Source organism: Diadema antillarum, unplaced genomic scaffold (genome assembly GCF_040938485.1).
Source record: "Diadema antillarum isolate AM-2024a unplaced genomic scaffold, OU_Dant_1.0 seq00000566_RagTag, whole genome shotgun sequence".
NCBI classification, from domain to species: Eukaryota; Metazoa; Echinodermata; class Echinoidea; order Diadematoida; family Diadematidae; genus Diadema; species Diadema antillarum.
In genome coordinates, this window is record NW_027271505.1 from 983,221 (window position 1) to 1,051,715 (window position 68,495).

The window sequence follows — 68,495 nt, forward strand, 5'->3', positions numbered from 1 at the left end:
GAGAGAGAGAGAGAGAGAGAGAGCTTACTATGTTTCAGTGTGCCTGTAAAGTTTTTGTGTTAATATTCAAATTCAACCCTTATGATTGCAATACTATTACAATTTAATGTAAAACTTGCATAATAAAAAATATATTGCATGTAGTAATGGGTATTACAGTACATGATATAGATTTTTTGCAAACATACATCAGATGCTACAGTTTTTCATTATCATTATTATGGCATGAGACAATTATTTCTTTGATCATTGTATTAGTTTTCTATCGGAAATTAGTAATTCTCATTTCCATTTCAAAACACATATGTCAACTACAGTCAAACCTGTCTATAGCGGCCATCCAAGGGAGACGGAAAAAGTGGCCGTTATAGACAGGTGGCCGCTATAGACAGGTAATCCAACTGTGTGTGCATTGCTTACATGTACATGTATCATCGTTGTATCCTTACATGTACATGTGTGTGTGTGTACGTATGCATACACCGTGTAGTGTGTTTCATGCATTTAACCATGCCGGTGTATATGAAATTGTTGCATAGTAGCATGTTTATTGTCGTGAAAAATCGTGCATTATTATGACTGAATGAGGGATGAATGCAGCGGTGGCGATCACTGAACGTTGCCCGCACGGCTACCGAACAGAAAAACACGCTGAATTATCGGCTTGGCTACGGCTCCATTGGGTTTTTGGCCGCTATAGACAGGTTAATATCTCCCGCGGGAAACAAACTTTGTGGCCGCTGGCCGCGTTAGAGAGGTGGCCGCTATACACAGGGTCTTTAACAGGGCTTTTCTCTCGGGGGGATTTTGCAGTGGCCGCTATAGACAGGTGGCCGCTATAGACAGGTGGCCGCTAAGGCAGGTTTGACTGTATATATATTGTCATTATTATGACGACTATACCAAAAGATAATTATACAGGAATACCAAACTTGAAAACACCATTGCAGTAGTTTGAGGGCTGAAAAGGGTGTTGTTGTTGTTTTTCTGTGGAAAACAGTATGTTTACTTTTCCTGCAATAGACATGTGTAGTACATACAATATAATTTGGAAGCAGTGTTTTCCATCAAACCTGCAGTATTTTTGCACAGAAAGAAAAAGCAACAATATAACTGTACAATTACTACTGCAAAAAGAAAAAAAAAATCATAGATATGTCATCTGTCTTTATATTTCCATCCGAACTTTGCTATAAAAAAAAAAAAAAAAAAACCTCAGCTATACAAGATGAAATACAAGCAGTTCCCTCATAGGGATTTTTTTTCTTACATAATTTCTCATGCAACTTGAAAGAATTCGGGTGAATATTCTGCTACAATCTATCAGCTGCAGTAAAAGAAAATACATTTTATGTTTGTTTTTCTGAAATCTTTATTTGATTTCCCTCAAATGATGTTTAATATTCCCCTCCCCCCCCAAAAAAAAAAAATCACTAAAAAACTGCATTTGGACATTCTGTCCAGAGGATGCAAATACATACACACACACACAAGAGAATAAGAACCCAGTCTAACAGTTGTGTTTGGTTTTTTTTTGTGTGTGTGATATCATATTATGATAAAGGGCATTGTATGTATGTTTGTATGTATGTATATTATTATATATAGGCCTATGCGTGTGTGTGTGTATATATGCACCATTGGAAGAGAGTGGAGATAATTTCAGAAATTTCCTTTTTATTCTGCTTTGTTGGGTGAAAACATTCTCTTTTGTATAGTTGAAATCTTATTAGGCAACGTGATCCCGATGAAAGGGAATGACACCCAAATATTAATTGGGTGCATGCAACAGTATTCATATAGAACATGTCAATATAGAAGTTCGAGAATAATCAGACAATCTATTGAAAAGTTATGGAGCCATTAAATTTCCATGCTATCATAATTTCTATCATTTCTACATAATCTATATATCTTGGTTCCCTTTTATAGTGTAATCATCCTTCTCTGGATAGTAATACCAAATTATATTTTTGGAAGATTACTGGCACGTTATTCTAAAGGTTCGTTAATCTGAAAATGGAATAAGATTCAGAATATTAATAATGTCACACTTATACTAATTTCAACCCTTTCTGTGCCCTAGATTTTTTTTTTCAAAATTGGCAATCAGTTATCCCTCCTATAACCGAGTTTGACATTGTTTTATAAGTTAACAAACCCACTCAGATGTAGCAAAATGTACCTCAGTCCAACAGGAAGGCCATGCTGACACAAAAGACAATAGAGGGAGGTAATCTGTTTCAAACATTGTGTGTGTGCATTTTTCTTCATTTCTGTTATTTCTGTGTTTTGTTGTTGCTGTTATTCTTATTCTTATTGTCCGATTGTTTCATGTGGCCACGTGTTTATCTTCTCTTTTTGTCATATTTTCCTATGGTATGCATGGCCAAATAGTGTCTGTGCCAAATTTTGCTATGCTATGATAATTACATTTCATAGGTTCCTATGCATGCATTCTAAAATCATAATATTATTGTTTGTAGTATGCTTGTATTATCAGCATCATATGAGCAAAAGTGCAATAGTATATAGATGGATTTAATATGGATATATTTCATTAGTATATTAATTGGTGCTGTCGTTGTTTTCATTCCATTGTTCCACGTTCTATACAAGCCTTGCAATGGCTTTTTAGTGGAACACTCTCTTCCATCGTTATGATTACTTACTTTTTTGTTACCATGACAAAGTGTGCATTGTTTCTTTTTTATATGATATCATTCGTGCATACACTTTATATTGTATTCGACGAAATGTCCTTATCAGATGAATGAAAATCTAATTGACAACTTGTACCGCTTTGAATCATGTTTTCTTTTTCTTCTTCTTTGATGGAAATAAATAAACTATTGAATTGAATTGAAAACATTGACAAACGTTCCATCAGGCATCTGATGTGCAAACTGACGAAGAAAGCTCTCCAGGGTGAATTCCAATCGGCAAACAAAGAACAGAAAAAGATAGTGACAAAGGTTGTTTATGATGACTACAGAGAGAGTTAGTTCAAGGATTGTCTGTCATATAGTAAGAAATACACCAAATTCCAATTATGGCAAAGTATTTAGAAAAAAAACACCTGATGAATGAAAATCAATAGTTCCCTAAACAAGGTTTTCTGGTAAAACTTAGCGCTAAATGTGAATGCATTAGTAAACTGGCCTAATAGCAGGGGGCCTATACATGTGCAAGTAATCACAAAAACTGCAATGTAAAAAAAAAAAAAGGGAAACCCTACTCTTACTTTGCATTAATGACATTGTAAAGAAGAATTAGAAAAAGATATTACAAGGTGCAGAATACATATTTGAAGAGTTTGTTTGCAAAAACCGATAAGTCCATATTTGCCAAATGGAGATATTTGCGATTAAATGTCAAGAAAAATAAAGAGAATAATAAAAAAAATTGCTTCTTTTGACCATAACTTAAAAAATGTACCTTTATGTAGTGACCAATATATCATTTAAAAGGTATTATTTTGCACTTTATGACAGAGACCGTACTTCAAAATCTACAAAAATGGACCTATCGGTTTTTGCGAACAAACTCTTCAATTAGAAAAAGATATTACACAGTGCAGAATACATATCTACACACTTGATAGGCCCTACATAATGATGTTGGAGTATATCTATGCCCCCTACACATACACACACCCACACACACATACACACATTCTCACAATTGCCCATCACAAACATAACATACTTGCACACTAGCAAGTCACATTCAAAAGAATAGCTGGAATTCTGATCAAGTATACAGGGCCTATATAAATACTCAATTAAGTCATCATGTTCCATTTCATTTCATTTCATTTATTTCATTTCCAACAGTGCAAAACTTTTACATACACAAAATAACACAATATCAATACAATGTAGTAACAATGAAAAATATGTGAAATTAACAATATATGCATCACTTTCAGATGAAATTGAATTAAAATTAAAGTTGCAGGAAATGGACGAGACTATTGTAAAAAAAAATCAGAAAAACAGCAACAAAAACTCAACACTCATGAATTTTAGTTTCTAAAGATTTCGCCCTTATATTCTTCCTATTGACCTTGAGATCCCTACACTAAAGAAAAAAATGGTGAGCAGCCCCTGATGTGAATGTTTTTGATGAGTGAGCTGATCATGTCATCACCTCACATTATTTCTGCTGACTGTGTAACAAATAAAAATGCAAAAATTCAGTGCTGATTCTGTCATTAAAGTGAAAAAAAGATGTAATTTGTGGTTGAATAACATCAGAATAATATATCAGCTGACATATCAAGATTTGAAAAACCTAAAATTTAATGTAAGAATTATATGGCAAGTTGTGAGGGTATTTCATTTCCTGTATAACATTTATTTCCACATGAAACAAAAATGTCATTTAAACAGTACAAAAGTGTGGCTTGTTTGTACATGTATGTATAAGGACCCATATTTCATTATTACTTCACTATTTGCACATTCATATCAAATGTTCAAATACTGTTTCCAGAACAATTATCGAAACTTCATACGTCATAACTTCCTTATACTTTTCATCCGATTTTGATCAAACGTTTCATTGTTGACTGCACAGAATATTTGGAATAAAGCAAAGAGATTTTCCCCAGTGACTGGTGGGGAGGGAAAAAAATATCTTTGGAATAAAGTTACTTAGCGCCATCTACGGCCATGGCGCTTACGTTATTATAGGGGGGAGCCCCACCTAGGTCTGTAGCTGGCTAGCTCTGCACCGTACTCTACAATGCTGGCTCTCGCAGCGCTCCGTACCAGTATCGTAGGCGTAGCTAGCTAGCCGTCTCCCTCTCTCGTATCATCAATATCAACATGGATGTTCCAAAACGAAGAAGGGGGAGACCATCAATTCCGGCAGAGGAGAGGATGGCACGGAAGCGAATATCAGAAGCAAAGTATAAAGACAAAAGAAGGGAGAAAGAGAGAGACTTTAGACGTGTACGTTTGCCCATCGACACTTTCAATACGTGGAGAGAGGTACGTGAGTCGAGTGGGGCTGGGACAGACGGAGCATTCGCAGAGCGCCTTCTGAATCTGTAAGTAGGCCTACATGTTTTATTAACTTCGGCGACAGTAAACTTTGGTACCTAAACTTTTACTGAACTGTTTAGTGTTTGGACTAACATAAATTTGTCTGCCAAATCTTGAATGCTCTGTAGAGCTGGAAAGTATACGGTAATTCCAAGGTAAGCATGACAAAGCTAAAGTGATAGAAACTGGATCATGTGCCATGTGGATAGCGCCTTAGTGGGAATATAAACGCGACAGAAAGATGATAACTTGAGAAGAACAAGATTGCCGAAGAAAACTTACTGTACACAACACAAGTATGGCGCTAAGTTCAACTGTAACTATACACAGGCCTGTCGCTGTAGTAAGTCGCGTGTGCGTGCATCGGCAGGTGTTTCTTCTGCTACTATAGCCCGATCAGACGCTTGCAAAGCGCACAGCGACTGGGCTGTGTATAGTTACTGCTACCACTAAGTCTATACTACTTTTACTGCCAAAAATAATCACTTTGTCACCATATTACCCAAAGCATTTAATAGAGAGAGGGGCATGTCGGCCAAAAGAAACAGGGCACACCTTATTGACCACAGCCAGGGGCATGACAGCCTAAAGAAAAAGGACAGGTAGGCCTAAATTTATGGCCTTGAGAATATATACATTTTTCTAAGGGGCATCACAGCCAACCAAAGATGCATCAACGGGCATGGGCGTCGATGGCCATCGATTAATTCAATTAGCCCTTAAAAGAAAATCTGAAGTATTTCACTTAAAGCATGTGGTGATTTATGATGGAAAGTGCAAAACACCCTTACCTGTACTCCAACAGGAAGATAATGAATAATAAAAGAGCCCATTCATTGCACTACAGGCACAGTGCAGGTCCCAGGCCTGTATTGTAAGGCCTACATTGACTCACTGATAAATTGGATACATGACCATGCAATATTTGCTTTGCTCACTGAGTTCAGAAGGTTTTGAGAAACAAAGTCAAAATTTTAAACAGAATTTTGTGATCCTATATGATACGGCTTAATAGTAAATCACCATAAATTCAATGGTAACATTCAGTGATATGTTCTAGCTTCTGTGAATGTTTAATAGCATTCCAGAAAGTTTCAAACCTGTAAATTGATGATGGTACTACCTCAACATGTATGTTATTTATTGATGGGCTTGTTATGATTGTGGATCAAGAATTTTTAGTTGTTTGTAATATTGTATCTTCCTACATGTACATGTATGTTTTCAGATATCAGGCGCATAGGAGACAGGGCCAACTAGATACGGCAGGTACACAGGATGGTACAAGAAGGCGGTCAAGAAAGTAAGCACATTACCATTCGCTGTATGAATAGCGTCTGGTCGGGCTAATGAGGCTTGAACAGACAACACTATTATTGCATTTAAAAATTTGGTCACCGTCATTTTGATCATGATGACTAGAAATAGTGTAATTGATCTTAAAGATGTCTCCTCTAAAGTTAGTTTAAACGTGCACAAACATGCACCCCATCAATACTGATACTATTGTGCAAATATACAAATGAAAGGTACATGTACCAGTATTCAGCCTGCACATGTACATAGAGCTGCTGTGTATGTATACTGTACTGTAACACAGAGACTGTTCATTTGTCCTGTGTGTTGTTATCACAGTAAGTCAAATGATGTACGTAATGTTTATTCTAGTGGAGGAAAAGGTGTGAATGCAATGTTCTTGTATTCATATCACAAGGAAAAAAGAAAAAGCTAACCTAGTTGTATGGTATTAGCTTTGAGATGTTCTCTTTACAGGAGTAAACCTCTCAAGTTCTCATCTCCGCCCTCAGTCCAGAGGATTCGTCCAAGTTGTGAACAGGATGGTTGGTAAGTGTCTAGCTACGATACGGTACATGATGTCTGAGTGCTTGTACAGTCCACCATATGACGGGGGGGGGGGGGGGGGGGGGATGATAGTAATAATGAATATTTATTAAATAATAAGGTCTTCTTTATCCAGGGTAGCCTCTTTAGTGTTGCAACAGCTCTTCCAGAGGGTCCTGCCATTATTATTACCCTAGCATTGCCAGGTACCCATTTATACACTTGGGTCGAGAGGGACATGGTGGGTAAAAACATCTTGTTGAAAAATATAAGTACTGGGTGGGAATCGAACTGAGTCCTCCGATTGGGAGTCAGGAGTCTTATCCACTATGCCACAGGGGTATTAGTTTGGGCCAGAAGCATACAGTTGTCCAATTATAATTGTTAACACCCTAAACATCTTTACCAGTGACTAAATCTAAGGAAATAATTGATTACGGGAAACAATGCATTTGTCAATGTGAGTTGGTCCAAGGATTGTATATGGGTATACTTGTTCAGCATCCCTGGTCATCACAGGTGCATTTAATCAGATCAGATCTGTAATATTACCACCATCCTGATCATCATTTTATCATCATCATGACTTTAATCACCAATGCCAATGTTATTGACAACCACACAACAAACAGAATTGCACTTAAGACCATTTCCACTTCATCTAAAATTAGATTTCTATGCATTTACTGTACGTCAAACAATTGTCAATCTATCAAAGTGTAATGCAATAGGTATTAGAGCAAAGCTACTGTAAAACATGATATATTCGTGGCATGAAATTTTCGCAAATTGGAGCCGACAGCCTTTTTCGTGGCATGAAATTTTCGCGAATTGCTTCGGGCATTCAATGTATGTAGTGTAGACAAAAGCTTTCGCGTGCATTTTAATTTCGCGATTTTTGGCGCTCGCGAAATTCGCGAAATCAAAATGCACGCGAAAATTCCTCATTTTACAGTAACTCAACATGCTTATATTACTCAGTGACAGTTTTACTAGTTACTGTATTTACTGAGTTATATTGGACTGAAAGAACAAACAGTTTGCATACCTACGAGCATTTGTTGCCTGTGATGTGGGCAACTTTTAAACAGACAATGGAGGGAAACAAAATGTGTGTAGCACGTTTACCTAGCCAAGTTATTGACTTTATACTATACCGGTATTTTGCTTTCTTCCTTCCAGTTAATGATGTGGGATACCTGTTTGAATGTTTGTGTATAAATTTAGCAACTTTTTTCCCCCCGAACTACAATTTGTATGTACAAAATTTGAATCATATATTGCTGGAACTTCACAATTCTAATATTTTTGTTTGTTTTTGTGGGACAGGTCATCTGACACACCTTCCCCTCCCTCTTCAATAGCATCTGTCAGGTAAGTTGCAATTCTTGGAAAATGCTCAGGTAGATTGTAACTTGGCAAAAGTTGTGGGGGGGGGGGGGATGATCTCTTCTTGATCATTTGGATGTGGTATTCCCTAGAGGGACCCAGGGGCATAGCCCCAGATATCGAAATATAGCCATTTTGACTGAATTTATGACATTTTCATCTCTTGAAAACATGCGGGTATATATATATATGTATATTTATAAACTTTATTTGTTCATTAAAACAAATTTCTACATTACAAAAGAAAACTGGTCCTGAGGACTTTGTAGTAACAGGAGTCACCTGTATTTGCTTTCATTGCTTCCATTTAGTATCCCAGAATGTGAAGACCTTCAGGCTCTCAGGGAAGAGGAAGATCGAATTGGAGAGGACCGTCGGGAGGAGAAAGGTGTGGATGAGGAAGAGACTCGAGGGGCTCAGGCAACTCCAGCCATGAGCAAGTCAGGGCTTCGTGCCAAAGCAAATGCGCGGGAAGGCGTCGATGTGGAGTCCATCGTAATTTCAAAGACAAGGCTGAGTGAGTTGGAAGGTCAGGTGGCCAGTCACCGCCGTACAAGTGGCACGTCAGTCACCACTACACATGGCGTGTCAGTGACCACCCCAGTGACGCCAGACAGTGACACAGCTAACCATGTACCTTTGGTAAGAAAAGTTTCACGGCTCTGCCTCTTGGGTTCAGCTGAGGTACAGTGCACTCCCATTATAAAGGGAACACAATTTTAAAGGGACTGTACAGTGCTAGTTGAGGTTGGGATTCATGTTTTGAACATTCCTAAGTGAGATAATGAGAAACCTTTTATGAAATGTGAAAGAGCATGTAATTTTAAGAAGGATTCAACGTTTATTTGATGAAAATTGGTTTTCAAATGGCTGAGATATCCAAAAAAGTGACAATAATTGAAAGGCGACAGGCCACGCCTTTTATTAGGATCTCTTTGTTTCACCTTGTTTTTGAATGTCTCAGCCATTTCAAAACCGATTTTCGTCAATTAAACTTTTGATACCCCATACGATTGCATGCTCTTTGACATCTCAGAGTGGTTTCTGAATTCTCGCAAAATGTTAAAAGCTACCTCACCCTCAACCAGAACCGTACACACCCTTTAACAGAATTTCGTTCCAACAAAATGAATATTCAGGTCCAAAGATTTTCATTGTCAAAGTCTTATGCTATGGAGTAAAATTCAAGTACAATGATCACAGTTATAGAAAAATACATGTACATTGTATTTGATAGTTATAACAAAGTCAACTCTGAGCACCATTGACATCGAAAACCAAAGAAATGTGCACCATTTTAACAAAATGCAGCCTACTTTTCAAATATAACAGCATAACAAACATTTAGAGAGCATCTTTGTATGTGCAATTGTTTCCATTTCAGTATGTTTAAATAGAAATCTGCATTTGCTCCATGTATCACACACTGTTTCTGAGGAAAACTTGAAAAAAAAAATGAAAAGAAATAAGGTTCCTTATTCCGAAATGTTTTCTAACCCAAAATTGAAATAGGGCTCATTATTACGAACATTTTATGTTATTCCAAAGGCTCGTTATTCCTGAGGTTAGTCGATCCGAAAATGAAATAAAAGGTTCTGATTTATGAAGATTGATTAATCTGAAAACTGTAGGAATGTCGTTAAACGGAAAATGAAATAAGTTCCATAAACTTAAAGTGAGAAAAAAAAATGGTGAGTATTCTGACAAACCTTTAGAATTACTACCTTTGTTTCAAAGCTTTGGAATTATGAAGATCATTCTGTTTAAGGTTGAACAAACCTTCAAAAAAACCTCTACAGTGTACCAGGTATAAGTTTGGGAATAAGGATCATTTGAAATAACAAATCTTTGGTATAACTATAAGCTTGAAAATAGCAGTCCCTCACAATAATGAACCTTTGTTATACAAAATGTAACAGAATTCTATAAACCATCACTATTCATACATGTGTTTTTAAACTCTGCATAAAAGTACAAACAGCTTTATGCTCACAATGAAATGTAAAATGTACACAGAGTTAATGAGATAGCATCACATTTATTATTGCTTTTCAATGTAAGATGAGTATTCAATTAACAACACACAATACATGTATGTGCATGGTTTGCATTTTTTTTTTCATCATATACTGTATTTGTTCAGTTATAACAAATTTTGATATAATGAAAGAAAAATGCTGGTCCCAGGGACTTTGTTATACTGTATACGCTATATATTTCGCGGGGGTTTTATTTTCGCAAATTTCGCGAGTCGGGAGCTATTCGGAAATTAACAACACGCGAAAATATTACCTTCCAAAATGAATCCCTTGCCTTGATGATATGAACATTTCAGTACAGTGGAAACTCGATATAACGAGATGGTCGGGACCGAGTCATTTTCCTCGTTATAGCCGATATCTCGTTATATCAGTAGGCATAAAAGAAGGCATAACATAAAGACATTAATTTGCACATGTGGGACTACCCATCATATTTCAATCAATACTGACAACTTGATATTGTGTGTGAGGGAATTACTCACCTTTATGGGTAAGAAGATGTTTTTCGCCAAGGAAATCCAATATCAAGAATGTGTTTCTTATTAATTGTAGATGTTTGAATTTGTAAATTTATACAGCTTGCGATTGTATCAAGATCGTCTGTGGATTGGTATGTGGTTATCGTATGGGTGTGTGTTGTGTGGAAAGCTTGAATATATGGTCTGCACAATGCTGTGTGTGTATGTGACACATTCTGTATGTTCATTATGACTGCGTGTGTGTGAAGATGGGGAATTCCCTACGTAGAAGGCCAATCACAGCATCAGATTGCCTCACACCTGCTAAACGTCATGATGATGTCATGTATACCGTCCCACCACATTTTCTGCATGTATCAGTGTGCGCGCACACACACACTTACACGTACAACATGCAGTGCTAGCTGGAGTGCACTGAAGAAAATGATTATGTGTGTACAAGACAGTTTTTGGCGCATCAAGCTTTACAATCTCGGAAGATGATAGCACAGGCGAAGTAAAGCTTTACTGAAGGCATTTTGCTTTATCTCGCTATAGCAGGTTTGATTGACTATGTTTTTCTTTGTTTGGAAGTCACGAAATTTATCTCGTTATAGCAATTATTTCGTTATAGCCGATCTCGCTATAAGAGTAGCATTTTACATAGACTTGTGTGGAAGGAAATTTGGGACCGGGAAAATTTCCTCGTTATAACCGATATCTCGTTATAGCAGTGTTCGTTATACCGAGTTTCCCCTGTACTAGAATACCATGTCACGGCTTACCGAACAGACCATACTGGCTAAGCTTGTTTACGCACGTCCACGTCTACTTACGAATACTGTAGAGAGCCAATCCATTATCGCAAGGGGACCGCTCTTCAGAAATCTAGCGCAATAGACTTTCCACTTCAAAAATGTTGAATTCTAACTTACTAGTTCACAGAGTTTGGCAAGTCTTTTTCATGCAGTGTATAACTAGTATCACTCTTATATGCTAGTAAGTTGAAAATTCACACTTTCTTTGCCACTTCATATTTTCTCTAGTCCCCCAATCGCGAATTTAACCACTCGCGAAAATGTGTGACATCGGCAATTCGCGAAAATTTATGTACGCGAAAATTATAGCGTATACAGTAATGGGAGTGCACTGTATTGCTTTTGTCTCTCAAATTTGTTAATGCATTAATTCTCAAAAGATTTCAGAAAATTCAGTCAAATTGGTACAAGCATAAAGTATGACAGTGTAGTTCACTATTAGATTTTTGTTAAAGATATGGTTAAAAGGAGAGATAAGAGGTAAAGGTCAAGTGCTAAATTATTTTTGTTTATGTGATGAACCATGGAGCCATGTCTAATTTCGTATGTTGTAGCAGTAAGTGGTGTGACAAGTCAATTACTGTCAGACAGTGGGATTAATGTAGCAAAGGTCAAAGGTTAACATCTAATTCTAAAATGTTAGAATAAGACGTAAGGCACGGTGCGTACAAGTTGAGTTGGTAAATCCAAATGTGGAATCGCAATGCAAATGTTGCAAAGCTTTTGATAGTGATGCTTTAATGCAGGTAGTACTTTTACTCTTGATCCTTTATTATTTGCTTAATTATTTCACAGCTTACGCCGAAACTGGAACCTGGAATCTAGAATGTGAGAACTGAACCTGGAATTGAGAGTTTGTTTTGAAATATGTATGGAGAGGATGGCAGCCATTATGTCAGAATTAGGAGATGAGAGTAGATGGGAGAGAAGACTCTGTCTCTACAGCACAAACAGACATCACAGTCAAGACATGGAAAGATGCCATTTGACTCTGGAGGAGCCAAGGCAAACGACATTGTATACTTGAAGAAGACGTCAATATTGTGATGATTACAGAATTTCGAAACCAAGTGCAGGTTGATGCTATGGACATGGCTATTTCTGCACAAGAAGAGCTCGCAGCTTTGGCTTCTGCAGCAAGTCTAGATGAGATGGTGAAGAGAGACTGAAGAGATGGAAGAAGAGCACTCATGCTCAATGAGAGAGACAAGTTAAGAATGCGGCTGATGGAGTAGGCAACGTACCTCCAATTGAATCTGTGACTAAGATGGACAACCCTGCCCTTCCTGAGGACCTTTTAGTACAAGAAAGATGCTCTCCCTGAGGAGCCAGCGGCAAAGAAAGATGAGGGATGAGGTCAAGTCCGCACCAGACGTTGGGAATCATCCAGCAGTGATGATGTTCTTGCGAACAGTCTGAAGGAGCTGCTGTCCTTGAATGGACTATCTCTTCCGGAGCCTGGGATCTTCTGTGGTAAGCTGCTGGACTATACAACATGGAGAAGCTACAACCCCTTAACCCATTGAGGACAAGTCCAGAGTATACTCGGGCAAGCATCTATGAGAAATGTGTGTTGTAGCAAAATTAGCCGGTCTTCAATGGGTTAAAATCGAACATAGTGGGTTCCCAATTAAAGAGGCTATACTTTTTGTTACGATATCTCACTGGAATACTGAAATCTTTGCTTCACGGGAGACCAACTGGTTTGACCAACACACTAGCCCGAGTACTAAGTACTTTGAGGTTGAGGAAGGAGTGAGTAGCCTTCATGTGTGACACACGGGAAATGTTCTGCCAGTTAGGTAAAGATGTAGTAGACAAGGTCTACCACGAGGTACAGTGCTTGCCAGATGAGTTGGTAAATCTAAATGTGCAATAACAATGCAGATGTTGCATGACTACATTGATGCTTTGATGTAGATGGTGTAATGAACTTGTACTCATGATCTTATATAATTTGTGTTATTTCACAGTTTCCATGGAAACTGAAATCTGAAACTGTTTGTTTTGACATGGACAACTCAACCATTGATTCCTGTAAAAGCCTTTGCCAAGTCTCTTTTATTCAAATCGCCCTCACCACAGCCACAGCACCTATGACAAGTGGAGAAGCCTGACACAGAATGGCTTTACTTTATCCATCAATGGGTATTCTCCCCTTCAAGGGAGCAAATAAAGTGCACATGTCATGAATCTTGTGAATACTGTTGTATGTTGTGACAAGCAGGTAACATGAAATAAAATTAATAGTAAAGAGATCATGGGTTCAGCATCCTTTAAAATCAGGCAAGTTGTAAGCCAGTTTTCTAGAGAATTTATTCTGGGATTAACAAACTCCTCAGGACATTTGAAATTTGACAAATCAAAAATTGTGTTATATCAGGGTTTGAAAAAGCAACAAAATATGAGGTAAGAAGATTACTTCAGTATAAAACAAGTGTGTGAAATCAGTTTTTTTAAAACTCACTGAGAATTACTGAGTGAAATAATGCAAGTTATATGATACTGTAGTTTCAAGGGAAAGAAAACTCCTTGACGAAAGTCAAAGAATTAATTTCCTGAAGCACTATCATCAGAGAAGTCAAACACTTAAATAATTTAGGAATTGACACAATTATAGAGACATATTCGACATCTGTGACTTTCACAGCACTTTTATTTTTATATATTTTCTCTTAATTCATCAAACGTGCTACATGCAAAATGCTTCATCACCTCAATACGTATGCTTTTATGGGAAAAAAATGTTTTTCCTTCCACTGGACAACAGATTACTACATGTATAAAACCAGAAATTTTTGCTTGCATGAAATTTTCACAAATTTTGCGAGGATCCATGATTCATGCATGTAAAATGCATGCAAAATCTTTGGTTTGTACACAACGCATTGAATGCCAGTTGCAATTCGTAAAAGTCACATGCTGTGAAAAAGGCCATCAGCTAATATTTGCAAAAGTTTAATCCTGCAGAAGTTTCTGGTTTTACTGTATTTATCGAAGGTTTTATCTCAACATATGGTCTCATCTGCTGTAATAACTATGACAAGATTGCAGTGCGCTCCCTTTATGACAAAGTCCTCGGGACAGGTGGTCTTCTTTTGTTATATTGAAATTTTGTTATAGGCAAACAGTAAAGTATATTAAGACACATAGATGATTTGGGGGCCTCAATTCTTAATTTGTTGCAGGGAATAATTTTCCAACTCGAATTTGATTAGCAATTTCAGCTGATAAACAGTTTTTCAAAATAGCATCCTGCACACTTCTATGGAAGAAAACTGCTACACAAAAGTTAGTTTGTGTAGCAGTGGTGTAAAAATGCATAGCAAACTGCGATGCGATACCAGGAAAATCATTCCCTGTGTTGTAACAACAATTTTCTTATAACCATGTTCGTTATAGCGGGAGTGCAATGTACCTCTCTTGATGGCTTTGTCTTTTGTGAAATAGAACTGTTCTTCATTTGAGACACTCATGGAGATGGTCATACTTTCTCAGCATCTAAAGAGCTTTCTCAGGGAATCATCTTTCAGTGCTCAACATGGATTAATGACCTGGTAGCATGAGAAAAAAAGGATGACCCTATTGAATTAATCTTTTTTTTTCCTGCCTACTAGGGTACATTCGAAATCACAAATAGAACAGGCCTGCTAGAATAGATTGCCCGTTAGCTAGTATGTGCATCAGAGTGCATGCTCAACAGTAATAGTATATTTGACTCAAGTTTCGCTGGCTGTGTGTCTACTGTCAGAGATCAGTAATAAAGCTGTATGCAATTTATTACTGGGATTCCTGAATACAGTCGACTTTGCTTAAGTCAACCTCGCATAAGTTGAATAATCGCCCAAGTCAAAGGTGTTTTCAAGTCCTCTTCTCTCAATATTCTATTGGTTTTAACTCCTCATAAGTCAAATTTTCTCTAAGTTGAAGTTATTCCTTCAGTCCAAATAGATACGACGTAGGCAAGGTTGACTGTAGTACTGTAAAAGTGGATATTTTCGCGCAACGAATTTTTCGCGTTTGGCCGGGTCGGAAGAGTTTCGCATGTTTTTCATTCCGCAGAATCAAGACATCACGCACAGGAATATATGGCAAGCAAAAATATTCGCATGCTTTTATTTTCACACCAATTTCTGGTTGCGCGAAATGCGCGAAAATTTCAACACCGCAAAAATTTCCACTTTTACTACAGTATATCTCAGTCAGGCCAGCCTTCTGATTGCATGGTATCCCCACGCTATCAAGTCTTTAACAATCTCCCAACAATGCCATTACATCATATTGAAAAAAAAAACTCTTTTAAGTGTCCCAAGCTCAGAGCACACTGGTCTGCTTTGCTCTCCTCCTACTCTTCTGGTGCACAGTCCTTGTTTCACGAAACTCCAAGATATGGTTCACATTGTCTCCATCTTTCAGCTCTCTTTCCCCGTCTCCGTGGCGACACCCTGCCGAATCTCTTCCAGTTCCTCCTGGCTGAGTGGACTGTCCGGTAGGTCCGTCGCCTGACCAATGTCGGGATGACCAGCATACTTCACGTCGTACAGACTTGGATCCTTGAGGAATACTGTCTCCCTGTACTGGTTCGGCATGAAACCTGGAGTGATGGGATGAATTCATGCAGACAGGATGATTCTCTGCCAATGGTGCATGCTAATTTTCAAGCATCAAACAAGCTTGGTGTGAAGAACAAAATGTCTGCAAAGAACCTAAACTTTCACGACCTGTCATGTACAGTCAACCTTGCATGAGTCGAATGATTGTCTAAATTGAAGGTATTTTCAAGTCCTCTTCTCTTTATATTCTATTGATTTTATTTCTCGTATGTCAAATTTTCTCTAAGTTGAAGCTATTTATTCAGTCCAAACAGATTCGACTTAAGCAAGGTTGACTGTATGCCATGTTCAAGAAATATCTGTAATTTACCATTTTGAGCAGTAAAATAACAATGTTTGGAGCTTTTTGTGCAGTATTCTTCATGCAGGATGTTTAAAAGTCTGTCAGACTAATAGTTAGATTAAACCTATAAACAAAATGAAATGCATCATTTATCAACATCTATTTTTATTTCTAGAGATCAAGTGTGTAATCCACAAAATTTGAATTAAAAATACACTGCATTAGAATTGCATTGTTCTCTGCTTGTACACTTGTATGGATCTGTACAGATGAAAGCATAACTCATCAGAGTATCTGCCAACTTGACAACAGGTGACACAAACGATAGCCAAGACCTTGAGCAAACACCACCACCTACCCATCTGGACTGCCCTCCTGATGGCCTTGGCGATTCGCCTCTGCTGGGGCTCGCACAGCCTGGTGATGTGCCTGCCAAAAATGCGACCCGTGTTCGGCGAGACAAACTGGGAGAGCAGCTGCACATTCTATGGAACAAATAAACAAAGACACACACACATAACTATGTTATAAAACATATATTGACCAATCGCATCTCAGAAACTACATTTGTGTGGTTTGGTGCTGTATCTTTTTACTGTGAATTTTACAATTCACTGTTAATGTTTTAAAAGGCATAGTTAAAAAAAAAAAACTCTTTCCCTAGTACGGAGCAAATGAGACATTTCTTTTCCATGTCATTTTTTTTTTCAGTTGCCTCAATTATTAAATTCTTAGCTGACTCTGACATCAGCAGCACATTTATGATTATCTTTCAAAATGGATGGATGGATTTTTTTTTTTTTTTTTTTTTTTTTGGGGGGGGGGGGGGGTAAATTCTTTTTAATTTTTAGCACTCGATACCCAGTTCAATCAAATTATTTTTCCAGTGGAAGAAATGTAGTAAAATTCAGTCGTCAGTTCAATGATGATAAGGTGATAACTTGTGTCGCAAATTCCCCCTGGACTTGATCTGTAGGTCGTAAGAGGGCTCAATCCACTCCATTTACAAATTGACATTGATTAATAATAATAAAAAACAAAAACAATGTAAAACCAACAGAAAAGGACAAGTTTATCAAATTAAACAAAAAAGAGAATTAAAGTATCATCACTCTCTATTAGCACTGGAGAACACATATTTCCATGGCGATTAACATGCACATTTGTCAGTGACCTACACAAATATTGATCAGGAATCAGTCATAATCAATGCAACTGTGTGACTAATACTGTGAGAATTGAAATCATACTGTAAGCTGTGAATTTATGTCAGGTGATATGATTCAAGATTTTTAATGGCTGCTGATGGGGGCTATAACAAAATAATGTGTATTTACAGCTGCATGTTGAAGATATAGTATAACATATATTGCCTTGTCTATCATTGAAATACAATACTTATAACACTTGACAGTTCCTTGGGAGTTATATTTTCCCCTAGTGACAATATTTTTCTCAAAACCGCCAGCTTCAGAAAATATAATCTCCAGGGAGAAATATAACTTCGACAAAATGTCAAGGATTGTACAGTGGAAACTCGATATAACGAGATGGTCGGGACCGAGTCATTTTCCTCGTTATAGCCGATATCTCGTTATATCAGTAGGCATAAAAGAAGGCATAACATAAAGACATTAATTTGCACATGTGGGACTACCCATCATATTTCAATCAATACTGACAACTTGATATTGTGTGTGAGGGAATTACTCACCTTTATGGGTAAGAAGATGTTTTTCGCCAAGGAAATCCAATATCAAGAATGTGTTTCTTATTAATTGTAGATGTTTGAATTTGTAAATTTATACAGCTTGCGATTGTATCAAGATCGTCTGTGGATTGGTATGTGGTTATCGTATGGGTGTGTGTTGTGTGGAAAGCTTGAATATATGGTCTGCACAATGCTGTGTGTGTATGTGACACATTCTGTATGTTCATTATGACTGCGTGTGTGTGAAGATGGGGAATTCCCTACGTAGAAGGCCAATCACAGCATCAGATTGCCTCACACCTGCTAAACGTCATGATGATGTCATGTATACCGTCCCACCACATTTTCTGCATGTATCAGTGTGCGCGCACACACACACTTACACGTACAACATGCAGTGCTAGCTGGAGTGCACTGAAGAAAATGATTATGTGTGTACAAGACAGTTTTTGGCGCATCAAGCTTTACAATCTCGGAAGATGATAGCACAGGCGAAGTAAAGCTTTACTGAAGGCATTTTGCTTTATCTCGCTATAGCAGGTTTGATTGACTATGTTTTTCTTTGTTTGGAAGTCACGAAATTTATCTTGTTATAGCAGTTATTTCGTTATAGCCGATCTCGCTATAAGAGTAGCATTTTACATAGACTTGTGTGGAAGGAAATTTGGGACCGGGAAAATTTCCTCGTTATAACCGATATCTCGTTATAGCAGTGTTCGTTATACCGAGTTTCCCCTGTACTACAGTGTACACCTCTAGAAAGGCAATACAATGTATCTGTGTATCATATCATCCGTGCGAGTGGTTCTTTGCCTATCTCTGGAACAGCAAGAGTTCGTAAACATATCTTACCTTGTAAGATACTGGTACTTGATGTTTACACAAGACACATTTCTCAGCTTCCTGACGATAAGGGTCTTCTGTCCAGGAAATGGTCTGCAGGTAAATGAGAGATTATTAGTATGAGAATTATGAGACTCTTGAATCTGATGGAACTAACCCTTGCTTGCTAAACAATAATGAGTGCGAGCAAAAGTGTACACAATAGTCTTGACTTTGAGAGTAACATCTGAAGTGGCATTGATATTGCACCATTGAATTTATGGTTGCAACATGAAGTACATGTAAATTTGAATTAGATCCTTTCATTCTCAAATAAAACGTGCCTTATACAGTCTGTTAACCCTAAAAAGACTGGGCTATTTTGGTAGCTCGAAAGACTGGGGGGGGGCCTAAAGGGCCCCCCCTTAAGATCTCGGCCGTCGATCGCGCGATCGCCGCGGAAATTTGCACAATGGTAGTGTGCGATGTAATCTACAAGATCGTATATTTAAATTTTCCAAAATAGTCTTCTTTTATTTTATTTTGATTAATTATGCTAATTTATGCGAGAAATCAGACTTTTTTATCTAAATCAGTAAATAAAGCTCCAAAAGTGCTCATTTTGGGTCTAGATATTCTTTGTAGCATTCTTAGCAAATGTACTTGAAAAAAAAATCGGTATCAAAATTAATTTCTTATTTATTTTATTGTTTTATGAATTTCTTATGTATTTCTTTGTTTTTTCGACCTTTTGTTTTTGTTGTTTTTTTCAGCAAAATTTGTGGCAGACCCTTTTTGAAGCATAATATTACTAAAACAAATTGATTTTAGCCATTGAGAGTAAAAATAAGCATATTTATATGAACCATGTGATAAAACTCAATTTGTATTGACTTTGTACACAAAATCACATTTTTGAGCCATTTTCGGTCTCACGTGCATGTACAAAAAGTTATGTAACTTCAGAACCGTACCCCCGGGCGTCACAAATTTGGTGTCAAAATGTGCGGGAAACTTGAAAGAAAAAAGTCATAGAGCATCGCGGCGAGAGCATTGCGTGTTGCTGAGTAATCGCGCGAAATGTCGAGGGGGGGGCCTTTTAGGCCCCCCCCCAGTCTTTTTAGGGTTAATATAAATAGAATGTGTAAGGAAAATCAACAGAATATAGCCTCTCACAACAACAAATTTAAGTTTCAGCTCTGATGTGGTATATACTGTATAGAATTTCAAGCCACACACTATCAAATGACAGCTGGTAAAAATGGGAAGAGATTAAAAAGAGGGGTGCCACAATTTAAAGGGCATGCCATACATCCAGAATGTCTCAAGCATGACATCAATTTTGTGAGCTTATTTGACCACTATTTGACACATTAGCTCCCTCAATGTGGGCAGAAAATAAGGGTACGTGCATCAGGAAGAAGAATACCCCTCCCCCCCAAAAAAAAAACAACAACAACAAAATCTTAAAACTTCATTGTCTCCTTCACACAGTAACAAATCGATTGGTGGTAACCATTGATGTACACTTAAACTCCCAAACTCTACTATGAATAACAAGTGGTTAAATTGATAAAGTGCATATTATATTTCTAAAAGAGATCACCGAAGCATATCAACTCGTTACAGAACAATATCCATGTATAACAATCAATTTGGTTTGTGAGACAAAAGAAAAATGAATGAGAAAGATGAAACATATACACCAAAAAACTGATACATACATTGTACACTGTAAATGGAGAAATATATCAATATTAAAGGGATGGTATCGTTTTGGTTGAGATTGGTATTCAGGTTTTAACTTTTTGTGAGGTAATTACAAAACACTTATATGGAATATTGAAGAGCATACAATTCTTAAAGGAATTCAAAGTTTACTTGATGAAAATTGGTTTTGAAATGGCCAAGATATCAAAAATCAAAGTAAAACAAAGTGGTCCCAATGAAAGGTGGGACCCATCTTTCATTAGGATATCTTTGTTTTTGCATATCCCAGCCATTCCAAAACCAATTTTCATAAAATAAAGTTTTAATTCCTCTTGAAATTGTATGCTCTTCCATATTTCATAAGAGGTTTCTAATTCCAGTGTATTACAGAAAAAGTTGGAATCCTGAAGCCCCATCTCAACCAAAACTATACCGTCCCTTTAATTGCTGGAAAGATTACATTTACCAGTACATATTGTGCAAAAAATACACAAGAGATACGACTACAGTGCACTCCCATTAAAATGAACATGGTTGTAACGATATAGTCGTCACAACAAAGTAGCAACGAGGTTGCAAAATTGTCATCTATATAATGTATAGATCTAAACAGTGTATATACTCAACTGTTCGGCTACAGTGAAAGTTTGATAAAACAAAAGAAAACAGCCAATTTCGAGGACTTATTACAATGGGAGTGCACTGTAGAATAATGAGCACTATACAAAGAGAGGAGAGAAAGGGAGATTATAATAATTAAGTTGACTGGAACTCTTTCTCACAGTATCGTGCGCTTCCACTCGGTCTTTGATGGCTTCCCCCAGGCTTGCAGACTGTGAGATGGCTCTTGTTTGTGTTGACCGAAGATCTTGACGAAATAATGCACATGGTCTCATACCTACAATAATGAATATTGACAATTGAAAAAAAAAATGATGATTTTGAAATAATAACATGTAGAAACAATGATACAATATATGTAAAAATAATGATAGTCTTTTTTTTACACAGGTTAGCCTCTCTGTGCTGCCACTGCTCTCCCAGATGGCCTTGCCATTATCATTACCCTAGTGTGGCCGGGAACCCATTTATACACCCGAGTCAAGAGGGACATCTGTTGGTGGGTAAAAACATCTTGTCCAAGGATGTTAAAGCATTTGACAGGATAAGCATTTGACAGGATTCGAACTAGGGACCTTTGACTGCAAGTCAAGAGTCGTATCCAATATGTCACAGTCCTCAATGATGAGGATGATCTAAAACAAAAACAGTGAAAGATGTACAGCTGTACATGTAGAACAGTAGAAGAAGGGAAAGCTTTTTTTGGGTAACATTCTAGAGTAGACAACTGTGCTTTCTTAAGAGGGTTTCAGCTTCATTCCTATCTTTTTTCCTCACATTTTCAATCTTGCCACAAAAGCTCACTCATCTGTATCAAAACTAATCAAAAAATTTCTATATATGAAAAAAAAAAAGCTTACTTTCTACGTCAATGAGGGCCCTGGTTCCCCTGATTTAGTTCATTCTAACTTTATGATCATTGGCCAGCAGCAGCAGCTACATGTAGCAAGCTGCACTGGAGCGGTGGTGGCAAGACAGAGCTACCGGCTACCTACAGTGTAACTATACACAGCCCTGTCGATGTACACAAATGCTGGCACACGGGGATGCCGTGCTTTGCACGGTGTCTGGTCTGGCTACCGGCTACCATGCATATCCTGTATGCTGTACACACAGTGCAAGCACTCCTGAATGTCTGTGGCTAGTACTTTTCATGCGTGCACGAGATATCAGTGGCATTGCAATGATGGGCACACCATCATTTAATACGGTACCGGTACCGTACTTTAAATGTGCACATGTTCATGTTTGCGTGTTGTTCTATAAAGCGACCTGTAACTCGACCATAACATAAGCTGTCCAATAATAAGTTGACCCCCGGCGCGGCGTCATGAGTAACGTTAGAAACCGAACTGCACCGCGCCGGCGACCCTCTAACCCCGTCCAACTCGTATGTTGTCATTACAGTGCCCCGGGCCGGGGTTATAATCACACTGCATGCCTGATTGCCTAACTATCGGCCAGTAGCAGTAAGTAGAGAGTGTTTCACATAGACTTTTAAGAGAAACTTTAAAGTTAAGATTGACTAAGTTAAAATCATGGTAACAATAATATGCCATCGGCATTGGTTTCTCTTTTTTCCAGTCTTAAAATAAACTAGGTCTAGGTCTAGACAGATAATTTCACTCTTCTAACTTAAACCCTAACGTTAGTAGTAATAGTGAAAATTTCAGAATCCAACTGGCAATTGCCAGGTGATTGTTCATTCCTAATTTTACGGATTCTATCCCCAGATCCTTCGACCCCATACTTTTTTAATCTAACCGTCAAATTTTATTTTGTTAATTAAAATCTGTATGAAAAATTCACCAAAATTTTCATTCTTATAGTTATACAGAAAAACTGGACCGAAAGACTATTAAATCACACACAGCTTTATGGCATCGCCTTGAATTCTTCGTAAAACACCCCCTTGCTATTATAAGTTTACACTTCTGGGCAAGTCCAAGATAAGGTCCCCTCAGAAGGCAAAATTTCATCTTTGCTCAATATTGACATGTTTGGTATCATTTTGAAGCTTATGAGTTGAAGTTTTGATTTCCATGGACAAAAAAATTATATTACGTAAATTTATGCAAATTTCAAGGGCTTCATTTGCATAAATGTGAAACACAGCGTTACGTATGGGACATTTATAAAAATTCATATTAATTCAAAGGAAAGCAAATGATATTTGATTAATATGTGGACATAAGAAGTTCATCAAATAGTTTAACTTGGTATGAAAATTTAGGGATTATGCAAATGATTATGCAAATTAGCTCGTGTCCTATCATGAGATGTCCCATACGTAACAAATTGAGGTCATTTTTTTAGGTTTATTCTGAAATTGCTAAGGTTATATTAATGCCCTTTTGGAAAGTTCTAATTTATTGTTTAGAGAAATTAAATACCATAGAAAAAAGAAAAAACAGTAAAAGGAATATTTTTTATCAGGCATTGAAATAATATTACGTATGGGACAAATGCGTTACGTATGGGACATCCTCATACATAATGCATGTGAATGCATGTAGCTAGCTGGGAAGGTCTCTCAGTACACAAATGGTCAATCATCCTGCAGAAAGCATCCCAACATTGTAGCTACTTTTTGAGTTATAGACACTTTAGACAATACATGTATTTGACTGAACAATTTTCAGAAAGGGGGAGGGGAAAATGGCAAAATACACAATGAAAAATCAGCATTAAAGGGATGGTATAGTTTTTTGTAGAAATGGGGATTCAGTTTTCAACATTTAATGAGATGATTGGAAACCAATTATATGAATTACTAAAGAGCATACAATCCTAAGACTAGAGGAATTCAAAGTTTAGTGATTGAGATCCAATTTGAAATGGTTGTGATATAAATATTAGAAAAAAATATAAAGTAAAATGATTTTTTTTTTAAATTGCAAGTGATACACAAATTGTCCTTATTCAGGTTTCAATAATAGCCACGACAAAATTCATGGGTATACATACTAAGGTGTGACTCGTATCAATGACCTGACTGCTAGACAGACATCATATATCTACTCGATCACTGGGGTTCCACGCAGCAGGTATTGCTTATTTATAAAAATTAATATTTCTTGTGTCAAGTTGTTTTTTATTGAAACAAAATGGCAAACTGCCCTTCATCAATGGAAGTAAACACTTTAAACTATTCAATTTTTCAGTAGTAACTATCCTGATAAAAATATGGCATACATACTCAGGTTGGTCTTAAAAGTATAGAATATGATTAGATATGATTATGATGGTAAATATTTGGGGAATATTGTTCCCTTGTCTATCTGGATCAGTATTTGAGTAGTTTTAACTGATTCCATTTCAATAGAAAATATGCAAAAATTTGTTTATGGGTATTGTGCACAATTATTTTGCGAAATACCCATAAACATGTCTCTCCACACACTAAACGAATGGGGGACAAAGGGCATGCATACTCAGGTTGGTCATAAAAATATAAAAATATGATTGAATATGATTAGGATGGTGAATATTTGGGGAATATTGTTTCCTTGACAATCTGGATCAGTATTTGAGTAGTTTCAACTGATTTTACTTCAATAATTATGCAAAATACCCATAAACATGGTTCTTCACACACTAAATGAATGGGGGACAAACTGTCCCATACGTAACTGTCCCATACGTAACACGTCATGTCTGTCTTTAATTAGAACCTGTAATTAGAGCTTTTTACCTAATGACACGAAACTTACCTGTGATAATCTTGAGTGTTGTGACTTTCATCACAGTGAGTTACAAGTTGAAGAATGAAATACTCTCAGAGAGTTTTGAGGTTGAAAAAAATGTTCAAAAAAACAAAATTTTTCTGGTCCCATACGTAACGGCACATATTTTCTCTTCTAGAATATAATTGTGAAGGTCATTTTTCTCCATTTTTTGCATGATTATACTTCTCCTAGATATCAATCACCATGATAAAGTTCAATATGATCAAAAGCCATTAACACTATTTTTCAGGTCATAAAAGTCTCTGAATGTCCCATACGTAACGCGCGTGTTATCTTGGACTTGCCCTTCTATAAATATACACGACTATTACGCTTCAGTCCCACCTATTGGAAACAAGGTTAGATAAATTTTACGTGCGATACGCTCGATATCGTCTAATCGTCTTGATGACCGTACGTAAATTAGTTCATTTTTTCCTCCAATACTATAGACTAGGATTATATTAATTTCATCAAATCAAACAAAAATACATTTGGTGGCATATCTCACCCGGGTTTTTTAAAGACGAGGCTCGAAACTGCGCCTTACAAATTTCCAGCGATATTCTCCGCACATTTCGTGCCATTTTGGGATGTCGCCATCTTGAAAATTACTAGAGTTTGTTTAGGACACGACATAGTAACATCCATAAGTTCCCTTGCGATAACCCAAATATTTTTTAAAAAGCTATACATTATTCAAAGTATTTATAAAAAGCGTCTTGATAAGAATTTGTACTGAAATAAAAATAAATGTTTACATATTTTCTCAGGCATGTGATCTACTCTCAAATGAGAAAATGGCGACCTCCTGGTGAGTGATTTTCCTTGGCAACATTCAACAATTTGTCTCTTTGAGTCTTTATCGAGATATCACTTCATCAGATCATTTCTGATAAAATGACATGTTGCTTGTTAGATATGTAATCAGTACGTGTTCGTAGAGCAAAATCAGTTTAAAAAGTCGCTCGATATTAGTGGTTTTAATTAGATGAGGATGAGGCGAGCTGTGAGTGAGAATAGTGAGATGACAGGTCTGTGCAGACTGTGGTGATTATGATACGTGATTGTGATGAGTAGAAAACTCCAGCTCCTGTCTACATGTGCAGCATGGTCTGTGTGGTGTGGCCCTAAAATTTAGCTGTAATGTTATGTTACACTATTCATGTTAAAGCAAAAGAAATAATTACAGAAAAAATGGAGGGGGTGCGTGTTAGAGGCACCCCACCCCTCCCCCTTTACGGAATTCCTGTATCGACTATCGTATCCGCCCCTGATTATCTGAGCATGACATCACCTTGTGATCAGCCAAGTATAAACAAACAAATATTAATATCCAGACACCTGTACAAAAGTTTGTATGTATTCAGTGTGATACATGCTGTGGTGCCTAGCTGCGCCAGTGTCTTCTACTAGATACATTACTGTTTATAGATGCATGGGTACATGTAGACACTCTGAGTTGAGATGAAGAGTAATTTGAATAGAATAATTCACTAACTAACTGCAATGCAGATGATATTCTGACTGAAGTTCCTTTAATTGAGTCAACAAGGGTTACCGGTTAAGTGACAATCTTGTTAGTACATGATGGAATATTGTGAATAGGGCGGATTAAGGTACCCAGCGCATCCCCAACTTTTGATCTTTTGTGATAAAAAAACAACAATACAAGAAAAAGCAAAGTTGATAATCACACCTGAGGCTGAGAGTCATCGTCCCCCCCCCCCCCACCCCACCCCACCAATCTCTTTCTAGTCTCTCTCTGTCCCTCACTTTAACTTTGTCTTTAGTGAAGCTGTGTCAGACGCTTGCTGTTTAAAGCTAATGCCAGCATTAAAGATCATGAGATACAGACTTAACGAATTGTAAGACATTTCTCTGCAAGTTGTATCAATTTTTTCAGTGTTTAACCCGTTGAGGACGAGTCCTGAGTATACTCGGGCAGGTGTCATGGGAAATGCGTGTTGTAGCAAAGTCAGTCCGTCCTCAACAGGTTAAGCAGTGTTTTTTATATAATTCGCAGGATTCTTTACCGCCTTTGTTTAGCAGCTTGCTGGTCTTCCAAAACAATTTTTTTTTTTCTTGCTCATGTTTGGCATGTAGATGGGGAATAATTTTCCTGGTATGGCTTAGCAATTTGCTCTGCATTTTTTATATGACTGCTATGCAAAATGTAGTTTATCTAGCAATTTCATGACATAGAAATTTATATCATTTTGATAAAAATATTTGTCCATGAACCATAGACTAAAATTGCTCTCCAGTTTTGAGAAGGGGAATTATCATGGCATTCTGCTTCTTCCAGGAGTCATCAGTATGAGAATATCTGAATGTTCAGTGTTGTTATTGTTAATATCCTTAATTTAAGCACTATTATAATTATCGTGTCATTGATGTCACTATTACTACTAATACTGACTGATAATGACTTTTCTTCTCTCTCCTCTTGTTATTATTAGTATTGTTATTATTATATTTATTATCATCATTATCATCATCATCATCATCATCATCATCATCATCATCATCATTTTTGTTGTTGATGAGCAATTGCAGTCCACGTTTATTGAAGAATGTTCTTATTCCAACTAGCATTGATGTAAACATGAGTGCAGCAACATCCCTGGCCCTCTCTGATGCAGGACCAGGTCATAATGGGGATGACGATGATGATTTTAATGACATCATTGAAGACGACGGACAGGCTACGGCACAGGATAGTTCATCATTTGCCGCTGTCAACTACAAAGTGTCTATTGAACAGTACGAGAAGGTGAGTTACAATACACCGGCTGTGGTGGAAGGCATGGATTGGCATAATTAGGTGACATAAAGTGCACTGTTCTGTCCAAGTTAAAGAAATCATGATTCAAATTTAAACTTGGAAAGCACGCAAAGAGCACATACCTCCCTCAAGCAGCTCATTTCCACCCATATACATATACAATAATGACACTCTTTCCCATTGATAAAGAAGTGATTGGATTGGATGATATGATAGCAAATCTAGCTGCACTATTTCTTTGAGGACATTGAGATGTTTTTCTAATCTTTCTGTAATATTCCAAGTAACAGCCGTACTCCTGTATTTGATTTGTATTGAGACAGCTTTGTTGAAGCATTTCTGTGTAATATTCTTGTATCTCAACCAGGTTGATGTGTTCCAGACATCATCAGCCATTAGTGAACAGACATTGACCTCAACGACAACCAGTAGTCAGAAAACAGAATTGTCGTCAACTGAAGTCGGCCAGGAAACGGGAAACTCCTCTCCATCTCCTGCTCAGCCACCTGTGGTGGAACAGCCAAATGATGCTGGACCAGAGGAGGTATTGAAAAGATGCTTTTACATCAAGACAATTTTGATTTCATTACTGCTATTGAATAAATCTCAAATTTGAGAAAACAGTGCCACAATTTAGACTTCAAAAATGACAAATTCATCACAAATGTAATTTCAGTTTCAGGTATTTGTTTCGTCTTGATGTTCAAAGGAGAATGTTGGGATTTGGGAAAGAAGTGTAGTACCCATATTGTATTTGTCATGAACTAAGCAAATAAAGCGCAATGACTAATGATTTGTAGAGACAAGTACCAAAGTAATGTATTTTAAAGCCAATTGTGTATATGGGAATTGATGTGCCAAACATGAATGTGCACAATGTGTAAGTACTGTATACGCTGTTATTTTCTCGTAGGGCCTACATATAATTTTCGCGAATGAGGAGGTCACAGACATTTTTGCGAGATGTCGTTTTTGCAAATTTCCGCGGACGCCAACGTAAATGCACTATCACCCAAGTGCATCAAGACATTTTCATGTGTTGTTAAGTTTGTGATCCAGTTGTGATTCGCGAAATTCATGAAAATTATACCCTTGTGAAAATAACAGCTTATACAGTATAAGAGATAAGTATGGTGAGTCAAAGATGACATTCTCTTCACATCTTGACTTTGTATGAATGCTAATTTTGAAGGAAACCCAGACCTTACCAAACAGCAGTGTAGGACTGGCTGGAGGAAAAACGTCATCATCTGATCCTAGTGTGCCAGTCCCTAGTGAGACTCCTCAATCTGTATTGACTGCCCCAACTGTGATGGTGACTGGTGATCCCATTGTAGTCAATGGCTCCAGTCCTGCTGATGTGAAGGCTGAGAAAGATGGAAACACCACTCCCTCTGACAGTATCCTGAAGGTACTTATGAAAAATGTATATTCATACATTAAGATTATCAATGAAATTGCACAAATTATCATCATCATCATCATTATCATAATCACTATCATTATCATCTTCACTATTATCATAGGCAGCATCATCATTTCAATACATTGACACTAACATCACTTTCATCACAATGTCATCATATTATTTTTTTTCCTGGTTTTCTGGAATTAGAGGTCGAATCATTATAGATTGCTGCTCTTACAATACCACCAGATCTTGTAGACACAAGTATTAGTTGTTAAGATACATGTATCTAACTCATGTATTGATTTGTGTTTCCAAATAATGATGATGATAATAGTTAGTATTATTATGACACTGCTACTATTGCTACTACTACTGCTGCTTCTACTACTACTACTACTACTACTACTACTACTACTACTACTCTACTACTACTACTACTACTACTACTACTACTACTACTACTATTACTACTACTACTACTACTACTACTACTACTACTATTAATAATAATATTGATGATGATGGTAGCAATGATTATATCAGTGATGATAATGATAATAATTGTAATAATGATAATGATATTAATGATGATAGTAATAATGATGATATTAACAACAAGTACAATGGTGATGAACACTATGCTGTTGCATGTGCAATGCTTCTCAGTGGTGCTGCTTATGTTCATATTTCTGTTTTTTCCTTTGTTTGCCATTATAGGCAGAAGTTGGCCGTACCACAGTAGAACCGTCTGAGCAGCTGCTGAGAGCCCAAGCCGAGTGGGATGCAGTGGAGACTATTCAGCCAGGTAAGAAAATGGGTCTGGAAGAGAGACTATACATCTTCGATAATAGACTGTGTCAGTGATATTAGACAAATTCTATGGATGCTTTGTTCACAAAAGTTGGCCTTAACAACCACAAAGCTTGCGGAAGGCTTGCCCTACATAGCAAGGAGTAAGTGAATTTCTGGCTAAGACACTTAAATCTGTTTGTAGGCTGTAGTAAAAGAAAAATCCATAAATGATGATATATTCCAGAAACAATTTCAAGGTAGGCAAAGGGAGACACATGTTAGTACATTTCTCCACTACTCTTTTATTTATTTATTTATTTTTTGTTGTTGTCATCATTGAATAGGCAGATTTACTCATGTATTTAAATCTATATGAATGTGTACCCATTTTTGTTTTATTTTATTTTATTATTTTGTTTAATAGTGAATACCTAGTATCAAGCTATCCAGTTCACCTGTTCTCACTCAGTACATTTGATTGATTGGATTCACATTTGCTTGCAATCATTTCTTTTGGCAAGCTCTCCAGTTAACAGGAACAACCGTTAGATTTCACAAACGTATTCATAGAATTGGTAAATTGATAAATTGCAATTCATTTTATACTAAGTGGTTGATGCATTTTTTGAGATTGGTAAAAGTATACTCACAAATCACCATTATGTACATTCCAGCTTCAGGTGTTCACAAGTGAACATTTGAACTCTATATTTTGCATATCTCAAGTGTAAATCAGAGAATTGATCTGTGGCCATAGGTTCCCAGCAAATTTGTTGAAAAACCAGTGAGTTTTCACAAAAATTTTGTTCAGAAAAATTACTCCTCATTAGGAAGTTAGAGTAGCATTTGGTTTCAGCATTATCCAGGTATGATGTACATAAGTCATCATGCAGCGTATTATTTTGCTATAAGAAAGGTGGAATTCATGATATGAGAATGATACATACCTTCTCTTCCGTACATGATATCATCTGCACATTATGCAGATGGTGGACTTAATTTATAACTTGATAGATGTGCAATAAGAGCTTGATTGTTGACACAGTGTCAACAGAGTGATTCTGTGAACATCATTTAATAAAAGGAGAACTCCGGATGATTTTCAGACTTCGGCATTTGAACATATCTATAAATTGGTTATACTGGGTGCAGACATAAAGAATTTATAGTGATTGGGATAAGGAATAAGAATGTTTTCAAAATTCATAACAAATCACAGTGAACAATGATGACATAGCAGCTGCACATAAGAATGCATGATTGGGTGCTCATAGAAGCAGAGCAAAAAAAAAAGGAAAAAGAAAAAGCATACATAAATTCTACACAGGTGAATTTCTTAAGCATGTTGAGTTGAGTTGAGTTGAGTTGAGTTGAGTTTATTAACAACATACATATGAATATGATAACATGAAATTCCACAGTGTAAGATACAATAACATGAACTTTTTATGAGAATACAATGATTTTGTACAAGGTTCTTACAGCTTTGCAAGCATATATTTTACATACACGTACTTATATCTACCTTACATAAGAATACATGTGTTATAATAGATTTAGTTTCGTTGTGATACATTTATCACTGAAAAGGCAAAAGAATGAATAAGTATGTAATGTAGACATATATGCATAGACAGAGGTTCTGAAAAAAAAATCGAAAAAAAAAAATAATAGAAAAAGAGAAGATAATGTTGTTAAAGGGGGAACCAAAAGTTAGCACAAGTGCTAGTCGAGAATGGTTCTCCCATTATAGCTACATGTATATTTAAGCTGCTTATTACAAGGTCTACTCTTTTAAAGTAATTGTACTATAGAAGTACGTACATTAAACTGAGCACTGAAATATCTTTTCATCACTAAACTTCTTTTAACAAGTGATTTTTTAGGTTTCTTCGAAATGAAGATCTTGTTCTTTCCTCTTGAACATTTTTTGGCAAACTATTCCAAAACTTTGATCCGACAAAAGATATAGAAAATGTACCATGTGTCGTTTTACATTTCGGGAGTCTAAGCATGGAATGATCTTTGCCTCTAGTCCTGTATGCATGATTCATTGGCTCATAATATTGCGTTACAGAATGTGGTAAATGTCCCTTGTGTAGATCATATACAAAGGTTGACACTGCAAGCTTATGCAGGTCAAAAACATGTGGTATTGTAATGGAATTACATGGTAATTAACTGTTATCATACCCCCGCCAAACGAAGTTTGAAGGGGGTATATAGGAATCGGCGGACGGTCGGGCGGTCGGTCGGGCGGTCGGTCGGGCGGTCGGGCGGGCGGTCGGGCGGTCGGTCCGTTGCAAATCTTGCGTCGCGAACTACTTCCTCAGTTTTCAGCCGATTCCCATAAAACTTGGCACAGATGTGTGCCTTGGGTTGTAGATGTGCAAGACGTATTTTTTGACAGTACCCAAAAGTACGTTGCCATGGTAACGGCATATTATGGGCAAAAATGGGTACAAATCTTGCGTCGCGAACTCCTCCCACAGTTTTTGATCAATTTTTATGAAATTAGGTACAGATGTTCATCTGAATATGTTAATGTGCAAGACACATATTTCCGCAGTGGCAAAAAGTGCGTTGCCATGGTAACGGCATGTTATTGGTAAAATATAGGGCAAAATGCTTCATGGCAAAACAGCTTCATCAGTGTTCTTCCAATTCTCATAGAATTCATATTGAATGTTTGTCTTAGGATATAGGTCAGCATGACACATTTCTTGACAGTGACAAAAAGTATGTTGCCATGGTAACAGCTCACATATTATGAGCCAAAATGATGGAAAATTTTGTGTTGCAAACTACTTCCTCAGTTTTTGCCCAATTTCCATGAAACTTGGTACAGATGTGTGCCTTTGGTTGTAGATGTGCAAGACGCATTTTTTGACAGTACCCGAAAGTACGTTGCCATGGTAACGGCATATTAATGGCAGAAGATCAAGGAAAGATCTTGCGGATTTAATTACTTCCTCAGTTTTTTGACCAAAGCTTATGAAATGTGGCACACACCTTGATCTTGGTGGGAAGATGTGGAAGACATATTTTTCGGATGTGTCGGAAACTGCGTTGCCATGGTAACGGCATATAAATGGCAGAAGATCAAGGAAAGATCTTGCGGATTGAACTACTTCCTCTGTATTTGACTGAAGCTCATGAAATGTGGCACACACATTGGTCTTGGTGGGAAGATGTGCAAGACATATTTTTTGGACGTGTCGGAAGCTGCGTTGCCATGGTAACGGCATATTAATGGCGGAAGATCAAGGAAAGATCTTGTGGATTGAACTACTTCCTCAGTTTTTGACAAAAGCTTATGAAATGTGGCACACACAATAGTCTTGGTGGGAAGATGTGCAAGACATATTTTTCGGACGTGTCGGAAGCTGCGTTGCCATGGTAACGGCATTTAAATGGCAGAAGATCAAGGAAAGATCATTCCTTGGGTAAGACTGTCGTCACAGGGCGGGGGTATTAATCACCTTCAGTGATATTTCTAGTTTGTACCAGAGATTGTAATGGAATTACATGATAATGTACCCGTTATTTGTAACAGAAACATCATGTGTAATAAGTGATTATCATTTTCTCTGACAACTGTCAATTGTAGGATCTGTGTCTCCAGGTATAGTATATCACGTTCAGATTTGTTTGAACTTTGTCCGGTCTTTGTTAACTTGTATTTGTGATTTTTTAGATTTTTTTTTTTTTTTTGCAGTCTTTTTAGAATTTCTTTCTGCTGAGTGTTTTTTTTTTTAAATCTGTATGTCTTAATTGTAGTGTGTGGTGATGGAAATGATTGTTTCACAAACTCAGTATTAGAATGAAAATAGGATGTCAGCACTTGTTTTGATTTGCTTTTCTTTTTGCAATTTTCAATTCTCTTGTTTTGATACTTCGTGAATAAGATGTTTTCAAGTTTAAATTGCCAGACATGTGTTGTATTTGTTTGAAATCGTACCATAATTGTCTGATATATGAACCATGTGTGTAAAAGCACCTTTAAACTGTTGATATTATGAGAATTAGTCTCATTTCTAAGTACCAGTAGTCAGCTGTGTAGAGAGCTGATTAATTCACTGATTTATATTTAGAAGGCACATAAACGATGAATATTAGTATAAAGTAAATCTTGAATACTGGTATTAGCTGCACTTATAATGTGTATAGTTTTCTCAAAGGGTTACCTTAACTTGTTGCCCATTGATGTTGTGTCTCAGTGGCTAAGTCAGTATTGTTTTTTATTACTAAATTTTGCTGTGGAGTGTAGATGTGATTGTTCCACTATCGACTGAATGTTCTAAGTCAGCCAGGTGTGCATGACAGTGTTGATCTGTGTTAAATGTGTGAAAGCACTTACACCTCTTCCTCGTCATTACACATCAGTAATTTCCACTTCATGATTGCTTCATGAGGTCATATTGTCATGCTAGAATAGAGTATTATGTAACACACCGTTGCGCACAAATTCTGCAGTCATAACGCACCTTTTTTATCTACAAAGCACTATCACGGTGCCGTGGTCTTTGCTGCGTGTGTTGATGGATTGATTGGATTTCTGTTGTGTGTAAACGCTCTTATTTTTATTTATTGCATTATTTTTGGACCTGTTTTGCAACTGATCTCCATTCAAACAAGAGGAAAAGGAGAAAATATAGTCTTAAATATCTTCGTAAGTCTGGCAGAGCAATGATAGCAATGCCTGGTGTGATCAGGGAGATTACTACCTGTATCTTTTTTCATGATAATCTATTGTTGGTTATGTACAGAGATTTACATATAAAAGGAAATAAAATTGTTCGAAATGAAGAAACCGCAAAAACAAGCAGACAACAATACCTCCACATAAAGTTGAATGGGGTGAAGTCTTGCAAAGACTGTAAGATTTTTTTTTTTTTTTTTTGTTGCTTCTTCACGTAGACAAAGCTCAATGGACCATTCACCACCATACTTGAATCTATAGGTATTCATAGCTGTGCGTAAGGTTTACTTTAGAGCATTAATAGCACTCTTGTCTCTGTGAGAATCATTTCATCATGTATGCAACCAAAGTGTCGGACTTGAAGTCTACGCCATTAGATGTACGTTCTATGTCTAATGATATAGCAAACTTGTTACAGTGGATAGTATCATATGATAGAGGGCACTAGAGTTTTTATTCTGTGTCTTCTCTTTCTTTTTCCTCATAACACAGGGAAGCACAGTGCAGTAAGGAAAGCACCAATGGTGTCTTTCAACGAAGCCCTGGGCTTCTTTCAGACCAGTAACATGGAGCCATATTTGGTAGGTGATGCCCTGATTGTCATGCTTCTTACTATATATATATAACTTAAAAGTTGTATTATCCCTTTTGCAAGCTTCACAAAATATTGCATGGTTGAAGATTGCCTCCCAACATTGTATATGATTTTTTTTTTTAAGAAATGGAAAACTGTCTGGAGCTTGCAAGTAACTGTTCAGAATTGATATTTCCTAACAAGAGCTGTGACTGAAGGTGAATTTGAATTCAAAATGGCCTGAAGAAAATTGCTTGTAGTCAGTTTTATGAGGACTGTAGTCTCTTTAGATAAAGTGTGATAGTATACAAATATCGACTGCTGCAGAGGGAGATGGTAAAACTATTTGCACCAAGGTGATTTCTCAACAGTGCTATGTCCCGAGACGAAGTCTCGGGACATGGCACTGTTGAGAAATCACCAAGGTCAAATAGTTTTACCATGGCCCGAAAGAAAGCAGTCGATAGTTGTTTTATATCCCTCTCGAGCATTTTACTAGAGTGATAATGGTTCCCTTTTGGCAAAATGTGCAGGTTTCCTGACGTTAAATCTAATGTTAGGCCGTAGCAGTGCAGCAGCAGTGCGTGCAGCGCGTAGCGAATGACACCGTTGGTTCCTACACACGAGCTACACTACAGCGTGCAAAACTCCAAAAGATCGAGGAGGTCCAGGACTACGTTAGAAGTAGGTCTAAAGCAGCTTGGTTACCCACATCATCTTCAAAATCGCTTTTAGTTTATTCCTAATTCGTACCTGATCTGATATGGTGTCCTTCTGCTGCAATCATTCCTCCGTTACTTGAAGCGCAGTCACTTTGTCAATAATGAGCTGAACTGCATTGATCACACTAACGAATACACAGGTACACACACACGCCTGTACAGTGCCATCGCACCACAGATTTCTGAGCTGTAATGCCGTCAGTCGCGCAATTCCAAAGCGCTGCCTAGACTAGCGCTAGCTACAAGCCACGCACAGGACAGTCGCTCAAAAGTATCGCTACTACGCGCACTGCGTACATTCTTGCGTGAGAAATGTTGATATCGATCACACGATCACGATTGGGTGCAGATCGTGGATTCCCAAAAGTACTATATCCCGCTGGCTAGTAACCAATTGCACCGCATCCAGCTGCTCGTAGCTTGCTAGTAAAACTACACCATGTTCGTGCTCTGTACAATCCTATGGCAAGAAGCTTTACATGAGGGATATAATAATATATTCGTTGGTGGGGTGACAAAACCTCGTATCTCAAAAATGTCAATTGTTCAGGAGAGCTAAAAAACATGGCTGCCATAACATGTAAGTCAATGGAAACAGCCAACTTTTATTTATCATTTGTGACCTTATTTTTGCAGATGGGCATATAAGGATTGGGAATTACATAGTAATGGTTCCTAGCTTCAATATAATGAAGAAAACTCATTTTCACCAAATATTGAGATACGAGGTTTTGTCACCCCACCAACGAATATTTCACTGTCCTAATTCCCCTTCCTGCAGCAAAGGATCAAGCCATGCATTGAGCGGTCAGGCTTTGCAGCCATCAGACACATGATACTCGGACCCCCCAGGATCAACAAGGGTTTGATGGATGAAAGAAACTTGGTCTTTGCAATAGCACAGTGTGAGTATACTAGATTAATAATTTCACTTCCCTAACCATATCACAATAGATGCTATTTAATGCAAGTGTTGAAAAACATTTTACAGTTTTGTTTTTTTTTCTTACCACAATGCAGTGTACTATTCTGAGCAGAAAAAAAAAAAGTGCAATTGAATTCTATAAAGTTTAATATTGTGTTGAATAAAGATCTGTTAATCAGTATTGAGGAATGACATATTTTACCTAAGAGATAAAAAACAGATGTTCATCCACATAGCAAACCTGACAGCTAATTTAATTTTTGATGTTAAAAACCAGTAGATTGTCAGAAGATAATATTTCCTCCTGGAAAAACAAGGTGTGTTATATCACCAGTAATCGGTACAAACTGATGCCAATATACTACTTATAATCGTAGTATTAATCTTTCCGTTCAAATAAGCATATGAAGAGTAAAGGAAAGGGAAAGAGAGAGAGGGAATTATCTCTTTCTTCAACTATATATGATCTGCTTCAGCGAATTTCATTTGAAATTATGTATTATCGTCACTACTGGTAGATTAACAGTAGGATACATTATCTTAACAACTTGATATTTCCAGGCATACTAAGAATGAGTCATAATCAATCCATATACTTTTTGTAAGAAAAAAGTCATGAAATAACAATGAGGTATTGTAAACTTAAAAAGCAGCATTTTGAAGATTTCGTTGGCCTCAGATTGAAGTGTATGAGAGATTCCAGCCATTTGTAGACTTATCTTGACATGAAATATCTGCATACAGATCCCTTTGATGATGAGCAGCAGATCCACAAACGTGTTCTCCAAACCATCTACAAGCAGCTGACGGGAAGCACCATCGACTGCCCTCGCTATGGCTCCCACTGGGAGCAGATCGGTTTCCAAGGTAACAGATGATGCGTAGGCATTAATATCAAAGGGCTTTAGTAGTTAAGGATAAATTCAGAGCAAGATTGAAGCTGTTTGTAGTATTTTGCATGTTTAATTGTATAAGTATTCCTGTAGATTATCCTACTTCTCTTTTAAGTGGTACAAGTTTTGGACATGGAATACCACTTGGCCGCCTTCTTCTTTTTTTAAAAGTGATTTTGTCATACTTTTTGTCATGATATTATCCAATTTTTGTGCTTTAACTTATGTGCTGCAAAATAATGATATTTCTCTTTCCTTAAATGTTTTTATTCAGATGCTTTTGCTTTTGGGTGATATCAATGTTTATGGAGTGCCTGTCCTCTCTCTCCAGTAAAGTATTGATGAGTGACATGGTCTGAATTTAACTCCAAGATAACTACTGTGCAGTTCAGTCAATGATAATTGATCCAGACAGGTCGTACACCAGGGTACTGTTGTAACCTGGGGTATGGCGTTGTATAGCGCCATCTCATGTCCATTATCGTACAGTTGTACACTGTTGTCATGGCAACTGTTTTCTCATCATCAGCGCCGACATGAATTAGCATGGCGATAATGATTCTAATGCCGATTTTTCTTCCATGTCAACTTTTAAACAGTAAAGATAACAACAGGGTATGTAAATGAGAAAAAAAAAGTTATTATTTGCATGCATTAATTGTTGCATAATCACAAACAAGAGAACAATTTTGTGCATAATAACACTAAATATTATTTTTACACATTTTTTGGTAACCCGAGGTACAGCGCTGAAAAAAAAATAATTCGACAAAATGGCGAATTTTCATTTGGTACCCCAGGGTACCAAATATTGCATCAAATGTTGCATCAAATGAAGAGTGACTTAAATGAAATACACAACAGTGACTGTGAACTTTGTTCATTCTAGGGGCATTTCATGAAGTGTTTTGTCAGATATTTTTTCCCACAAACTGTTATAAGCTACTGAAATCATTACATCTGATTGGCTGAGACAAAATTTGTCCCCAAGTTTGACGGACAAAACACTTCATGAAATGCCCTCCTGGTATCATGTGAGTGTGTATGAGTGACAGCAGCTATTGGCATATTGTGATTCCACCTGATTTCTTTTTTACCCTTGTGTCACCCTTGCCTCCTCCCCACTTGGTCCAGGAACTGACCCGTCCACTGACCTGCGAGCCTGCGGCTTCCTCGGCCTCCTCACCCTGCTGGACTTTGTCATGGACTCCCAGAAGTTTCCTCTGGCTAAGGACATCTACCGACTGTCACAGCATGAGACCCAGGTCAGCTCTAGAAGAGGGGTATCCACTCCCCTGCTCTCCCCCCCTCCCCCCTCCCCCCTTAGTCAATCCTAGCTGGAGCTATTATGAGTTGTACAATCACACTGTATTGCAGCCCTCAAAGTTAATAGAACATATCACTGTGAGGCAATCATGTTTCAGTATTCTACAGCTCCACACAAGCCAGCATTGATATTACACGGTGACATGATATATGATACTCAATTTGTGCTGCAACAAGACAAAAGAGGGAAAAATAGTAATTCCTCTCTTCTCAGCGACTTCTGTAATTCCTTAATGACATTGAAACCATGATTTTTTGTCATGTTTTGTACCTTCACATTAGTCAATGATTATGATTTGAATAGAAATAGGCTGCTGTTATAGTTTATATTAGTTTCTACTGCATGGGGCATGAACTTCATTCTTTTTTTTTTCCCACAGTGATAATGGTATGGTAAATATGTGACCGTGCACCTCAAAACGAACATAAAGTCGCACACACTGATTTTGCGTGAGGACTGAAAATAAGTGAAATGGGTCAACCTAGCCGAACTTGACTTTTTCATATTTTCTGAAAGAGCAGGTCTTCTTTTACATTATGCTAAAATTTGGTATCATAAAACGGGCAGGAAAGTGTGTTTTTTTAGCAGTTTATCTCGAACATTTTTGGTAGAATAGTGTGCTTAGGTGTGTCTTTAGAATCCCTTTTTCATTTCTGAAAAACCTTGTCTGCACTCTTCACGTTCAACTCTAATAACTTTTGAAAGGATAGTGCTACTGCTTTGAAAGTTGGCATTTATTATGGACAGAATGTGTTAATGAGGCATGCTTAATTTCAGTTTAATCTGATTATCCCTTCATTGTTGTTACTCAGGTGGTTTACTTCCTGTTTTTTTGTCCTATTCATCGCACAGCCAGCATGGTTTGGTAAAGATTAAGCGCTTGAATAGACACTGTACTTCAGAGCCTCTTTTCTCAGTTCACACTTTTCCTGAGTTTGTGCTTTCTTTCCAATATTTAGATAGGTTAGGAGAGTCCATTTGATTTGAGTTGTACATCATTTTAAAGCTTAAAGTCTGTTCTTTCAGAATATGGTCTTAATGAAAAATTCATGTTTGGCGACTTTTTGTTTGTTTTAAGGTGCAGGGTCACATATGATGTGATGCATGTATGTTTCCTCAGTATTTTGTGCTTGTGAGCTGAGAGGAAATATTGATGAAATGAGAACAGAGTATTTGTGTGGTATTCAAAAATTGTAAATCCACGAGTCATTTTGTTGTTGTTGTTGTTGTTGCCTCAGTGTTGTTCAGTGCATTGAAAGCATACATGGCCATCAAATCACAAGTTAGTTCACACTGTCATTTGATATTTCACAATCATCAGCATTTCTTTCAGATGCTGTACTATATTATATGTTCAATGATTTTTAGTGTAATAACACTAAATGTCATTGTATGTTGAGTGTTATGCATCGTGATATGTTTTACAGAAATTTGTGTTGCTCATTTTTTCTACAGCACTACATAAGTTGATGATTATCAACCAACATTTGAAAGTAAAAAAAAAAAAAAATCAAAGTTTACCTTGTTTTTGAATCCATCTTGCTGCTCAGAACTTTCCTTTCTGTGTGATGTCCATCAACATGACAAGGATAGCTCTACAGACATTAAGAGAAGAACATCTCTCAAGGTGAGAATGGCTTCTAGAGGGGGAGAGTGGCTTCTAGAAGGGGATGGCTTCTAGAGGATGACTTGTGTATCTAAAGAAGGCATTCTCACTTCACCACCAGTCGTTAACACTGTTTTACGCATGAATGAAAAACTAAGGCCAAGAATAAAATTATGGTGGGGGGGGGGGGTTGAGTAATGGGCTGCTGTAAAATTGGGTAGGTTGGGCATTTTCTTATTTTTCTTAATTTATTTATATGTTCATTTTTTTTTGTCCCCGCCGAACGAGTTCGAGCAGGGGACTATGAAACGGGCTCCGTACGTGTGTGTGTCTGTGTGTCCGTGTGTCCGTGTGTCCGTCTGTCCGTGCGTCCGTGTGTGATCAAAATGTTCAAAATGCTACTCCTTCGCCATTTCTAACCCGATTTTGATTCTGTTTGCTTTATATGATAGCACTACATGGGAGCTTTGAAACTTCTACACAGAATTTCAGTTGTGACCTTTGACCTTGACCTTTGACCTATATTGTACATTTTGATTCAAAATGCTACTCCTTCGCCATTTCTAACCCGATTTTGATTCCGTTTGCTTTATATGATGGCACTAGGTGTGGGCTTCAAAACTTCTACACAGAATTTTGACCTTTGACTTCTTTGACCTTTGACCTTGATTTTTGACCTATATTGTACATTGCCTACAAAATGCTACTCCTTCGCCATTTCTAACCCGATTTCGATTCCGTTTGCTTTATGTGATGGCACTAGGTGAGGGCTTCAAAACTTCTACACAGAATTTTGACCTTTGACTTCTTTGACCTTTGACCTTGATTTTTGACCTATATTTTACATTTTGCTACAAAATGCTACTCCTTCGCCATTTGTTACCCGATATCAATTCCGTTTGCTTTAAGTGATGGCACTAAGTGAGGGCTTCAAAATTTCTACACAGAATTTTGACCTTTGACTTCTTTGACCTTTGACCTTGATTTTTGACCTGTATTGTACATTTTGCTACCAAATGCTACTCCTTCGCCATTTCTAACCCGATTTCGATTCCGTTTGCTTTATGTGATGGCACTAGGTGAGGGCTTCAAAACTTCTACACAGAATTTTGACCTTTGACTTCTTTGACCTTTGACCTTGATTTTTTTTACCTATATTGTACATTGGCTACAAAATGCTACTCCTTCGCCATTTCTAACCCGATTTCGATTCCGTTTGCTCTATGTGATGGCACTAGGTGAGGGCTTCAAAACTTCTACATAGAATTTTGACCCTTGACTTCTTTCACCTTTGACCTTGATCTTTTTACCTATATTGTACATTTTGCTACTAAATGCTACTTCCGGCGGGGACATATTTTACGCACCGCGTAATTTCTACTTTTCCTTGTTTTTTTTTAGCATGCATGCACTATATACAGATTTCATTGAGCAAGATGCGCAGTAATATGGGTGTGGATATTGCGCAAACAAGCAGCATTGGGCGTGCTCACGAAATAAAGAGAGGTTAAAGGGATCGTATAGTTTTAGTTGAGACCGAACTTCAGGTATCTAACATTTTTTTTTGAGATAATGAGAAACCTTTTATGAAATGTGAAAGAGCATGTAATTCCAAGAGGGATTCAGTGTTTATTTGATGAAAATAGGTTTTAAAATGGCTGAGATATCCAAAAAAGAGCATTCCTGATAAAAAGTGAGACCCACCTTTTATTAGGATAGCTTTGCTTTACTTTGTTTTTGGATGTCTCAGCAATTCCAAAACCGATTTTCATCTAACAAACTTTGAATTCCTCTTAAAGTGGTATGCTCTGTACTATTTCATAAGTGGTTTCTTGGTATCTCACAAAAAGTTAAAAGCCCAATTCTCATCTCCACCAATACTATACCATCCCTTTAAAGTAAGAATTGATGTCTGATGTATTACAAAAATAATTGGAAATGCCAGACATAAAAGTGTAGCAGTCATGGTTGAAAAAATGTGTAAACTTCAAATACAATTATCGTGCAATATCATTCGTATGCACAAATTTCATATGCTGTCGACAGTTCGGATGAACACCAACAATTTGTGATGGTATTTTCTTCGTTTTACTTTGTGATGGTATTTCTTTGTTTTACTTGGCAGAGAGTGCAATCGCAGGAAGCAAGTCTTTGGCGTCATCAACGACTTCTTTGCCAGCATCTTTCTCCAACTCTACCAGGTTTGGAAGCAGCAGAGGAAGACCATTCATGATTCTGGCTTTGTGCTTAAAGGTGAGAGTGGTGACAGCGACTGAGGCTAATAAAATTGCACCTCCCTTTACAACGAATACGGTTATAATGAAATTCTGGATACAACAAAGTAAAAATTCAGGCTGCAACGTCATCTGCTATTTGTTTTTTATTGTTTATTTGTTTGGTTATAGCAAAAGAAAACTGCCAGTCCTGAGGACTTTGTTATAACGGGAAGTCCACTGTACTAGCCGAGAAAGATGTATGGATATCCTTTCAGTGGTCAATTTAATGGGACCATTGGCAAGCACGTACTGTAACTTACACAAAATTGAACTAATCAGTAATACTGACTTTTTTATGCTGAGGAGGAAAAAATCAGTCTTTTGTTAGGATGCCAGTTGAATGTTATTTTGCATGCTTCGTTATTCAAAGGACATGATTCATTAATATTTTCCATGCTGTGTATTAGTGATGGTGAAATATAGGTACCATGAATTGCAAGAGGTGACAGGTAACCAAATTTTCTGACAGAATTACAATACATGGGACTAGGACAGTTGAGGGTGTGTTGCAAGAGTGCTGGAATGTTGGCCTTCAAGCCACTTAATTGTATAGGCTGTACTTTCATGTCGTGCTTCCTTTCATATGTTTATAAAAAGGAACAAAATCAATTTTGGGTACCCCCAATACGCAAATTTCTTCCTGCATTGTGGGATGGCTGGGTAACAAAGTTGGATCCGGTCTCGGTTGCATCTTGCTCACAAGACCCACCTAAACAGTGCAAATATATGTGACAGGGATGAATTTATGCCAAATTCAAGCCAAGTAATAAACGAAATGCATGTATGAATTGCGTTGCATCGTATGTGGACTAAGCCACGAGCTAGACAAGAAGAGCCAGCAATGCAACCGAGCAATCCCACAGTGTATCTGTGACGGGGCTCTACTACAGTGCTTTGCATCTTGGTGGTACCCAAAATGGTGATCTATCGCTTGGTCTACTCCCACTTAGTCTTAGTCTAACAGCCATTTAGTCTCAACCTACACGGTCTAATCCCGTTTCATCGACAACCAGTTCATCTAATGACCATTTAGTCCAATTGCCACCCATCCTCATTACCAGTTGGTGTACTTCTGAATGGGCTATGTCCATTTTGTCTAATAAAGTGCACTCCCGTTATAACGAACACGGTTATAACGGAATTCCGGTTACAACGAAATAAAAATTCAGGCTGCAACATTATTGGCTTTATGTATTTTTATTGTTTACTTGTTCGGTTATAATGAAATTTCAATATAACGAAAGAAAACTTCCGGTCCCAAGGACTTCATTATTATGGGAGTCCACTGTACCCACAGTTTATTAGACAAAATGGGAAAAAAATCCAAGGTGACAAAATTGCAATTAGACCATTTGGTCAGTAGATGAAATGATAATTAGTTAAAGTGGGCATTAAACCAAGTGAGGATGAGACCAAACGGGCATTAGAGGAAATAGATAGTTGACCAAATGGGTTTAGCCGTAGTGGTGTTGGACGAACTGGGAAGTAGACCATCTGATAGTAGACCAAGTGGCAATAAAACCCCCAAAATTATTCCATTCTCTTTGTGGTCATTGGTACTGTCAGCATTTCTGCATTGACCTTTATATCTTTCCTTCACCAGAACTAGAGGTCAGCTGCAAGAAGAATCCCAGGACGCTAATGAGGAACCTGGAGCTCCACCTTGTCGAGAGGTCAACTAGAGGGGGCGACTCAACTCCAAGGGGAGGGGTGCCGAGCAACTCGCCAGCCAAGAGCAAATCCAGCATGGACTTTGCCGGCGTGCATGAACTAGACGACAGTCGAGGCTGAAAGGAGGGGCAGATGAGTACGACACCCCTAACTGGAACAGAAGTGTATCCTTCTTGGTGACTTGTGCAAGCCAAAGGAACAGTCCTCTATACGAGTTTACTGTGTTCAAGTAGGATAGTACGTGTTAAAATGATCATGAACTCTGCCAAAGCCGCCTTTACGATGTTTGTTACTGCTGGTCAACTTCTGTGCTGTTGTTTGTGGTAATGTTTATCTGTTTCGTTGCATCAGATAATTCATTCTGTTATACCGCATTGTCCCGGGTAAAACATCAACTAAACCAAAATCCTGGAGTGCATAACCATTCATTCTGTTTGACTTTCGTCGAGAGAAGATATTCATCTTCTTTTATCAAGCAAGATGCATGTAAATGATGCAAGTGCCAAATATCATACTGTTTGTTTTTGGGTGGTTGTTTGTAGAGGTTCAGCCTGATCGTGTTGCATTGATTCTGCTCTGTTTCCGAAAGAGAGCTGTAACGATCTGTCACTAAATTTTAGATTGCCCAACATACCTTGAACCTCCATTTTGTGTCCTTGTCTGGGGAAAGAACGGTAACACCCTTCGTCAGAGAGGTAGGCATGCTGGTGATGTACAAGCTCCATCCGGGGCTTGTACCAGAGACCTTCTGCATCTGAAGCACAGGATGAGGTGCAATCCATTAATATCAGCTCTGTTGTCGTCTATGTCCTTTATCCAGTAAGCTTCCACCGTCAGAGTCTCATTTCGTTAAAGATGCTATGATAGCAATCCTTGCTGGAATGGCAACTTCTTTTCTTTCTTTTTTTTTTTGCAACAGCCAACTAGGAAACAAGATTCTTGTCATTACTATGACATTTGCCATTTGCAACAAGAGTTGCTATCATAACAACTTTTTATGAAATTATGCCCTGATCTGGGTTAAGGGCAGGAAAATCCCAGTTAATGTCTTGTGACACCCAAGAAAGGTTGAGTTACAACACCCTGGATATTTCTTTGCCAGCATTGGCAGTGGGTCATAAGCCCTTTTTACACTTGTGTTTCTCAACCCCGGACTTTCTCTGACCCAGGACTATCGTTAGTCCCGTACCAATTTTTTCAGCTTTTTACACTGGCCAATTAGTCCCGTACTATCTCTTGTCCGGGGCTAAGGAGAAAACTGACCTTTTTACACTCGTATTTCTTAGCCCCGGACTTTCCAAACCACATGAATATTCATGATTACGCTGTGCACTGTACACGTACACGCACGCACTGGCAGCACTTGATTACCTCGTTTCTGATTGGTCAGTGGGGGTCGGACTTCGTCTCCGTCGCTTAGCCCTGGATTATTTTTTCATTCTGTTTACACTCACTTGCTTGGCACCGCAATTGCGGTGCTAACTTGCGGTGCTAACCCTGCTATTTTGCAGGGCCAGATAGTACGGGATTATCGGTGGTTCTAGCCCACTTTGGCAAGAACGAGTGTAAACAGAAAGTGGGCTAAGGATAGTCCCGTACCAACGGTGGGGCTAAGGCCCCCCCCCCCCCTTAGCCCCACCGTTGGTACGGGACTAAGCAAAAATTTACAAGTGTAAAAAGCCCTATAGAGACCACTTGCCTCGATACACAAATTCTGATCTCTTTCAGTCCTTAAATCTACATATCCTGCAAAATGAGGTTACCAACTTTTGCTCTTTTGATTTGGAGAATCATTTATTTATTTAGCCCTCCCCCCCCCCCCCCCCCCCTCACTGGGTTGTGGCATTCATGTTTGTGTTTGCATAAGAGCCTTTGAGTGTTCATGTGTTGAGCAAAGGCATTTGATTCACCAACATTCCTAAATGTCATGAAACTGCCATTTTCCAAGTACATTGTATTCCAGCCCTCCTGCAATATTTGTAACATGGGTGAATAATGAGATCATTAACTTGCCAACATAAGAATTTGACATGTTGCAGCATTGTGTCGAAAGGAGAATGAAGCAGGACTCTATTCAGATGACTGTTTCTATTTTTTTGCCTATTATTTCATCTTGAATGTTCATAGAATTTGACAAGGAACATCCCTGTACAGACATTTTCACTCACAGTCACTAAGAACTGAACATGGTGAAACTAACCTGGTGCTCAGGTTGAATTCTAACCCATGAAAAAGCTTGACACGTATCTCGAATGTCCTTGATGTTTACTTTCTGTCAATGTTTGGCTATTATACTATTTAACTGACTGGAGCCTTGTCTAATGTTGCATTGGAATACAGTAGACTTATTAGTGGGTGAATTACCCATAGTATTTGTGAATTTTCGTTTGCTGGTTAGATAAGGGCACGTAAACCCCAGCAGCCTCATTGCCACATATTTTGACTCACTTTGTCAATTTGTTGAGCTGGCAAGTGGCTTATGCCTTCTCTGGTCTCTTTTCTTCGACAGTTTTGCTTGTAAATTGCAATTACGACTGGAATCAGTGCTCGTAATATTGATGTGAACAAAATCCGTGAAGAACGATATGGTGCATTTCAGCTTGGTATTAGGCAGCATGTGGAAAAATTAGCTGGGAGAATATTATGTCCGTACAAACCAATTGAAACTCTTGTCATTCGTATGTTGTCCGTCCTTTTCCTAACTCTTGTATTCTAGTATCTCTATTAGATCTCAGGGTGATCCGACTCGAATGCCTTGCAAATCTTGACTGATCATGCGACCTCCATTCATGGATATACAGGACTCTGCCATGTGTGTCAATGTTTTCTCTTCTGTCTTTGTTCTGATTTTATGAATACTGAGGATGTCACCCTCTCGTCTATTAAGAAGGAAGGTAGTACACTTGTATTAAAGTTATGTGAGAAGATGAGGAACCCTAACTTGTCAGGCATGGGACTGTTTTGGGAAAAAACTTTGGATTCATCATGAACACATCCAACATCACATCTTCATATTCATTTGCTGTTATGTCACACTTTCTGGGAAAAACACAAAGATATTGACATTTTTTGCTTGTTCACCAATGTCATCCATGTCACTTTTCAATTTTCAGTACAGTTGACATTCCAAAGCTGTTAACTTGTCACTATGGGAAAAAGTTTCTTTGTACCAAGTGCAAGACTAGAAGAGTACTAAATAATTGTTCTTAATTCAAAACATTTGTAATGATGTATGAGATTCTACAAAGGGTATTCTTATTGGTCCAATATCCATGGATGTGTAATATCAAAAGTCGATCAGTACAGTGGTACCTTGTTATAACAAGTTGGTATATAGCAAGATACCCCACGTATATATGTACATAAAACAAGATAATTGTGCAGGTTCAATTCTTTTTAATACTCGTTTTTATCCTGATATAGCAAGCAAGTTTCAGTGGTACCAAGGAGTTAGTAATAGTGAGGTTCCACTGTAGAATGGATTGAACTACAGAAGTTGGTGAATCCATTGATCAAGAAGGCAGAAATGTAGTTAACTGAAATTCTTTTGGTGGTGGATTTAGTGAAAATAGCCCTACATCAATAGTTAACAGTCACTGTCACAAAGTAACCGGTTGGTAAATTGTGCATTTCGTATTCTGGGATTATAATGTGACAGCATAATATTGTCAACTGAAAATCATGTGTAAAATCTCTGATTCAAAGCTTGTTTCTGATGACTCATTTTTACAAGTGCTAATTATACTACTGGAATAGATATTTCTTCTTTGTCTCTGTAACATGTGCTTTTGTATCCAGTGGTTTTGCCATATGATTGCTATATGGTTATAGTTTAAGACATCATAATGTTTTCACTATTAAGAATTGATACAATTTGATTTCAGCTGCTCAGTTTGAAATTTCTCGTACAGAAATGAAAGGAAAACAGAATACTTCAGCCTGGATTGGCCATCACACACATTGTGTTCCAATACCTGAACATTGATTTAGAGGTATGGGAAGTGCAGTGTAATTAACTTCCTCTGGAGTACTGTGAAACCAGCAACATTCGCATCATGAGACTATTGCGAATTGTTGATCACGAAGAAATTGTGAGCACTTGTCCAGTGTACAGCACTGTACTAGCATTCAATGCATTGTGCAGTCAAAAACTTTTGCGTGCATTTTACTTTAGCGAATCTTGACTCCTCGCGACACAAGGCGCAAAACTCTCATGTGCAAAACCAGTTGGGTACAGCAATGAAGTGAAATATTATGAAATTTGCTCTCCCACAAGAACAAACATTACTGTACAGTCAACCTCGCCTAAGTGAAATCTATTTGAACTGAAGAAATAGCTTCGACTTGGGAGAAAAACTTTGACTTATGACGGATAAAACTCGAAAGAATATTAAAAGAGAAGAGGACTTGAAAAGACCTTTTGACGTAGGCGATTATTTGACTTACGCAAGGTCCACTTAAGCAAGGTTGACTTTACATGTACCAGCCCTCCTTGCATATTTGGTTCAAACTATCTAAAATTAAACTGACACACCATTTTTGTTCAAATTGAAATACTATTTTGAATAACATATTGGTCCAACAAATTTGTACCTTCTATTGCAAGAGACAATCTTCTCGTAGAATGTCACATTATTGTAAAATCAATTGCAACAATAAGATTTAATGAAGAAATATCTGTAAAAATACATTCGTAACATTGTGTGCGAAGATGTCTCAACAAATACAATGTATATACATACTGTTTGTTTTTGTGGGGAAATTTTCTAACTGATCTCGGGGAAATTCTGAAGATGGTGCCAGTTTCCATTGCATAAATGCATGTGACAAACCACGTATGGTAACAAATGTCCAATCATGAATGCATGCCGACAGGTGCATATGCAAGGGACACCTCTTTTCGTGCTCAGTTTATGCAGGCATCACACTATCCCGAAATAGAGCAAAGATAGACACACAGTAAAGGAAATGTTCAAATTAGGAACTCATCGTATAAATGTCGAGCCATTCGTGAGGGCACTTATCGGCATACGCGACGCCCGCGACGTATTCTATCAAAATGTATGGTTGCTTTCTCCGAAAAATATTTCTTATATTTTATATTAATTAATTATTGTAATTTATGCATAAAATCAGTTTTGGGCTCTAAATCACTTATTAATGCTCTCATTAAGCTAATTTCTTTTTAAAAATGTTTCTTGTATCATTCTCCTGAGACATAAGATAAAAAAAAATCTGTATCGAAATTAATTTCTTATGTATTTGATTGTTTTTTTAATTTATGTATTTCCTTGTTTTTCGACCTTTTGTTTTTGTTTGTTTTTTGGCCAAAATTTGTCACAGACATTTTTCAAAGCTTTATTATGCTAAAATAAATTAATATTGTCCATTCTAAGTCAAGATATGAATTTTTATGTGAATTAATTGAAAAATCACAATTTGCATTGGATTTGTACACAAAATCACGTTTTGGAGCAATTTTGGGGTTGACAAATTTTTTTTGAATGGGCGTCGCGTCAAAACGGTACGCGCGGGCGCAACAATTTTGGTCTCAAAAGTTGCGCGATACTTGAAAGAAAAAAGTCATGAAACATCGCGGCGGGAGCTTATCGCGCTGCGAAGATATTGCGCGAAACGTCGAGGGGGGGGGCGGATTCTGCCCCCCCACCCCCCAGCCTGATTAGGGTTAAGCCATCGTATATGACTATCGGTGCATCGAGTTTCTCCAGCTCTGGCAACGACTTCATGAGCGGTGTCAAAAACCTTTGGCAAGCCGAAAAATTGTCCGAAGACCTTGTGAATGTTCATATTTGTATTGCGATCTTGTGTCAATTTTGGGACAGTGTGATGGACTACATTTAAACCATGAATGTGCTTTCAGCTCTAAGTAGATTCAAGCCTTCTAGTCCATATTTTACTGAAAGTTGATACTGGTGTTTGTAAAGTTCTGATCTACGCGATGTTTCCAACTTAATTGCCAATCTGATTGAACTGTGGATGTTAGAATGTTTGTTACTGACTTGTATTTGTCAATGTATAGGTAAAATAAAGACATATTTATTACTTCACCTTGATGAATGTATATTTTATGTCTTTTCAAACTGTTATGCAGGGAAAAGGTATATTTGAAATCTGTGTTTAAGGTACTAGTTACAATGTCCTCTCCTGTAGTGAATTGCCACTCTCATGCACAACAACTAAAATTCAGTGTCTCGACGAGATAAAATACCTCTTCTACAATAAGATATGCTTCAGAAAGACTGACCAATGATTACCATACTAGTAGATCACAGAACATATGACACTGATATGGATTATATTATGTTAACAAAGCTAACATTTTCAGATCTCCAAAAAAAAAAAAGAAGCATAGTGATGCAACGCGAAAAACATGAAAACATTTTGAATGCAAAAAATCATATTTTGGCCGACGACAATGGCAAATTGTAGTTGAAATAAAATTCAGTTCAGTTCAGTTCGGTTCAACTTGGTGCATGGATCATTTACTTGAATAATGGTAAGAATTCACATACCAGGCATGCTAAAGTACATTTTAGAGGAGAGAGAAAAAAATAATTTCAAACTCAGTTTCGTGTTTTTGATGAAGACAAAACAAAATATTGTACAAAAAAAAAAATACTAGTTACTAGCTACATGGCAATGATGGTGATGATGGCGATGATTGTTGACACTGATGTTGATAATGATAGATAAATATAATTCATATTTGAATCAATGTGACCCAGTGGGGTAATGGAAGATGAATCCACAGTCAGGACAATCAATAAAACAAATCTTCACATTCAGATTTTTTTTTATCACTTTTTTTTTTAATTTTCCATCATCACACGACGACACAATATTGCAACTATATAAGCCAGTGGAGACAGCGCCCCACTCACAGACTACTATCCAACTCACTAATGGCAATCCGAGATGCATGAGAGATGTACAAAAGAGAGCAGATACTTGCTAAAACACTAGAAGGAAGTTTAAAACATAGGACAAACAGTATCAGAGTCCTCACAGTTAAAAGGTAATTCCTTAGGTTCACCACATGTCTGCACGCACACTTGTCCAAAGTCGATTTCGACGACACATTTTTGTTTGCATGATATTGGAAACTGAAACCGTCTTTAAAAAGCGTAGGAAAGAAAAGGAAAAAAAAATATCCCCGGCAGGAGGAACGATGATTTTGCAGAAAACTATAAAAATTGGTAAAAGTGCGACACTATACTTAAATTGAACTTTGTTCAGTTCTCTTTTATAGAGCAATGCTATTGTCACATTTGAAGTATCTAAAAGGTGGAATATCCATGTTTTGTTTTTTTCCTTTACAGGAGCAACCTTGCTTCAAAAATCCTTACTGGATCCTACATGGTAAATAAGCCTCATTCTATAGGCCAATAGCAGCATTGAGACAAAGATAAAAAGAAGAAAAAGAAAAAAAAAAACACCAGAAAAGCAAGTGAGTATAAAATGCATTGTTCCACTAGATTCCTGCAGGGACAAAAATAGAATAAAACATAACTGGCTAGATGATAATTCTATTTAAAATATGTACATGTCCATTTCAGCATGCCAACCATTTTCAACTTTTTTGGTACACTTTTTTCTTCCCTTAATCTTTTAGTTAACACAAATTTGGTATATACTCATGATATACACAGAACATTATACAAAAGGTGTATTTTCCATTTTTTCCTCTTCTGTTTCCTCACATTAGAGTTCCTGCCCCACTGACTTTACTTCATTCCAGACCTTGGCTTTGAATAAGAAACAAAAAAAAATGCAGAAAGATTTGCAAATTTGATAAACAACAGCAAGAATCGAAACATCACAGACTTCAAACTCAGAGAACAACACGCAGGAACACGCCTTCACTATGTTGAGCCCCCGCCCCTGCGCCACCAAACTCTTACAACATGGTAGATTTGACCATTCCGCATCATGCATAGCAAGCTTAGCGGTTTGATTCTGTTGTTTTTCAAACGAGAGTGGATATTTCAATCCTGAAAAATCACCCCTCCATTATTCTACAATGATCTTCTCTCTCTCTGTAAATATCATATTTTCAGAGGGAGAGAGAGCAGAATAATAATCACCCACAAAAATGAATTCTTTTTGGCTCCATCCCTCTAATTTTTGCGTTTCATTTCTACCACATAGATACAAATATTACAGAACACATGAAATAATAGAACGAGGCGAATGTAGTACCTAGTACTGTCCGAAGATGTAACATATGATGGCATTTTAATGCCTTATAATGGATACACTCAGAGCTTTCAGGACAAAAAAAAAAAAGAACATGAGAGCTTACACAATACCTACAAAGGAAGCAAGAATTGTCAAATCATAATGTCTTGTGTTTTCGTCTACCCAGTGTCACAACTGTTCGGTGATGTGCTTGTGAATACACACGGCAGGAACAATACAGTCAAGATTTAGCGATTGTACATTTAGCAGACCGCACATGAGAAAATAACTGCAAGGGAAATAAAGAAGTTAAATAAAACACCCACAAAGAAGAATGCAGGCAGAATTTTGAACGACGAGCCTGCAGCACTAACCCCCCAATTCATCTCACTACACATCACAAGTGGCCATGGTATCAAGAACGTGACTGTAAAATTATCAAATCATTATAGTACACAGTAAAAGATACTCAAACTGGTTACCATACATTATTTGCCAAGAACCTCCACACAGATAACATGGGAGGAGAGAGAGAGAAAAAAACAACAACAAACAAACAATTTGAAATCTGGTGTGCTTCAAATACAAATTCAATGACAAGTATCAAAAGATGGCACCCAAGTGATGCCTGTTGATTTTTTGCTTTAAATATCTATTCTTTGTTTATAAGAGCAATGCCACTTGAACAAAGTCATAGAATGAATGATACCAGAAAAGAACAGTAATCTATCCCTTAACAGCTCTTTAAAATCATTATTACATCGTCGATAAATGCAGCTACCCATGATTTCATTCACTCTATACATTCCTACAACTGCACTGCTTCATATATATAATGAATACGTATATGAATACTACACGTTATGCCTAATAATAAGTACATTCACTTGCAAGCCTCTACTTTGTTTTTGTTTTGTTTTTTCTTTTCTTTTCAGGAAAAGGGGCAGGAATAGCTAGTTGACCATGAAGAAAAATAGGAATTCATGAATTGGAAAAAAATGCACCAAAAATGTACAATTACAAGAAAGTATATTCAACTGTATACAGACCTAAGCCTCCCATAGCTGATGGGTTTGGCTTATTGGGAGTACATTCTCCTCTCTAATGTAATCTGGAGTTAAAAACCACATAGTTTGCGGTATTGACATTACACTCATTTACCTTAATTACTACTGATGCATGTACATCTCTCTACTGACCGAATACAAATGACGAATCACTAACAAGAACGATACATAGTAGCAATTAACATTCTCTTCCCTTTTAGATATAAGACTATGATATAGCATTCAAATATTTTGCAAGAGAAGTTCATTAATTAAAAAATCGTTGGCAGTTTACATGCACAAGGAAAGCTTAGTCCACATCTCTCAGACAGAATGCTTAAAAACTTCATCAATGACTCATATGAAGTAATTTAATCTCTATCGAGGTAAATTCACACGGTTGATTCTTATCTTGCAAAGGAAAAGAAGATAAAAATAGTTCAAACAATAGTCTCCGATCTCCAGTCATCTCTCGTTATACCAGAAGAAATCTCTACATGCGTAAAATTGTGTTCGTCTCTCATCCGAGCATGGTGCGGTGTGGCGCGGCACGAGCGCAGAGTGACTACATTTTTTCCTTCTCTTTTGTTGTTATTTCGTTTGTTTTTTCGCTCACAGCGCCACGCCGGGAGGACTTGGTGGAAGTTGAATGAGTACTCTGCGATCTGGCAACCTTAGATCACACTGAACACCACATGACGACGACATGCTGAGTGCTAGTTAAGGTCATGTAGACCACGTGATGGTCACAACACCCTCTGAACTTATTTTCTGAATCCGGCTTTCTCACATCTCCACTGCATTTCTCTTTAGACCTATCGTCTTCCTCCTCTGTTTTCCCCTTCCCTCCTTCTTCCTTTTTTTGTCGATTTCTCAAGAGGCAGGAGACAGATAACTAGTACTAACAAGGCACAAGCAGCATTATTCCATGCTCACTGTTTGCTGTCATCACTGGTTCCCTAACAACGTTGTTGCAACATTGCCTGCCACAGTGGCTGCCCACAAATCGGGAGCATCTTTCCCCATTAACATTTGTAGGCGCCCTGCCACACTCCCCCTCCCCAACCACAAGACAGAGGGAGTGGGGTGGCAGCTCACACGTACAACATTGAGCAACACAGCTTGTCAACAACTCTCTACTTTGGTCGTGGGGTTGCCGAGAATTGACTTCAAGAATTAAAAGCATAATTCTGAATGATCTCACAATTCTGAATTTTGAGATTTCATTTTCGTTAAGGGGGGTTCGCTCCCCATAACTTCTGAAACAAATGTCACTTTTGCATGTGACTGAGGAAAAAGAAAATAGAATTCAACTTCCAAATCAAAATAGTGTGATGGTATGCTCTCGGACAAATTTTGATTATTTGCCTCGCTGTTCTCAGATATAGCCCTTATTTACAAAAGTTTCGTTATTTGCGCCACGGCAAAGTTGCACTCCGTCACAGATCTTTCTCTACACCCGCTAGACTTTGACATCATCTCAACGTGACACTCTGCAAGCCCCCTTTCTCAAAAGAAAAAAAAGAAGAAAAATCATTCTGTTTGTAATCTTCCAGATTTGCCTATTGCACACCACACACACAATGATAATCCATGCATGGGGATGCTTCAGTCTCACACCTTCTGCCTCGCGTCATGTTTACATTTGCACACCTCAAGAGGGCCATCCTGGTGCTAGTTCCCACATTGCTTCTCGTAAGCTGAAATAAGTCTCACAGGTAACTTACTAAATTGGATACAATACAGAGTCCCACAGTCATGAGGGAATGAAACATTTGTCAAATTGTTAAATTTACATTTTAACAGTGAAGCATTCATTATCTGTTTTATCACACATTATCCAAGTTCTATACACTACAAACAACTACACTTCAACATTTCAGCAAATATATAAAAAATTCAAGACAGGACTCCAATAAGATTCTTGTCAACGAATGAAGAAAAATGCACACAATTACTCTACACTGACACCCCACTGTGTCAAGGAATAGGAAATAAAAGACTTGATGACCTCCAATGGGGGCACTGGACCAAATCAGGGTCAAAGGTCGTGCAGGTCAAAGGAAAATTTCAAAATGTTCAAAAGATTCAATCTGTGCTGGGAATTGCCAGTGCACTTCGTTTACTAGTTGCTCTGAATTTGTGACCATTACAAGATAGCTAACATACACAAGTGGCATGGTGATGCAATCGTACGTGTGTGTATATATATATTTATATGTGTGTATATATATAGATTTATCGCTCGTGCTGTAACTCGCCCGGCACAAGTGACAACTAGAATTAGGAGGAAATAATCAGGCTAAAGATTACCTCTAATGCATCCTAGCAAGCTACCATGCATGCTATCTTACATAATACACATATTTCATATGCTACATAATAATCTTTTTTCTTAGCATCATAGTCATTATATATAGGAGGAAAAAAAAAAACAAGAGAGACTACTTACAAGTACTTTTGGCAATCACATAGATTATAAACACAAGAACAAATGATATACAGACGTTTGACAAGTACATGGGAAGGCTCAGCCACCTAAACTGTACCAAACTTGATGGTCTTTGCTGCATTATTCTTGGCTACAGACTTTTTGTTTAAGGGGGGGGGGGGGGGGGGGAATAGGTTTTATTCTTTGCGCCGATTGTACCCACACTTTCTGCATCGCGTCACACAGATACATTGTACATACTCATCCACAACCACAGCCTAGTATCAGACATGGATAATGACGCCATTACATCCACTATTGAGACCAAACAAACGGACATGTTTGCAGACAATGCACCTCTGCCGTCATTGAATAGAGCACATCAGCGCAGTCAACGTCGCCACAAGTTCTCCGTTCTTCACCACAAACGGTTTCTTGCACAGAGGGGGCTGCCAGTCACTTACCATTCCACCACTTCTCTCGTGCCAAGATTTCAGTAAACGTGGACTGGTGTTCAGGAGATTGTTGGACCAGGGGAACGATAATACAAAAGGGAGGTGAGGTTGAAGCAAAAAAAGGTCCCCTCCAAATAGACCGGAAAGAGATGAGTACACAATCTGGGAACTGTCTACCTGGATGTATAAATCACTTCATCCATATACACATCACATCACATTCCCCTACATTACATCTTTTCTTTTTACGTCAGTGAATTACACACTTTTTTGTTTTAAGTGGCTAAGAAAATGCATTGATTACGCTACATGACTACACAAGTTTGCTTTTGTTTTCTTGCCTTTCCTTCCTTGGTAAAAGAGTCCCTATGATTTTACAACACATCGAGCTCATCATACACGGAGCCAGGCAGTACAGACAGAACGTGAAACCCCATAAAGCATGCCAATCCCGCTTGCTTCACTGCGCGGCACTGACAGCTCGAGAGAGAGAAGAAGAAGAAGGAGAACGAGAGATAGAGAGAGAAAGAGACGGGGAAAGAACATGCAACCTTCCCATCAGACCAGACACAAGGTGGTGGGAAGGTTGCCACCACACACATCCGTTGATACTTCCTACAAATTACAAAGTGCTGCCAGAAGCAACTTTACAAGTTAAGAACAGATTTTTTTTCTCTTTTTTTTTCCCTCTTTTTTGAACTTTAATTTCCTCTTGTACTTGTTGAAATTCTTCAGTACACACAGCAACTTCTTAAAAAAACCTCCCTTGAATCTTCGCAAAGAAACTACAGTGCCATTCCTATGCAAGTCTCATGCAAACAGGAATGGGTGTGGCTATTCCCCTTTCTTCTCCTTCTTCTCTTTCTTCTTCAGGAAGGAAGGCGTGCGGAACTTCTTTTTCGACTTCTTGGATGGCGACATGGGGTCCTTCGTCGGCGACGTCTCGGAGCTGCTGACGCCTTCGCCGCCAGGCGAGGGAGCCCTCTCGTCATCCTCGTCCCTTGCACCGTTGATCACCGTCTTCTCGGTCACTCTTGTCTTGACTACGGTTGCAGTGTCACCCTCTGCGTGCGAGTCAAGAACAGACCACAGTACTTTTAATGTAAAATATTCTCTCGTTACTTCATTCTGTCCACAAAAAAAACCCAACAATATGCCTAGTGACTCAAATGCTCACTCAATATAGTAAAACACAAAACAAACTATCAAAAAGAAATCCTCTTGGAAAGACACAAAAAACAAACTTTGGTAACCTCTTATAGTAAGAGTACAACAGGTAAGTAGTCCTTGGAAAATACAATTCTTACGAATGCGAATATAACAACATGAGGAGTTGTCATGTCCTGGTTATTGAAATGGTCTGATGTACTGTGCTGACTTTATGTCTGACCACATAACAAAGCATTTTGCTGTTTTCTCTCCAGTTTTCCTTGAACTCTTACTACGCTTTGCTTGCAGATCGGCACAGATGTGAAGGAAACCAACTGTCAGTGAATCAGGTATAGCTCCCCTAATCCCTATTGTGTCAGCATAGCCTTCCAGTTCAAGGACAGAGACACACTGCTACACCTGAGTGGGATAACTAACATTACAACTAGGTCAAATCAAATTTGGAGGGGGTTATTGAATGCTGGTGGAAAAGCCTGGTAAGTTAAAGGTGCATAGTCCCGATAGTGTAGAGGGCGCTGTTGATGATACTGCCGATCACCGTTAGCATTGATACGAAGATTACCGAAGTTGAGCTGTCATCAAGAGTAAAGTGTGTAGGTGTTGCCAAGTAATGTTGCCTTTGTTGTCTTCTCTGCGCATTGCGCAGTCTGTAGTAATGCCAGGGTGCGTGCATATGCGCTTGTTATTATGACATCACAAAAGAAGTTTGCTAAAACTGTCATCTCCCTCAGCCGAATCATGAGCCAAACTGTGATCCGACCACTGACTACAGTGAATTGGACTTCTTCGGACTCGGGGAAGTGGGCCAAAGCGTAAGCGCTAAAGAGGAGTTGATAGTGCAGGTCACTATAGGAAACTTGCTCCGTGCGCCTGTGTACGCATTTGACTGAAACACCAGGACCATGCACCTTTAAGCTTAGTGCCAGGTCATGTAAAGGGCTAAAGTCCGACTCCTAAACCCACTTGTCTTACGCCACACTTTGTAAGTCTGGGCCCACTCACCTCCTGCGACAGTGACAGTGGTCGAAATCTTGGTGGTGGTCGTCGTCTTGCCGTCACCCTCTTGTGCGTCGACGAGCTTGTTATCGTCCTCCTCTTCGGGAGCCTGGAATATCAGCTCGATCTCCTGTACATCTACAGAGACAGACAGAGACATCGGGAGAGTGAGAGAGAGAGTGATCACATAACTGACTACATAGGATTTGGCACGCCATAATCCACAGTACTGTCATATCCCCAGGTCACTGCTTTCTGTAGCGCCATCTTGTGTTCTGAGATATACAGTTACGCATACACACTGCTATCACGGCAGCCAAATTTTGGCCGGCGGTGACAATGATCCCAATGCAATTCATTCCTGAAGTGACATGTTTAAAATCATTACATAAATAATGATAAATTTGTAATAATTTTTCTACTAATCTGATTATAATTTTGAACAATAATTCCAAAAAGAGACTATTTAAATAAAAAAATTCTGCCGAACATTACTTATTTTCATCTGTCAGTATTAAAGAGGTTAGGAAAGCATCCATATCAAAAAAAAAAAATAATAATAATAACATTAAAGTATCCCTGTCATTTGTACACACTTGAAACACACTTTGCACTTCTCAGGCTACACTAAACAAAAGAACAACTGTGAAATCATCCATGAAGGTCTGATTCCAAAATCGTGAGATGCTGGTTGCTGTGGCAACCCCCCGTACCTTGGCCAGTCTTCTCTGCAATCTCCCTCTTGTACTCCAGGATGTCTTTCTCTGTCATGTTGCAGAACGGGTTGGGTGAGTAGACTGTATAGACCAGGGCGTCACTCTGGTGGTCCCTCTGCACGATGCCCTTGGACCCCACCGAGATCTGGCCCGGGCCTGCTTGTTTGGTGCCCTACGAGCGAGACAAATCGAGGTGTAAATCTTGTTATCCAAACGGTCCATTTGAATGGGACTGCAACTTAATTAGCATGATTTTATATGAATTGGATATGTGCTAATGAATGAGAATGCAAAGAATGAACAAAATTTTATTGGAAAAATTTGATGAATTGGGAATAAGGGACAAAATCCATTCTTATTAATATCATTATCATTTAATCATCCAGTTTTCAGCATAATGCATAATTTTTTTCTTTTGAGGTTCTTTTCATGCACTTTATCTCATTCAAAGTATGGAACTACCTCACCTTTGCAATATTCACAATGATCAAATCAAGCCATTTTAAAAAAAAGTGTAAAAACCCAGATTCTGAGAATGTAACTTCCTAAAGAGACAAGATGCAAGCACGTTCACAAGAGGTCTCCCGAGTACGGTGGTCAGACGTGTCATGTGACAGATTTCCAGCAAGCATGTAAATGAGCGTGGTCACTTCAAAACCCACTTCTCAGCTCCACAGGCTAATGGTCGAGTATTTTTGCAGCCATTCCTGTGCATGTACCACCTTTGAATTTGCTGTGTGCAAGCACAAACACACAATATACACACAGGTTGCAACTGCACGAGTGTCGTGTACCATATGCCTTTTCAAAGTGACATGCTTTCAGCTACTGGATTTCATTCTGGGTTTAATACTCACAGTCAGAGAAAAAAAAACTTTGCATTCATTGTTACAAATGTTAATTTGCGTGCAAGCAGGCATATACCACTCCTGAGGTTAGGAAACACAAACTAACAGGCGGGCTTGATGAAGTGATTCAAAAACACACAAAATATGGGTGTACAAATATTTATCATTGTCCTATTTACATGTGTTGGAAAGTGCCAAATCATTTGATTGCCACCCATTTATTCACTGTATATGTCATATATTTCATGAGGTTTTTATTTTCATAAATTTTGTGAGTCGAGAGCTATTTAAAATTTAAAAACACACAAAGCTAATAACTCTGATCTTTGACATGAATGCAATATGCATGCATACAGTCTGTACATTTCTCCGTTCATACTGTACTCAATGATTGCGAGTTTAACCACTCGTGAAATTGTCAGGAAGTTCTGATTCGCAAAAAATTGGATTTGCTAAATATATGGCGTGTACAGTAATCTTTATGCATCAGCTTTAATTTGTGAATGAATCCACACTATGCTTGTTTTCAGAGATGAACAGCATGCAAATAATTTGCCGACATGACGAGAATGGTAAGAGAGAATGGTAAGAAAGAATGCAACCCCAACTGAGAACCAGTAGGGCATTAGGATTTACTTAAAGAGTCTCTGGATATAACACCAGAGTGTCTCAGGCATTCGTGTTCATTTAAGTCAGCTGAACTTCAAATCAGAACAAGACAAACTTGGAACATTTAGAATTCAATATGAACATGTTAAAACTGCTACTACCAAAAGTGATTCTGCTTCATACAATCGTGCAATCCAGAGTGAATTATTGATGACATGGCTTTTAAGAATTTTTGATTTTTTTTCTTATTTGAAATAAAAAAGAATGATATCACTGAAGGAGATTTATGTGATTCAGATGATTTCTGTTCGATGAAATTCTGATCATACATCCATGATGGTACCAAAGATGAACAAATGATGATATGGTGGAAAAAAGTGACTGCAAGTACAGGCAAAGATGTTTTCTTTACTGTAAGTGAAGAGCAACGATGAAGTCTTAATCAGAGAACATGAGATGTATGTGCATCATGAGTCAGCATTAGTCATCACTCTTGGATATTAAGACTGTCAGTCACAAACACACAGAACTGCAAATTTGTGTGTGTGTGGGGGGGGGGGGGGGGGTGTGAGAGATTGGGGGCGGGGTAGGCAGACAACAGAGAATAAGAGAGGGAATTAAGAGATACAGACCCCCACCCCCAAACACACATATATACACACACACACATACACACACGGAGGAAGCAAGACACTCATAATGACAGACCACAGAGTAACACATATTCATAATACAGTAAAGGGCTCCAGCAGACTTCCTCCTACATGAAGTTGCCATGGAACCCCTCCATGCGAGTGTTCACTTTCCATCTCATTAGACTTTAGAGACGACGTTAACAAGCCGCATGAATGTGGGTTAAACATGGAAGAGACACACAAGCACGTCTGAAAACGAACATGAAGGTTAATAGGTCAGCAGACAAGGAGTGAATCAGTTGCGGTTGCTCATCGCTGCAAACATCATCATTACATGGTCGTATCTGGGGTTAGGCACTGCAAAAACAACATTATCTAGCCTACTAGATCAACACAAACACGTTCAGAATGCACCATGTTTGGGAAACCACAGGTTAGCATGTCACAACATTCTCCTACAGGGCTTCAATTTTGTCAACGTCAGTCAGACAAGCCAATCAAAACTGGCATTTTGACACTATGTACCAACAACAGGCCTGGTCATTATAATCTCAGGTTTTTTTGGTTTTTTTTCTTAAACATCTGAAACATGATGCACACAGTCAACGTGTAGAACAAGCTATGACTATCTTATCATCTAATGCGATAGTGATTATTTTATATCCATGTTAAAATCATGTATACGCATGCCTTTCGTTACCATAAATCATTAGAGCTTTTCATTGCTGATAATCATATTGATTTATTCAACATCTCAGTCTCTCTCTCGCATCGTAATCAGAAAATTGCGCCCTCTCTTGTTTGTTCGCAATTCGCAAAATATCACTCCAAGGAAAAAAGGGACGGAGCCCAGATTACAACCACCCAAGCACCGACCTAATCGAGTGGTCGCCGTCGAACGATTTGCGGAACAAAAAACATTTAAAAATTAAATGACAAAGACACATGAGAAGAAACCAAGGGACTTTATATGTGAAAGAGGAGCCAGGGCAATCAAGAAGAGGCAAGGAAAAGACAGAGCAAGGAAACCCCCCACCAACTTCTCCTCATGAAAGAAGACACAACTAGCTGCAGGTTCTACCTGTCATTCTCAGGTAGCGCACGCAGAAGTGGGCACGGCTAGTATCATGGGGGACAGACAAGACAGGAATAGTCACTTTGGGGCGGATAAGATGAATCTAAAAGTTGGGGTAATAAAAGAAAATTGGATAATGTAGTAAGAATATAGTAGCAAGCAAAGATATTTTGAAACATTCTAATTTAGGAGTGATTACAGATTTCTTTTTTCATCTTGGGTTCTCCTCCCGTTTTATTGATTTCTTAAGCTCTAAACATCTAATGTACTATCTGTGGTTTCAGGCAGGTGAGTCTGATAGTTCTTAATGTGATTCTTAAGTCGTTTACATTAAGTTTTATCTTTATATAGAATTAAACTGTGTTCTGAGAAGAAGTAAGGTAGAAGGAAAGTTATTTGTTAGTTTGCATTTATAGGATTTTATGCCATGTTTTCACAAAAGTACCGGACTTGTGAACCTCACTGTCGTGGTCGTTGATGAAAAAAATTAGGAACATCGTAGACCTCGTTGCAATGTTAAAGGAAGGCAAAAGTGTTATTGTTGATGGCCAAGTCACATAAATACCCAGGTAGCTCGTGAGAAATTCCAAAACAGAAGGAACGGCGGGCCGCCGTCGGTATAAGCCTACGGGACACCTATAAAATTGGCCGGCCGACGATCTGACTTGTGGCCATATATTATATAGCGTTAATTCGAACATTTTAACAATGCATTGGAAACAATTTGTGAATCATCAGTTCACAGTGTGAAACATAACATTACCATGTAAACACTCGGTGAAAAACCACACCACAGGTGTCTGTCACGAGCGTTTTCACAATAAATCATAATCAATATTTTTTTACACGACTTTATGAACATACAGTGAACACACTCTGGGACACTGCGTTCTTCCAGCAGAGGAGGTAAGAATTAATAGTTTTTCATAAGAGAGCTAAATGACGGAAGAGCAGGCCAGAGGCATTATTTGAAAAGATTTCACACACCGCGCGGATGCTAAACTGAAACCTCGGCCAATAAAGGTTGTATCAACTTTGCAGATAAACTCGTGATCGAAAAAGGCGAACATTTTGAAAGGCTCAGTACTTACATAGCAGATGTTTTGGAGAAAAAAAAAAGAGAGGTCAGAAGTCAAATGCCTGCACTTGTTAGACTGCAAGACGTGCTGAAAAACTACATACTTTTTAAAGAAGAGACAGGTATTTGTTTTACATAAACGGGAAAACAAGTCCAGACTATTCAGCGAGAATTCTCAGGCAACGGATCTAGTACAGAAGTTCCTGACGGCCCATCGGAAAGGTGACAGCTGGCCAGAATGCTGCGGCAGCGAGGGTGTTAGAGACGTTCGAACCCTCCTTCTTCTGCGGTTTATCTCCTCATTCTGTTGTCTGTTCTAGGAAGAGAATTTCACGAAATTGAATGACTTATTTTCATTCTTTACAAAAAATGCACTAAGTGTGAAATTCAGTGACTTATCTACACTTTTGCGTGCAAAATAAACAGGAAAACCTATAACTAGTAATGGTTGTTAAGAGTATGAAAGACAAACATATTAGCGTAAAGAGAAAGAAAAAGAAAAGAGTGAGGGTGAGACGAGTTTCTTTCTAGTCCTCAGTCGGTCCAGGGAGGTGGGAAGAGATACCGATGTTATAACAGACCAGGGAGGCAATTCCCTAAACAGATAAAGTTCCTCGTCTTATTATAGGGGAACAAAACCGCAGGGGAGAGCAAGGCCCTGCCATACTTTTCAGGGCTCACACCTGTAAATAAAATGAAATGTCCCAGACCCCTTCACAAATTCGTACCAAAGATACCCAAATAAATGAAGAGAAAAATTAATTTCAAATTAGTGATAAAGTTTGGCCAAAAAACAAAACAAAAAACTGAATAGCTGTAGATATTGAGTATGAAGTCCTCTACAACTGCAGTTTGGTTGGAAGATGAAAGCTTTTCCGATGGAATTTGAGGGGACTATAATTATTTGCTTGGCTGCATGTACAGAAAATAGGTGATTTTTTTGAGTGACAAGAACTCGTAGTCTGACTTTGCGGACCCTTGGACAGAGTTTGAGCAGAAGAACCTGAATTGAAAATTTGATGGATGAAAGGGTATATTTCACTTATTCAGGTTAGTGAATATGAAACACCTCATATTTTCTCCTAGCTATTTTACAATTTTTTTTTTTTGAAATTTGAATTTTAACACACGTCTCTCTGGGGAATTATTTACCAGTGTGAGGCCTCACGGCAAGCTAGGCGGAATTGTTGCGCATACCTGCGTTACAACTGCGTGTAACCTGCATGAGTGTTGCCTGCGACTTGCGGCCACTACGATCGAGCCTCCTACCGGAAAGGTATGACACGGCCTTTAGATACCCTGAGGTCCCGCGGGGCCCGTAGATGGTATACGCGCCCCACAGTGAGCCTACCTAGCACGTATCTCGCCCGTTGTTGCCATTAGGTGTGCACGCAAACCCGATTTACCCACAGCAAAGTTTTGAGCATGCGTCTCAAACGTCCGCGCCGCAAATCTAAAGGCTGTGTCCCACCTTTCCGGGCAAGCCTTGCGTGCGACTTGCAAAGAACAATTTTTACTACCCGGAGTTCCCCGGAATGAGCCGCACATGACAGTACCTAGCACGTATCTCACCCGTAGTCGCCAGGAGGTGTGCGCGCAAATCTTTTTACCCGCAACCATGTTTAGGCCCTGTCACACCTTTCCGGGCAAGCTATGCATTCTGTTGCCTGTAGGGATTTTCCAGCATAACGGGAATTTCTGAGGGCGAACAAGGATTTGGGCGAGCCAGTGTATATGTCTTACTTGCTGGACGTGTTCTACTTAAATTCTACTTGCGGGTATACTGTGTGACCTTTGTACCAGTCGCGTGGGGGATGACAACTCAGTGAAGGAATTCCTCTGAAGGAATGACTGAAGTCCCACGAAATGTCATTATCTTGGCTGAATACGGGGACTACAAAGTACCTGCGAGGGAGTTGCCTGCGAAGTGCTGCCGCTAAGGGCCTCCTACTGGCGTTCTGCGTGGACCTCTCCGGGCATCCCCGCGACTCACCCGGAAAAAGTTTTGGTCATGCTCAAAACTTGGGTGCGGTTAAATCGGACTTGCGTGAGCACCTCCGGGCAACTACTGGCGAGATACGCGCTAGGTACTGTCAGGTGCGGACCAACTGCGGAGAGCTCCAGGTAGCAAATTTGTTTCCCCGCAAGTCAAGCCGCAAAAATTCCCCAGATACGCTATAACAAGGCCTTGAGCATGCTCAAAACTTGTTCCGAGTGAGTCGTGGGGTTCACTCGCAGAGGTTCACGCAGAACACCAGTAGGAGACCCTTACCGGCAGCACCTCTCAGGAGTTGGCTCTCACGCAGGTCACACGGAATGCACGCAATTAGAAGCTAAGTAGCACGCGTCTAGTAGGTAAGAAACATATTCGAAAACTGCAAACATTCTTGTTCACCCGCGGAAAATCTTCTACGTGCTGGAAACTACCTCCTCGCCACAAGCCCGCGTAGCTTGCCCGGAAAGGTGTGACACGGCCTTAACCCTAACTAGGCCGGGCTATTTAGGTAGTTGATAGAGCCGGGGGGGGGGGGGGGGGGGGGGCTCCCAGGCCCCCCTCCAGATCTACGCCGTCGACCGCGCGATCGCGATGAAAATGCAACAATCTCCACAGTCAAATTGTTCTCTACTGCCCTCTACAGGTGCCCTCGTGGACTCAAGCAACGGACAACACGCTCACCCTTTAATACGCAATTCAATAGACACAGCATTCAATTCAATTAATGATGATGACTTTTTTGATTTGGCAGGACCTTCTTTTGAACAAAACGAATCAAATATCAATCAAAATGACATTTTTTTTAATATAATTATGTTTCTGACAGTTTTAATTCATCGCCGCAAGAATTAGATTATGATTTTGACACAGAGAACCAATTGCAAAGTCCGTCTTCTGAATATCTTACTCAAACCCAATTTACCAATGTTGTCAAGGAATATGATAGTACTATTTTTTCTCTTTTACATTTTAATATTAAAAGTATTAATAAGCATTTTGAAGAATTGAGGTTATTTTTAAAAGTCCCATCATGCATAATATCTCGGAGGTAGGTTTAACCGAAACCTGGCTCTCTCATGACTCCAGTCTTCCCTTCGCTCTCGACGGGTACGATTTAGTGGTTAATAACAGACAAAATAGGGTAGATGGAGGTGTTGCCATATATGTTAAACAAAATTATGATTATGTAGTCTGCGATGAGTTCACCAGTATGACTGATTTTTTTTGAGTCTTTATTTACTGAAATCACAGTTCCAGGCAGTAAAAATATAATCATAGGTGTAGTATATAGACCACCAAACGCGAATACTGAATTATTTTTAGATTATTTTTCGGATCTGGTTAAAAACCCACTTTTTATCAATAAAAATTGTTTTATAATGGGTGATTTCAATGTAGATTTACTAAAACAGAATAATATGTCGCAAGATTTTTGGAAATATTTTTGTCTGCCTCTTTTTTACCCTTAATATCTAAACCCACACGTATAGTTGATGAATCTGTTTCTTTAATTGATAACATTTTTTGTAACATTCTTCCTCCTCCCGATTCTTTTGTAGTACTCTCAGATATCACCGATCATCTCGACTGGTTTTTCTTTAAATTAGACAGTTAATAATGAAAACAACAATACGTTTAAACGAAGAATTACTTATGAAAGTATAGCTAGGCTAGGTGCTAGCTTAGACACTGCAGACTGGTCCTGTATCTTTGATACAGATGATGTTAATTTGTCTTATGAATATTTTATGAAGATTTTTATCCAACATTTTTATTCCAAAACGTAGAGAAAAATCAGCTAATTACAAAAAAATACCCAGGCTCCCATGGATTTCAAAATCGCTCCTGCGTTCAATAAATAGAAAGAATAATTCATATTACAGATTTAAAATGAAACGTACTGAGCAATCAAAGTTGAAATACACTAGTTACAAAAATACTTTGACGAAAATTATACGAATAGAAAAGAAAAAATATTATACTAATCAGTTACAATTTTACAGGCATGATATGCAAAATACATGGAAAGTTTTAAAGCAAACCATGAATATATCAAATGTTAAGTCAAACATTACAAAAATTAGATTTGATGGTGAAATTTTTGAAGATTCTCAACAAATTGTGATATTTTGAATAATCATTTTTCTTTAATTGGGGAAAGCCTGGCAAGTAATATTCCTCCCTCCACAAAACATTTTTCCGAATTTTTGGGTCCCCCAAATTCTTGTTCAATATTTTTTAATCCAACATACACTCAGGAGATAATTAATATTGTCTCTGATTTTAGTTCCCAAAAAAGTGCTGGACACGATGACATCAGCAATTTTCTTTTAAAGGGAGTAATATCGTCAATTGCGGATCCTTTAGCTCATATATTTAATCTATCCCTTTTTAATGGCACCTTCCCCGAAAGTATGAAAACAGCAAAAGTCATCCCCTTGTTTGAAAAAGGTGACAAATTAGACG

General features: G+C 38.2%; 4 protein-coding genes across 4 annotated transcripts; 2 read left to right on the top strand and 2 right to left on the bottom strand.

Moving 5' to 3' along the window:
- The first annotated feature begins 5,579 nt into the window (after positions 1-5,579).
- On the top strand, positions 5,580-13,213 carry LOC139735234 (uncharacterized). The gene is made up of 5 exons (XM_071645988.1): positions 5,580-5,653; positions 6,825-6,896; positions 8,223-8,267; positions 8,594-8,924; positions 12,396-13,213. Exons 1-5 carry the CDS (start codon positions 5,580-5,582, stop codon positions 12,423-12,425), a joined length of 552 nt encoding a protein of 183 aa, XP_071502089.1. The 3' UTR covers positions 12,426-13,213.
- Positions 13,214-16,009: 2,796 nt separating this feature from the next.
- Positions 16,010-21,635, bottom strand: LOC139735235 (small ribosomal subunit protein bS18m-like). Its single transcript, XM_071645989.1, has 4 exons — positions 21,522-21,635; positions 19,060-19,143; positions 16,855-16,981; positions 16,010-16,194 (listed from the first exon to the last, which is right to left on the bottom strand). The coding sequence occupies exons 1-4, from the start codon at positions 21,633-21,635 to the stop codon at positions 16,013-16,015; spliced, it is 507 nt and encodes a 168-aa protein (XP_071502090.1). The 3' UTR covers positions 16,010-16,012.
- Positions 21,636-27,660: 6,025 nt separating this feature from the next.
- On the top strand, positions 27,661-44,895 carry LOC139735236 (ELMO domain-containing protein 3-like). The gene is made up of 12 exons (XM_071645990.1): positions 27,661-27,864; positions 28,244-28,420; positions 29,069-29,287; positions 30,005-30,092; positions 33,690-33,704; positions 35,274-35,362; positions 36,859-36,982; positions 37,747-37,869; positions 39,030-39,160; positions 40,773-40,849; positions 42,954-43,081; positions 44,708-44,895. Exons 1-12 carry the CDS (start codon positions 27,697-27,699, stop codon positions 44,893-44,895), a joined length of 1,527 nt encoding a protein of 508 aa, XP_071502091.1. The 5' UTR covers positions 27,661-27,696.
- Positions 44,896-53,503: 8,608 nt separating this feature from the next.
- On the bottom strand, positions 53,504-59,991 carry LOC139735242 (uncharacterized). The gene is made up of 3 exons (XM_071645997.1): positions 59,786-59,991; positions 59,079-59,210; positions 53,504-57,970 (listed from the first exon to the last, which is right to left on the bottom strand). The coding sequence occupies exons 1-3, from the start codon at positions 59,841-59,843 to the stop codon at positions 57,741-57,743; spliced, it is 420 nt and encodes a 139-aa protein (XP_071502098.1). The 5' UTR covers positions 59,844-59,991; the 3' UTR covers positions 53,504-57,740.
- Between the last annotated feature and the right edge of the window lie 8,504 nt (positions 59,992-68,495).

What these genes read in the sequence shown, in the direction of transcription:
- LOC139735235 (XM_071645989.1), bottom strand. Translation starts at nt 21,635, where the DNA reads ATGAGACCATGTGCATTATTTCGTCAAGATCTTCGGTCAACACAAACA. An exon ending in AAGTACCAGTATCTTACAAG is followed by an intron (nt 16,982 to 19,059) that starts GTAAGATATGTT and finishes TTTGTTCCATAG; the next exon opens with AATGTGCAGCTGCTCTCCCA. An exon ending in CAGGAGGGCAGTCCAGATGG is followed by an intron (nt 16,195 to 16,854) that starts GTAGGTGGTGGT and finishes CCATCACTCCAG; the next exon opens with GTTTCATGCCGAACCAGTAC.
- LOC139735236 (XM_071645990.1), top strand. Translation starts at nt 27,697, where the DNA reads ATGAGTGCAGCAACATCCCTGGCCCTCTCTGATGCAGGACCAGGTCAT. An exon ending in TGTCACAGCATGAGACCCAG is followed by an intron (nt 39,161 to 40,772) that starts GTCAGCTCTAGA and finishes CTTGCTGCTCAG; the next exon opens with AACTTTCCTTTCTGTGTGAT. An exon ending in AGAGAAGAACATCTCTCAAG is followed by an intron (nt 40,850 to 42,953) that starts GTGAGAATGGCT and finishes TTTACTTGGCAG; the next exon opens with AGAGTGCAATCGCAGGAAGC.
- LOC139735234 (XM_071645988.1), top strand. Translation starts at nt 5,580, where the DNA reads ATGTCGGCCAAAAGAAACAGGGCACACCTTATTGACCACAGCCAGGGG. An exon ending in AGCCTAAAGAAAAAGGACAG is followed by an intron (nt 5,654 to 6,824) that starts GTAGGCCTAAAT and finishes TTCTCTTTACAG; the next exon opens with GAGTAAACCTCTCAAGTTCT. An exon ending in TCTTCAATAGCATCTGTCAG is followed by an intron (nt 8,268 to 8,593) that starts GTAAGTTGCAAT and finishes GCTTCCATTTAG; the next exon opens with TATCCCAGAATGTGAAGACC.
- LOC139735242 (XM_071645997.1), bottom strand. Translation starts at nt 59,843, where the DNA reads ATGACAGAGAAAGACATCCTGGAGTACAAGAGGGAGATTGCAGAGAAG. An exon ending in TGCAGAGAAGACTGGCCAAG is followed by an intron (nt 59,211 to 59,785) that starts GTACGGGGGGTT and finishes CTGTCTCTGTAG; the next exon opens with ATGTACAGGAGATCGAGCTG. An exon ending in CACTGTCACTGTCGCAGGAG is followed by an intron (nt 57,971 to 59,078) that starts GTGAGTGGGCCC and finishes ACTCGCACGCAG; the next exon opens with AGGGTGACACTGCAACCGTA.